Below are 72,089 nucleotides of genomic sequence, written 5' to 3'. Positions count from 1 at the left end.
GCAGTAACGTAACAATACACTGACTAAAGGAAACTACAACTTTGTTAAAAAACAAACAAACAACAACAAAAGTTTAGTTTTGAAGTGCATTTCACGTTTCTTCTTATAAGTATAATGTTATGAGAGTTATCAAAACCCTATTACTTACCTCATACTGATGCAGCAGCAGCTTCTTCTGTTGTCAGTCGCTATCTTCCGTTAAAATTTTAACTGTCGCCGCGGGAACCAATTTAAGCCAACGCTGGGTTATTATTAAACATAACCCAACGTTGTTTAAAAAAAATATCCCAACGTTTTAGAAAACAACCCAACATAGTGACCCAATATGTGTAACCCATCTATTGGGTTATCAAAATAACCCATTTTTGCTGTGAACGGTACGTGGTCACGCGTCTACAATTTTGCGGAGTACATTCATAAACGTATTTACTCTACAGCCACGTGATGCCACAGAATTCGTAAATTTTTGGATTAATAAATCAAAAATCTCACTTAATTCGAATCGCGATATGGACTAGTGTCTCTGAATATTATATTTAATGCAAAAAGACAGTTTAAATTTGAATCCTTCATGTTTCACTTGGCTCTGTATGAATGAATGGCGGAAACGTGGTTTTGTTTGCCACACAAATACTGAAGCACACTTGACACTGGTTATTTTCGGTTATTTTCACTGATCTATAATAGAGAACTGGATTGCTCATGACGTCACAGAAGTGAAGCCACTGCGCCGCCATATTGCTATTCCCTATAGTACTCGCAAACATTCTATTGAATGAATAGGAAATAATATTACTTTAATGAGAAAACATCACCTAACAAGTCAGCGTTTTCATATTTGACGTCTCACTGTACATTCTCACAACACAAACGTCCTAAGCATGTAAACGTTCATTTGTTTAATGTCTGGAATTCCCTCTGCTTATTAAAAAGACGTTCATATACATTACAGTAGCGAACAGCAGAGGAACATGATAAACATCGGACTTTCACCATGTTAACAAATGACAAAATGCTCATTCTGAAAACTGAAAGATTTATGCTTTGTATACATATAATTTGCCTTGTACAGTTAATAATTGTTTATGCTGTTTTGTTATAGTGTTTTTATTCATACAGGCTAAATGCATGTTTCAACAATGATTTCGTTCAAATCATTTTGAAGCAGGTAATGATTTAAACGTTTAATTCAGCCTACATACATTCATGTTGAGATAAATGTTAATAATAAACGTTAATAATGCAAAAATGTTAAATATAACATTTTAAATATAGGAATATCAAATGATTTAAAAAACTAAAAGATAAAATGAAAATGAAACTTTAAAAATGAAACTAAAACTGTCAGCCGATGGCGGTAAATCACTGATTTTATCACTGAATTTTATTGATTTATTCAGGAATGAAGCGACTCTCTTTAGGAATGGGTAATTGAATCAATTACTCAGATTCTTTAAAAACTCCCGTTCATTCATAAATGGAACACAGCTGTGTTTGAATAGAGATGCAGCTTAGTTGTGACTTTGTTTCAAACTATTTTCATTGATGAAATTGAGCAAAATCAGGTAGTGTTATAGTCAGATAAATGTAATTTAAAGCACTTAATATAATAGAATTTGCACGATCTTCAAGAGTTTGAAATAGATGTTGGTCACTTATAGGGACATTAAAATATGCACATCATAACTTGGAGAATTAACGCTGTCTAATTACATTTGGTACGGATTTAAAGACATCAAGCTTTATTTCCAAGATTTGAATTTCAATACAACATGCAATATAACAGGCTTGTATTGTATTATTTATTGTATATTCAAAGCAATTTCAGATACTAATTTCATATATATTTTCATGTTTACTATTTCCTGCATAATTCCTTATGTTAAGAAATATATTTTGTGTTAGATCAGAACTGTGTCGGCAAGTGCGCAGCTACCCACCTGAACGATTTCAAAACATTGCTTATCCTGCTCGAAAAGACGATAAACACTGCAGATAAGATTTTAAGTAAAAATTAATTTACACACACATATCATAAAAACTAGTCCTGTGTGACTGATACGCTTAAAATCGGGTGATTTAGGTCTGAGTCAATAGAGCTCTCTGAGTCAATAGAGTCAATAGAGCAATAGAGTCAATAGAGCTCTCTGTCGGTAGGGAATAGTAAGATGGCGGATCGAACACTTCCGGTGGCTTCACTGCCTTACGGCAGTTTAGAACGCAATGAGCAATCCACTTATTATGTATAGATCAGTGGTTATTTTCATTATATAACAACATAAACGCATGAACTTAATCTCCAGAACTGGGTTGTGGCTAAAGGTATACAGCTCCGACCGGAAACTAACAATGAAATGAATTGTTCTACCTATTGGATTGTTTTTTTTTAACATCTAGACCTACCCCAACCCTAAACTTAGACCTTACTATAATACAAAAACTGTTTTATTGGATTATCTTGGCAAAGTGCTCACTAACACAGAATTAGACATATTTGTGAACAATATTTGAGAGAAATAGGTCTTTTGTGTACATAGAAAAAGTCTTTCATCTTTAATATATATTCATCTTTAATATATATATATATATATATATATATATATATATACATTACATCTTACATCTTACATGTTGATATATATATATATATATATATATTCCTCACTGCGGTAACATTTCACAGGTTGCTTCTCTGTGTTACATAAATCTTAAGTGGTACATTTAAAAGAGAATTTTATGTTTGGAGTCTTCTCTGGGACTTCTTCAGACACTTTTGTTATTTGAAGTAAAATAAGAATAAAACCCTGTTTCACCACTTTTTTTAGTCTTCACATTTCCACCACCATTATCTCAATGTCACCTGCTTGGCCTACTCTTTCTAGTAAAGCCATATTCTTTATCTAACACCACAGTGATTAGCCTCATTGGGACTGGTCTTAGCTGTTTGACCAAGGGACTTAATTAAAGTGTTTTTTTTTTTTTTTTTAAACTGAAGGTCCATTTACCTTGGACCACTGGGAGACGTGGTAACAGTATATTTTTCTGAGATGGTCAAGGGACCATATTAGAAATTAAAACAACTTAATTGCTTGTTAATAACATGTTTACCTTTGTTACATCATTTGGTAATCATTTGGTTTGCTGCTATTTGGTCCCATTACATTTAGGTGATCTTTGACCTGCTGCATCTCATATTCGAACAGTGATAGTATATCAAAACTGCAATATTATACTAATTTAAATAGATAAATAAATAAATAAAATAAATAAAATAAATAAAATAAATAAAATTTTTTTTTTTTTTTTTTTTTTTTTTTTTACAAATTATATGTCAGTAATTTTAGAAATAATGATTGGGTAACACTCTAATTTAGGGACAGATTCTCACTATTAACTAGTTGCTTATTAGCATGCATATTTCTAGCACAACTGCTTATTATTATGAAACATATTATTGGCTTATTTTCGAGACCATATTGTAAAAAGCACAATGAGCTTTCCCACATATGTGCTGGGAATGAGTAACTACTGTTTTATGTCAAGAAACACATGTTACTAATCTAATATGGAAGCTGTCAGTGTTATTTTCCATAAAAGAGAAAGTTGCTTATCAAAACCAAAACTGACCTCCCTTCAAAAAATAGATGCCTTATTTTTAAGGGCATGTTATTTTAGCACAATGTCACCACTTACTGGCTAACTGAGGATAAGCACCACAAACATATTAAAATATAATATTTACAACACTCCATATAATTTGTTTGGGTATATGAAATGTGCTTTATGGTAATAAAATGGTAATAATAATTTAATAATGTATGTGTCACGGTTCCACCAAGGAAGGCAATGAAGACAAAGATAATCCACAAAAATGTCTTTAATTATAATCCACACAATACATGAAAGGTAATAACTCCGGGTAACATAAACACATGTGACTCTAAACAATAACCGACAGTAAACTCAACAGAAAGGAGACTTTAAATATGACTTTAAATACAGACATAACAGAAAAAAAGACAAAAACTTAAGTTTATAAACCTGACAGTATGACGATATATATGCATTATTGATTGATTGATTGATTGATGTTATTTTAAAATGTCAAATAATCAAATACTTTTGCCAATATGAAAGCATTTTTTTTCACATCAGCTTCGTTTGTATTCCTTTGTTTTTGTTGTCACTATAAAAAGGGATAGTTCACCCAAAAATGGAAATTCTGTCATCATTTACTCACCCTCAGAATTTTCATTTTTGGTGAACTATAATTTATAACCTTCATAATCTTAAAATGTTTCAAGTGTGTGGGTTTTATGTATATTATCAGTTGTTTGTAGACATTTTTCTTTAATGATATTTATACATGCTTCACTGTTTATATAAGACCACAATCGGAATGTTAAATTAACACTGGGAATTTTGCTGTGAAAACTATATATTTAATGGTATTAGATGATTATTTAATTACATTTGATAGATTATACCTTAAACATAACATTTTTAGTGGGTTTCGTTTTTGTTCCATTTGCACAGTTCTGACCAGCAGGAGTCACCAGAGTGTGGTATTTGAATGTTTCAAAACAGTGAATCATTTTGCAAGAGCATTTGGTTCAGTTGATTTGAAGCTTTGAAGTATTTTTGAGTGCTATGAGAGAGTGATATGAGAGAACTGATTACCTATCTGATACAGCATTCATTTTTCAGCTCAGTCTCATATTCAGAATAAAATAGTTTAAATATCTACTGAGAAAAGTGATATTTTTGTGGTAGTATCCTTTCAACTGTTACTGGTAACAGTGATAGTCAATGCCAATGTTGGTTGCATTTTACATGGTGTTGTTGAAAGTGTATACAACAATGTTTTAGCTCCTCTCATTATAAAAGTCTTTGCTGCTGAATCACTTATGAAGTTTCTTGTTACCAAAAACAAACAAATAAACAAAACAAACAAAAAACAAAAAAACAAAAAAAAAAAAAACTTTTTTTCTCGTTTTACCAAAAAACAAACAAACAAAAAAAAAAAAAAAAAAACCCATCTTGGTTATGTATGGTAACCCTCGAACAAAGACGTTGTGTTGAGTGTACGACACTAGGGGTATAAATAGGCCAGCGTGGCATCTGCTCACTTGTTTTGTTCTGAGGAGTCAAGGGTGTCTCAATCCACTCAGAGGCAGTCCTGAGTTGTGGCATGAAGGACACAATGTCTCCGTTCCCTCATTTAGGGAACGAGGGTTACCATACGTAACAGAGACATTCCCTTTCTGTCATTCACTCCGATGTTGTGTCGAATGTATGGCACTAGGGGTCCCTATACTAAACGCCACAACTGTTGGACTGCGTCATGAGTGAACGAAGGCACAGATGTCAACAAGCCAACATGTAGAAAAATACACCTCACCTCTTCGTGACTTTCCAACACCCAAGAACTTGACCTGCTCTCTCACTGGAGAGCCGCCATAATGCAGAGGTCCTTCAGCCGAAGCCTTTCCTCTAGTAAAAAACTGTAGAAAAAATGGCTGAGAATCTTGGCAAGAATGCCGGGACACAGGCTGTTCCCTAAGGGGAGGTAACGTGTGAGGTAAGGACCTAATAACCTAAGGACCTAAGGACCTAATAACCACCTAAAGACTCACAGAGGAAGTGCTACATAGGGAGGATTTTGAGGTGGGCTCCAAGGAGAGACTACCGAAACTCAGAACCTATAGACAGAGCCTGTCTTAGGGGAAACACTGCATCTCTTAACCTCCAGGAACCTCAGAGGAATCTGATAACCAAATTGTGCTTCCCCACAGAGCTGCCTTCCACCAAGTCATGGTTGGCTGATATCGCTGCCACATGGATCTTGGGTGTGGAAGCAGAATTCACAAAAGTGCGCCATTTCGGGATGTACAGCCACCTAGTGGAGGGGGCTCTGGACTGCATAAGAATGCTTACCACTGCGGGTGGAAAGTTTTTGGAGTCCTCTTGGTCGCCTAGGGACCATAGACAGAAGTTCCAGAGATCTGGGTGCGGGTGCCAGATTGTGCCATCCCTCCTCAGAGGAACGCACCAGGGAGGAGTTGATGACAGGAGCACGAGCTCCGAGAACTAGGTCCTGTTGGGCCAGTATGGGGCCACTAGCAAAAGCTGTTCCATGTCCTCCCTAGCCTTACACAGAGTCTGTGCTATGAGGCTCGCTGGGGAAGAGGCATACTTGCGTGGACTCCTGGGCCAGCTGTACGCCAATGCATCCACACCAAGGGAGCCTCGGTCAGGCCGTACCATAACTGGCAGTGAGTGGATTCCGTTGAGGCAACAGATCTACTTGTGCCTGGCCAAATCGACTTCAATCAGCTGGACCATCTGAGGGTGGAGCCTCTACTCGCCCCGGAGTGAAAACTTGTTGTGAGAGAACCGGCCACATGATTGAGTTTGCCCGGGATGTGAATAGCATGCAGAGACTTGGGTCTGAGCTGGCTCCAGAATAGAAGATGTCGGGCCAGATGTGACATGCGAAAGGAGTGGACACCACCTGGTATTTGACTACAGTCGCTGTGTTGTCTGTTCGGACCAACACGTGCTTGCCCTGAACCAAAGGTCGGAACTTCAAGGTCAAAAGCACTGTCGGCAAGTCCAGGCAATTGATATGCCATGCCCATCTCGGGAGTCTGGTATGAAGTCAGTGCTGCAGCGGTCTCGTGCATCAGGCCTGGCGGAGAGAGCGGAGAGGCCATATGTCCAAGGAGCCTCAGAGAGTCTTTAAGGGAGCCGCTGTTGTAAGCTGAGCTTTATTACACACTCCAGCACTGACTGTGCACGAGCCTGAAGGAGTGTGCAGTCATAGCACACATAGTCCAGTTTCAAACCTGGAAAAGAGGTACTCTGCACTGTGGAGAGATGATCTTTTCCCAGTTGACCTGAAGTCTGAATCAGGCTAGGTGGTTGAGAACCACATCCCTGTGAGCACAAACCAACTCCTGCGAGTGTGCTAGAATTAGACAGTCGACAAGATAGTTGAGAATGTGTATACCCACTTCCGTGAGAGAGGCAAGGGTCGTCTCTGCGATCTTCATAAAGCCACAAGGCGACAGGGACAGCCTAAAGGGAAGGACCTTGTACCAAATGTCTGCCCTTCGAAGGCAGGCCATGGAACGGCCTGTGTCTTGGAAGGATCAAAATATGAAGTATGCGTCCTTCAGGTCAATAGCAATAAACCAATCCTGAACCCTGACACACATGAAAGTGTGTTGGAGAGTTGATGTTTTGAATGGGAGCTTGTGAAGGGCCCGATTCAAAACTTTTAAGTCTGGGATCAGTCTATCTGCCACCCTTCTAGGGTACCATGAAGTGAGGGCTGACACAAACCCCCTCTTCATCTCGGCTGAGGGGATAGGCTCTATCGCACCCTTTCCCAGGAGGGTTGCGACTACCGCTTGAAGGACCACAGCATTCTCACCCTGAGCTGACTTTGCAAGAAAATGCCATTGAGCCTGAGCTGGGAGGCCCCCCAATCGTCCCAGGACTCTACAAGCAGTCTCAGAGGAACTACACCCGATGTACCTGGAGTGGGGATGTCGTGGTTGAATGGAGTGAAAGGTGCCATGCCCGGAGATGAGAAGCCCCTGGTCTGCAGCCAACATGTCAAGTGAGTGCCCAACACATCCTGGTCTGCAGTCTCAACATCTGGCCATCTCGCGGAGGTCCATAGCACTGTAAGATAACCAAAAGGAGAAAGAAATGCTCTTACTGACCATGTAGTGGCTGTCTGCCAGAGGACAAACAGTTGGAATGGGGCCGGATCCACCTCTCATCCCCAAGTCGAGAGTGGATCTGGGTAGGTTAGTTGGCCCGCCTTCCCTGGGTTGCTCGTATGAGGAACACTTTGAAACCTATCAAGGGTTCTAGGTAGACTACTGATGAGCTGGTGTTGCCACCTTCCTGCGAGAACTTTGACCGTTGGACGGGTCTGGCCACAGGCCTGGCTACTGCAGGGCCTCAACAGTTCTTGCAGGGGGCCGTCCCTGGCGATGAGTAGGCGGGGGTTGTTGTTGTTGCAGGACTGGAGCCTGACTCACACCTGAGGCAAGATATATGATGGCCTTTACCTGCTTTTCCACAGTGAAGAACTGCCGTGCAAATTTTTTCACGGTGTCGCTGAATGGACCAACCTGGAAAATGCTTACCACATTTCAACCAGGTTAAGCCACAGGTGGCGCTCCTGGACCACCAAAGCAGACATTGCCCTTCCCAGAGCCTGCACCGAGATTTTCATAGCTCGGAGAGCGTAATCGGTCACTGATCACAGTTTCTGCAGCAACTTTGGATCGGGACCACCCTCATGCAGATCTCGTAACACCTTGGCCTGGTACAGTCACAGGATGGCCATGGCGTACAGGGCAGATGCTGCTTGTCCAGAAACCGTGTTAACCCTCACCCAGAGAGAATGTACAGGCCCTAGACCTGAGCCTGGGGGGGGATCCCGTCAAACAGCAGCGTTTTGCGGGGAGTGCACCACAATCGCCCTCTCCACTTGGGGAACCTCCATAAGCCCCCTCGCTGGACCCCCATCGAGGGTGGTGAAGAGGAGAAGTTGGTATATCACGCTTTGGCCAAAAACAGAGCCTTCCGTGATTTCATCAACTTCTTGTGCACTTCCGGGAAAACAGGCACTGGAAATGAGTGTGATGGTCGTTATTCAGATGTCTATTATCCAGCTGTGAAAGTTCAGGACTCCAATCTCCTTGGCTGCCTGTTAAGCATGGCCACCATTTTAGAATCAGCCCCCCGCAGAGGCCTGCTCAGCCGAGGCCTCAGCTTTAGATGGCTCACGCCCTCCTTGTGATGCTGCTGGTGCCCATTCTTCCCCTTTAGGAGCTCAGAATAGGAAATCAAGCTGTGCTGAGACAGACTATCAAACTTATCCAGAAACTTGACAGAGGGACGTGAGGAGTGACTGGTCTGCGGGGTTTTCACCTTGCAGAACCTTCCCTCGCTTCCTATCGCTCCCCTTTAACGCACATCGCTGTGGCCTCGGAAGTAGAAGGAAGGGAAGCAGTTGAGGTGAGCCGCAGCTTCATGTAAAAGCACACAACTCATGAGCAGAGCATGCCCATGGTCATGTTCTCACAACAGTACAAAGGCAGTGCTGATTATGCCTTCAGTACATTACAGCAAGAACCTCTTGATTCCAAAAAAAAAAGATCCTTAGCCAAACCTTTAAGTCAACTTTTATTGGCATGTTTTTAAATTTACATTTAGCGGTATGGCTGTTCTAAATTCCCTGTCCTTTTCATGAGCTCCATGAAAGCCAAGACAGGGAAGCAGCAGCAGCTTCAGGGGCAACCCACCCATTTTAAGAATAGGAGTGCAGCACAAAATCCTCAAGAACTGAGCATGCAACAATGACAACAGAGTTGCAAAGCAACATGCAGGGGAATCGGCGAAGCAAGCAGACAGTAGCTGTGTTTAAGTAAGTCAACCTGTTTGAGATTTGCCAGTTGACTGCTTAGGATTCTGATCAGCTGTTAGGGGCTGGGTTTGAATTTTCCAATTGGCTTATAGCAGAGCCTGACTACGAGGCCTGCCTGAACTAACACAGAATGCTTGATTTCAGTCTGTCAACCTTAGAAAAACCTTTAAATCAACTTTTATTAGCATGTTTTTTTAAATTTACATTTGGCTTTATGGCTCTGTTCTTAATTCCCTGTTCTTTTCATGAGTTCCATGAAAGCCAAGACAGTGAAACAGCAGCAGCTTCAGGGGCAACCCTCCCATTTTAAGAATAGGAGTGCAGCACAAAATCCCCAAGAACTGAGCATGCAACAATGACAACAGAGTTGCAAAGCGACGTGCAAGGGAATCAACAAAGCAAGCAGACAGTAGCTGTGTTTAAGTAAGTCAACCTGTTTGAGATTTGCCAGTTGAGTGCTTAGGATTCGATCAGCTGTTAGGGACTAGGTTTGAATTTTCCAATTGGCTGATAGCAGAGCTTGACTATGAGGCCTGCCTGAACTAACACAGAATGCTTGGTTTCAGTCAGTCAACCTTAGAAAAACCTTTAAATCAACTTTTATTGGCATGTTTACATTAAATTTACATTTGGCCTTATGGCTCTGTTCTCAATTACCTGTTCTTTTCATGAGTTCAATGAAAGCCAAGACGGGGAAACAGCAGCAGCTTTAAGGGCAACCCTCCCATTTTAAGTAAAGGAGTGCAGCACAAAATCCCCCAACAGACCATACCAGGCAATCCTCACTGGCTCTTCCTGCTAATGAAGAGCCAGCAGAGGAACCAAATGAGCATTGCAGGAATCCAACGTTTATGTGGATTCAGCATAAGAATGGAGCTAGAAGTAATATATATTGAATAAGTAAATACACAAAACATCTTAGGTTATGACTGTAACCCCGGTTTCCCGAAGGGAACGAGACACTGCGTCGAAATGCTTGGGGGATGCCCTCAGCGTAAGCATGCTCTGAATCACATGTGTAATCAGTCCAATAGAGAAGCGAGACGTCATATGCGGGTGACGTCACAGACCAGGAAGCTATAAAGCATGTGCACCGGAACCGGCATTCAGCTTACGGAAGAGCTCTTGAACTGGACACATACAGTTAAGCTTCTGCTGGTCCAGTTCCCGAAAGGGAGGAGGACAAAAGGCCTGGAGTACAACGGGCCGTGGTGCTACGGAGGGGACCTTCGGAACATACCCAGATCTAGGGTAAAGAAAGGCTTTGGCCATACCAGAGGCAAAGTCTAAGTGAGAAGGTGCCACAGAGAGGGCCTGAAGATCTCCTACTCTCTTAAGCGATGTTAGCGCCAAAAGAAAAACTGTCTTAATGGACAGATGATGATCTGAGGACTCTTCAATAGGCTCAAAAGGGGGCCTACAAAGAGCCTCTAGCACCACATCGAGGTCCCAGGATGGGACCCGGGGTCGTACTGGAGGCCTCAGCCTCAGTGCACCGTGGAGGAAATGTACTACAAGGGGGTTACCCACTGACATGCCACCAAGAGGGGCGTGGTAGGCTGAAATAGCCGCCAAGTAGACCTTCAGGGTGGAGTGGGCTAACCCTGCAGAGAACCGATCCTGCAGATACTCCAGCACTGTACCAACTGGGCAGTTAACTGGGTCCTGCTGGTGGTGTCCGCACCATGAAGTGAAGAGTTTCCATTTCAGGGCGTACAGTTTCCTCGTGGAGAGAGCTCTGGATTGGAAGATGGTCTCAACAACCTCGGTTGAGAGTCCGGAAGCTATGAGGTGCGCCCCCTCAGGGGCCACACCCATAACTTCCACAACTCCGGGCGAGGGTGGAAGATGGTGCCCCCCGCCTGAGAGAGGAGATCCCTCCTGACGGGAATCTCCCATGGAGAGCTGTCGAGAAGGGCCGGCCAGTATGGGGCTACTAATAGAAGACGGACCCCGTCCCAGCGCACCCTCTCCAGAACTCGTGGTAGCAGAGCGATCAGGGGAAAGGCGTACAGACGAAGCCTTGGCCAAGTCTGTACCATGGCATCCAGTCCCAGGGGAGAGGGATGAGTCAGAAAGTACCAGTGCGGACAGTGCGCATTCTCCTGAGTCGCGAAGAGGTCCACCTGAGCCTGGCCAAACACTCTCCAAATCTGCTTCACCAAATCTGGGTGAAGCATCCATTCCCCGGGCCTCGGCCCCTGCCTTGACAGGATGTCTGCTCCCATGTTGAGATGCCCAGGAACATGAACTGCTCTAGGTGAGAGGAGTTGGTCCTGGGACCACAGAAGGATCTGGTGCGCCAGCTTGTATAAGGGGCGCGAACACAGACCTCCCTGGTGGTTGATGTAATAGACCACTGCTGTGTTGTCAGTGCGCACCAACACATGGCGGCCTATTAGGTCCGGGAGTAAGTGTTTCAGAGCCCGAAAAACGGCCAGCATCTCCAGGCATTTGATGTGCCTAGTGAGATGGCGACCGCTCCACAGACCGCAGGCGGGGTGGCCACTCATGACCGCTCCCGGTGGGGGACACGTCCGTCGCTAGCGTTACGCGGTGACAAGGAGCTCCCAACACCGGGCCCTGAGACAGGAACCAAGGCTTCTTCCACACGTCCAAGGCACTTAGGCATTGCCGCGTGACCCTGATCATGCGAAACGGGTTTCCCCTCGGGGAGAACCCTTTGGTCCTGAGCCACCACTGTAGGGGTCTCATGTACAGCAGGCCAAAAGGTATGACATTGGACGCAGCTGCCATCAGACCCAGCAGTCGTTGGAACTGCTTTACAGTGAGTGACCGGCCTTCTTTCACTCTCGTGACTGCGGTGAGGATCGACTCGATCCGAGCAGGTGACAAACGTGCCCGCATTGTGATCGCCCTGTGATCACACTACGCCTAGATAGGTGGTTCTCTGTAATGGAGACAGCACACTCTTCTTGGCATTCAGTCTCAACCCCAACTCTTTCATGTGAGTGAGAACAACATCTCGATGTTGAACCGCCATGTGCTCCGATTGAGCCAAAATCAACCAATCGTCGATGTAATTGAGTATGCGGATGCCCCGGAGTCGCAGCGGAGCCAGAGCTGCATCCACACACTTCGTGAAAGTGCGGGGTGAGAGTGCTAGGCCGAAGGGAAGAACCCGATACTGGTATGCTTCGCCCCTGAAAGCAAACCTCGGGAACTTTCTGTGTTGAGGAAGGACGGAGACGTGGAAGTAAGCATCTTTTAGATCTATCGTCACAAACCAGTCCTTGGACCTGATCTGTGACACCACTTGACTGACAGTCAGCATTTTGAACTTCAACCTCATGACTGAGCGGTTCAGTTTCCTCAGATCTAAAATGAGACGCAGGCCCCCATCCTTTTTCGGAACAATGAAGTACCGGCTGTAGAACCCAGACTCCCTGTCTTGAGGAGGGACCACCTTGATGGCCTCCTTCCTTAGAAGAGTTTCTACTTCTTGTTCCATTACCAGACCCTGCTCGGGGCCCACCAGAGTAGGAAAGACCCCGCTGAAAGGTGGTGGCAGAGCGCCGAATTGGATGCGATAACCTCGCTCTACAGTGCGCAGGACTCAGATGCAGATACATTTGGCAGTAGCTTCCACGCTGCCAAATAATCTACTAATTGAACCAGTCTCTTGAGACCAGCCTCTGGATTTTTCTGAACTGCTAGCTCGGTGCCCTGTAACGGCGTGCCGGCAGGAACCGACCGAGCTAACTTTTCTAGAGACCCCCGCAGGGGTGGTGAGCTCCCCAGCTCCGCTACATTGCTGGGTGGAAGAAACTGAGGTATAAGCTCGCCGGAGACCACTGCGTCCTGGAACACAGGTAAGGTGGGCATGATGGTCTCCTGAGGGCACTGAGGAGAGACGGACACCGTGGAATGTGGTGCGGTCTCTTTGCTGGCACGGAGAGATAGATCAGCGGCTCTTCTTAACTGAGATGTCAGGAAGCATTTATCTAGTTTGCTTCACTGCCGTTCGGTTTCTTTCTCGGCGGGCCAGTCGATGTTTAGCTTGGCTACCACACGAGTCACCACCTCCAACAACTCCTCATATTGGGGCGAATGCGGGGCAACCTCAACGCTCTCCAAATCGGCCTCCTTGGAGGAAGAAATACGGAGCATTGAGGCCGTTCCCGGGGTGGAAGGAGATAGGGGGTCACCGTCTCTATTCCCTCCAGCAGATCCAACTGCGAACCCCACGAGTTCAGCGGAGCGGGGCCAGACCCGCGAGGAATGCTGGTGAAGGCTCCCTCCTTAAAGAGAGCTTTCTGGGAGCGGAGAGCACGCAGGGAAAACCGCTCACAATGCGGACAGTCAGCCCCCTCGAGAGCCGACTCTGCGTGATCCGCTCCCAAGCAAACCACGCACATGCTGTGTGTATCCCCGCTCGGGATGTAACGTGAGCAGGGAGGAACACACTGCCTGTAATGTGGCTTGCTTTTATCTATTGCTTTTTTACTTTTATCAGACATCGTGTCTCAAAAGAAAGCTGTGCAAACTGGCACAAAAAACAGACATGAACAGACACGAACAGACACACACAGAGTGCTTCGTTGAATGAAAGAAGCTGAATGCCGGTTCCGGCGCACATGCTTTATAGCTTCCTGGTCCGAGACGTCATCCGCCTATGACGTCTTGCTTCTCTATTGGACTGATTACACATGTGATTCAGAGCACGCGTACGCTGAGGGCATCCCCCAAGCGTTTCAACGCAGCTCGAGTTCCTGAAGGGGAACCTACTGAAGCCATATATATATTTATTAATTATATATATATATTTTTTTCAATCACAGATTAGGGAGCATAACTCATAGCTTTCTGAGCCTCAAGGATAGCTTTTCTTCCATTGCATTCTGGTTATATTGGGTTTTACTGCTGAGTTATATGTTCATATCATATCTTTTGTCAAGATATACCTAGCTACATTCAGTCTGTCATATTGTGTAGTTTAAAGTAACCTGTGCCATTTTCCTCTCTGCTTTGTTACAAAATGTATTGCTCATTCAAGTTATCATACAAGATGTGCTTATAGTATCAAAGCCAATTTTATCACTTAAAAAACAGCTGTTACCCTGTAAAAGATAAAGGTTTTGATTGCAGTTGATGAACTTGATGAACAGCAAAAAAAAAAAAAAAAAATTAAAATAATGATGTGGCCAATTCCCAAGTGTACAGTTGGCAAAGACACAGATGGTGTCAGCTCTTGTTATATAATCTGCTTACAGCAAATTAAGCCGTTGCCTCAGAACAGCAGCAACAATTCACTATTCGTCTCTCTTGATTGTTACTTTAAAAAAATTGCTGGAGTAAACAAAGAAATTTTAGACTGAGCGAGGCACATCAGAACTACTTGGATGCTTTTCTCTTTAAATAATGGACAACAACTGAATCCAAATATTTATTTTAAGTGGCACTTGCATTGTCTTTTTGATCACCAAATGGAAAATGGAACCATGACTTCGTATTTTTATTTCACTTTGTTCAAAGACTTTGTTAACATGAGATATCTTATCCTAATGTTGACACTTACAGTTTATTTAGCAATTATATTATTTAATGCTGTCATTTTGTTTGTGGTGTTTAAAGAGAAATCTCTTCATGAGCCAATGTACATACTGATATCGTGTTTGTCTGTGAATGATCTCTATGGTTCAGCTGGTTTCTTTCCAAGGTTAATGTTTGATCTCCTTGTTGATACAAATATGATTTCTAGGTCAGCGTGTTTTGTTCAGATTTTTACAATTTATACTTATGCAATGTCTGAATATACAATATTAACTCTGATGGCATATGACAGATATGTTGCCATATGCAACCCTTTAAAATATCATAAAATTATGACCTCAAAAGCGACAACACTGTACATGGCACTAGCATCACTTTATGCAGCGGTTTCTATGGGTCTTATCATTTTGTTCTCAGCCAGGTTGCCTTTATGTGGGACTGACATTGCTCGACTGTACTGTTCCAACTGGTCTGTGGTTCGACTCTCTTGTGGGACTTCCACATTGAGTAACAACATCATTGGATTTTTTGTTACAACGACAACAGTTTTTCTTCCTGCCTTCTTCATTCTTTATACTTATGTCAGAATTTTGATCATTTGTCAAAAAAGCTCCAAAGAATTTAGGGGCAAAGCATTACAAACATGTCTTCCTCACATTATGAGCTTTGTTAACTACTCTATAGCATCGTTTTGTGATATTGCTTTAAGCAGGTATGATTCAGACAAATTGAAGATTGTGGCTATAATTTTTTCAGTTGAATTTCTGGTTATCCCTCCTGTTTTCAATCCCCTTATTTATGGCTTAAATTTACCTGAAATTCGCAAAAATATTGCATCCTTGTTTCAGCGATCAAAAGTTGGCCATTTTCTGGAATAAGTACTTAAAAGAGACCATACCTGTAACATTATTTTAAAAACTTACTAGTTTTACAGTGTTGTTTATCATAAAACTTCCTTTTCTGAAATGATTTGTTTTGTCCTAAACGATGAGGCACAAACACCATACTTCTGATGTTTTCATAAAAATAATTATCTGCTTGATGTCCTGTAACAATTTCAACTTTAATATTCAATAAAAAAATACTCATGCACATTTCCTTATTGTTACTTAAATCTTTTGCTGGTTTGCAAAGTACCTTACTGTGTTTGAATCTTTCTTTCTTGCTTGCTTTCACTTTAAGTACAGCTGTAAGTACAAATAACTGTGTGTTAAACTGTATGTAGCCAAGTTTCAATTTGAAAGCTTAATATATAAATTATATTTATATAATAACAAATGTATAGTTAAAAACTCTAAAACTATTCTTATTCTGTCTTCATGCATAAATGTTGACATGCAGGTTTAGTACATTTGCTTGCATGGAGCTATCAAAGCAAACAATGGCACAAAGGGAACCTGAAAGTCCTGGCTATAACCACACCACCCTGTCAGGCCTGACTAGCTTAACTGGGAATCACCAGTATGATCCAGGTAAGTTATAGTGCAGGGGTGCTCAACCCTGGTCCTGGAGATCAACCTTCCTGCAGAGTTCAGCTCCAACCCTGATCAAACACACCTGAACCAACTAATGGACCTTTATCTCACTTCCTATATCCGGTAAGCGAAGCAGTGTATTCCCACTTCCGGTCCCATCGCAACGCAATAAAAACGAATGGGAGAATCCTCTCTTTCCTTTCTTTCTTTTATTCTAAACAATGACACACTGCCTCAGTTTTCACGATTTCCTGACACAACACGGATGAGATGCGTGGGATGAATTAAGGTCCTTCTAAAATATTACATGGGAACACGTTCGCGTTGAGTATGTATTTCGAAACTGAGGATGTTTATGTCTACATCTCATATCACCTGCTGAAATGTTCCTATTAATATACTGTATTTCTCTTCCAAATGTGCATTCTGAAATCTGATAAATTTAACCTGCTGCAATCAATTTTGTCTTCTCATTAACAATGTTTTTCTCATCATATTTTATACCTGTTTACATTCAAATACATTTGACTGATAAACACCATTATTTAATTAACCATGAATTTACTATAGTAAATATGTAGTAACCATGTTATATTTTATTTTATTTTTTCCGCAGACTGATTTCCATTTGTATTGCCACAGTTTTACTACACATACCATGGTTAATTTTCGTAAGAGCAGTATTAAAATAGATGAATGAATGCATGGGCGTTGTCTTAAAGAAATAGCAAAGTTGAACATTTTAGCTAATTAATCTTAAGCAGTTTAACGTGTTGACAGCGTGACTTTGAGTATTAATTAAGAATTTTGGCATAAATATGTGAATTACATACACTCCAAAAATATTTCAGCCCTTAACTTAATTCAATTACGTACAAAATTTCCATGCATTTAGATTACGTAGTTTTAATTTAAACAAATCAATTAAACTTAATGTGATTCAAATGCACCAGTCTTACGTAAATGAAACAGGTAAAGTTGATGTAATAGTTCCCAGTGTTAAACAAACCCTGCTCAGTGTTCATGTGTTTCCACACTACAGAGTGTTCAAGTAGCATTGACACAGTGTTGGAGTTAAGGAGATCATTATGTCATGATTGACCAATAATGATGAACACCTGTTGTTTACAAGCAGAATCACTAAAGGAAAGAGAAACACAAGAATCAGCCACAGCCAAAGATAAAATTAACTTAAATAACTGAAGACATTAAATCTCTGATTAAACAACTCCACAAACAACATTACAGTTTGACTTGATTTCTGTCGTATATCCACAAATATTATTTGAGAACGTCTAAACAGAGGTTTAGATGTTTTAAAAAAAAAAAAATGTTTCATTTGACCTCACCATCATGGCGAACAGGGTTTACTTTAGTTGGGCTCTTGACCCTTGACTTTCTTAGTATAGTTTTTTTTTTGTTCTTTGGTTGCTGTAATTGTGTTCGTAGAGCACATTTGTATAGCGAAAAAAAAGGGGTCCTTATTAAGTGTTCTTGGTCAATTATTATTGATGTTGTAATCATTGTCAAGTGGCCTGATTTGCTGATATTGTTCAGTGGTTTACCTCTTAGTTTCATTATATTTACAGTAGTTGTATGAACTGTTACTATTACTACTTTAAGATCTGCAGTATTACTTAGACACACACAGACATCAAGAATCAGCATATGATTCTCAACAATGGTGACATTCAACAGCTGCACAGCTGTTGAATGTCACCATTGTTGAGATTCAAATGCTGATTCTTGATGTCTGTGTGTGTCAAACAGATGCTGTAGATTTCAAGATTTAGTGTATAAGATAGACATCCATAATATTTCGTACACCTGTTGTAAACATTATGACAATAATAGACTAAACACTGCATGAGATCAGTGCATCATGCCACTGGATGATAATGATTTAACAAACAATAAAAATTAACCAAAAACACCTAATCAGACTTCTTTTTGGCTTTTTTATTTTGTTGTAATAAATGTGCTTCATACACATAATTACAACAACCAAAAAAATTAACATAAAAAAATCAAAAGTCAAGAGTCCAACTAAAGTAAACCCTGTTCGCCATGATGGTGAGGTCAATTGACACTTAAAAAAAAATAAAAAAAATAAATAAAACATCTAAACCTCTGTTTAGATGTTCTGAAATAATATTTATAGATATATGACAGAAATCAAGTCAATCTGTAATGTTGTTTGTGGAGTTGTTTAATCAGAGATTTAATGTCCTCATTTATTTAAGTTAATTTTATCTTTGGCTGTGGCTGATTCTTGTGTTTCTCTTTCCTTCGGTGATTCTGCTTGTAAACAACAGGTGTTCATCATTATTGGTCAATCATGACATAATGATCTCCTTAACTCCAACACTGTGTCAATGCTACTTGAACACTCTGTAGTGTGGAAACACATGAACACTGAGCAGGGTTTGTTTAACACTGGGAACTATTACATCAACTTTACCTGTTTCATTTACGTAAGACTGATGCATTTGAATCATATTAAGTTTAATTGATTTGTTTAAATTAAAACTACGTAATCTAAATGCATGGAAATTTTGTACGTAATTGAATTAAGTAAGGGCTGAAATATTTTTTTGAGTGTACAGTGAAATGACTGTGAATGAAAAATGACAGAATAAAGACTAAAATGTAATACAAATGAATAGATACAGTCATGTGAAAAAGTTAGGACACCCTATTGAATTCCATGGTTTTCTGTATCAGGACATCATTAAAAAAAAAAAGAATAAAATAAAATTAAAGAAATGTGCTTGGCTGGTCTTATTTTGAAAATAAAACCTCAGATGAACAACAACACATGACAAATTGCACTGTGTCATTATTCACTGCACAAAAATAAAGCCAAAATAGAAAAGCCATGTGTGACAAAGTTAGGACACCCTTACTGTTAACATTGGAATTAAGAGGGTGAATAACAGTCAAGCACTGATAATTAAATACCTTTGATTAACTGATCATCAGCAAGTCTGAGCGCCTCTATAAAAGCATAAGCTTTGGCAGTTTGCTGGTCTGGAGCCTTCAGGTGTGCGTTAACACATTGCCAAGGAGGTAAGACATCAACAATCATCTTAGAGAAGCAATTGTTGCTGCCATCAATCTGAGAAGAGTAATACGGCCATTTCCAAACAATTTGAAGTTTATTCACAAGTGGAAGACATTTAAAACAGACACCTCTCCTTCCAGGAGTGGACGTCCCAGAAAATTCACCCTAAGATCAGACCATGTAAAGCTCAGAGAAATGGGAGACAACCCAAGAACTACACCTCAGACTCTACAGGCCTCAGTTAACATGTTAAATGATAAAGTTCATGACAATGGCATTAGAAAAATATGGGACGAAAATGTCATGTTTGGAAGGCTTGGCAGAAGAAAGCTTCATTGCAGCATTGCAGCACAGTTTAGGTCTGCAAAGTTGCATCTGAACAAAACACAAGTCTTCTTGAATAATGTCCTCTGAACAGACGAGAGCGAAGTGGAGATGTTTGGCCATAATGCACAGCACCAAGTTTGGTGAAAACCTAAAAAGCATATCAGCACATGAACTCCATGAACTCCTCTGTATATCAAAGTATTCTACAGTCAAATGCGAGGGCATCTGTCTGACATCTAAAGTTGGGCCAAAATTGGGTCATGCAACATGGACAATGATCCCAAGCACACCAGCAAATCTACAACAGAACGGATGAAAAAAAAAAAATCAAGGTGTTGCAACAGCCCAGTCCATGTCTAGAGCTCATCCTGGCTCAAATGCTGTGGTGAGAGCTGTGCATAAGCAAACGGCCACAAACCTCAATAAACTGGAGCAACACTGAAAAGATGTAATGCCATGCCAGCAGAGGGAGCCCTTACTCATGAACTAACTGTTGCTGCTCCCTCTGCTGCCTCGTTGGTTACTTCCTGTTTGGTGGCCATAAAAGGAGGCCATTATCAAACTGACTCTGCGAAGTATTGTTTTGCTCTTGTGGACTCTACCAAGCGTTTTTCCCTGTTTTCATTGCCACGGTTTTGTTTTATTATCATAGTTTTGCTTTTGTTTTTCCATAGTTCTGTCTAGTTTTTGCCATCGTTCCTTTCCTTGTTTATTTGTTACTTTTTGGACTACTTTTTGGATCTTACAAGCTTCCTACGAGTCCTGCTTGTTACAGAATACTTTGCCACCCAAAGATCCAGCGGCTTTCAACACAGATCACCATGGACCCAGCATCACGCCTCGTTCAACTCCGACAAGGTAACCGGCCCATTGAGCAATATGTTATGGACTTTTGTGAGCTCTGTCACTTGGTGGATTTTCAGGACAGTTTTCTCAAGGACATTTTCTTTTTTGGCTTGTGTAAAGAAATATGGAATAAAATGCCACGTCATCACCGTCACTGGTCTTTGGAGAAATATATTGACTACGCTTTGCTGCTGGCCGGATCGTCGTTTACTGTGGGGATTGCGGATAAGGAGCCCTGCAAACCTTCAGCACCCATTACACCAGAACATTTTCACACCCCAACCATTATGTCCGGTATTGTCACTGTCATGCCAGAGAGCCTTCTCACGCCATCTCACGCCATGCCCGCCGCTCCAGGGCCTGCTCACGCCATGCCTGCCTGTCCAGAGTCTGCACCTGTCATGGCCGCCCTCCTACAACCAGCTCACAAGATGGCTGCTATCTCTAAGCCAGTCCACAAGATGGCCGCCATCCCAGAGCCAGTCCACAAGATGGCCGCCATCCCCAAGCCTGTTCACAAGATGGCCGCCATCCCCAAGCCTGTTCACAAAATGGCTGCCCCGTCTGAGCCTCATCAAGTCAGAATCATCTCATCTAAATCTCATCTCGCCATGTCTGCTGCACCCAAATCAAATCAAGTGATGCCTGATCCTCCGGTGTCGAATCAAGTCAGGGCTACACTTTCTGAGCCAAGCCAAGATACAGCTGTTCTCCACGAGTCAAGCAAGACACAGCTGTTGTTCTCCATGAGTCAAGCCAAGACACAGCTGTTGTTCTCCATGAGTCAAGTCAAGATACAGCTGTTCTCCATGAGCCAAGCCAAGATACAGCTGTTGTTCTCCATGAATCAAGCCAAGATACAGCTGTTGTTCTCCATGAGTCAAGCCAAGATACAGCTGTTGTTCTCCATGAGTCAAGCCAAGATACAGCTGTCCTCCATGAGTCAAGCCAAGATACAGCTGTTCTTCACGAGTCAAGCCAAGTCACAGCTGTGCCCCACGAGTCAAGCCAAGTCACAGCTGTTCCCCATGAGTCAAGCCAAGTCGCAGCTGTTCCCCATGAGTCAAGTCACGTTACAGCTGTTGTTCCTGAGTCAAGTCACGTTACAGCTGTTGTTCCTGAGTCAAGTCACGTTACAGCTGTTGTTCCTGAATTAAGTCAAGTTACAGCTGGGTTGTCTATGTTAAGCCCAACCACAGCTGATTTCCATGAGCCAAGCCAAGTTACAGCAAATCTTCATGAGCCAAGTCAAGTTGCTGCTGTTGTCCCTGAGCCAAGCCAAGCCACAGTTGATCTTCATGAGCCAAGCCAAGTTACAGCAGATCTTAATGAGCCAAGTCAAGTTGCTGCTGTTATTCATGAGCCAAGTCAAGCCACAGCTGACCTTCATGAACCAAGTCAAACCACAGCTGATCTCCTTGAGCCAAGTCAAGTCACAGCTGACCTTCACGAGCCAAGTCAAGTCACAGCTGGACTGCATGAGCCAGGTCAAGTCACGGCAGGCCTCCCTGAGTCAAGTCAAGCCACGGCAGACCTCCATGAATCAAGTCAAGAAACGGCTGTCCTACCAGAACCTCACCGGGTCCCCTCTGACCTTCCTAAGCCACCTCACGTCTCAGCTGACCACCAAGAGCCTCATCACGTATCAGCTGAACTTGCAGAGCCCACGCTCCCAAGCCACGCAGAACCCACATTCCCAAGCCACAAGTCCACAGCATCCACACCCTCATGGCCAACAGACATCCCGCTATCTACTGTGCTGCCTGTAATGGCCGTTGCCATTTTCAGTGTGTGGGCTGCACACTGTGCTCCAGAGGCCTCGTCTATCCACGAGTCCGCTCCAGAGGCCTCGCCTGACTGCGAGTCTGCCCCAGAGGCCTCATCTGACCACAAGTCTGCTCCTGAGGCTTCATCTGTCCACGAGTTCGCGCCCATACCTCCTGAGGTATCAGCTCACGCTGTAGAACCTCCTAAGGAGGTGGCGTTCATTTATGAACTCAGTGCCACGTCTGCCCAAGAATCTGCGCCCATGCCTCCAGAGGTGTCAGCATACCCTGTGGATCCTCCAATGGGGGCAGCGTCCTCCCATGAACTCTCTGCCTGTCATGTCACAGCCACGAAGGCTTCCCATGAACTCTCTGCCTGCCAGGTCATGATCACGAAGGCCTATCATGAACTCTCTGTCTGCCATTGCTCCACGGCCCAGGCCCTCCAGTGTTTTATGGTCTGCTACTGCTCCACGGCCCAGGTCCTCCAAGGTTCCACTGTCTACCATTGCTCCACGGCCCAGGTCCTCCAAGGTCACACCGTCTACCATTGCCCCACGGCCCAGATCCTCCAAGGTTCCACTGTCTGCCACAGCTCCTCGGTCCAGGTCCTCCAGTGCTTCACTGTCTGCCACTGCTCCATGGTCCAGGTCCTCCAGTGCTTCACTGTCTGCCACTGCTCCACGATCCAGGCCCACCTCCTCTACATGGACCTGGCCCTCCGTCCCACCCCGTTTTGCCTCTGTTCCCCCACCCTCCTGGACTGTTGTTGTTTGAGCGCCAGGGGTCGCTCCTAGGGGGGGGGATTCTGTAACGCCACGCCAGCAGAGGGAGCCCTTACTCATGAACTGACTGTTGCTGCTCCCTCTGCTGCCTCGTTGGTTACTTCCTGTTTGGTGGCCATAAAAGGAGGCCATTATCAAACTGACTCCGCGAAATATTGTTTTGCTCTTGCGGACTCTACCAAGCGTTTTTCCCTGTTTTCATTGCCCTGTTTTTGTCATTGCCACGGTTTTGTTTTATTATCATAGTTTTGCTTTTGTTTTTCCATAGTTCTGTCTAGTTTTTGCCATCGTTCCTTTCCTTGTTTATTTGTTACTTTTTGGACTGCTCTCCCTGGTTTTTGGACTCTGCCTGTTTTGTGGATTACGTTATTGTGTTGCCTTCGTCATTCTGTTTGTCTGGATACTGACCCTGCCTGTCTGACTACGATCTGTAAATAAAAGCTCGCACTTGGATCTTACATGCTTCCTACGAGTCCTGCTTGTTACAAAAGAAGAGTGGTCCAAATTCCTCCAGAACGATGTGAAAGACTGATAAAGTCACACAGAAAATGAATGCTTCAAGTTATTGCTGCTAAAAGTGGATCAACAGGCAACTGACTCATAGGGTGTCCTAACATTGTCACACATGGCATTTCCATATTGGCTTTATTATTGTTAAATAAATAATGACACAATGTGATATACATGTGATGATGTTTACCTGAGGATTTATTTTCTAAATTTTAAGACCTGCCAAGGACCAGATAATTTTTTAGTATGTCCCGATACAGAAAACCATGAAATTCAATAGGGTGTCCTAACTTTTTCACATGACTGTATGTTGATTCTGATCTTATTCATCAGGTCTCACACACACTGCAGCACTGACGCAGTGTGATGAAATCACGCATGTTTAGGAGCCATGGGTTTCTCAGATCGGTACATTAATTAAAGTTCCGTTCAGTTTAGAAAATTCTGTGCACAGTAATCATCTGAATATCTCTTCGCCTGTCTCCGAAAATGTCTGGATTCTGACATCATCCTGCAGATGCTCATTTTAACAGGCTTTTATTCAACTTGGTGATTACAGCATATTGAAAAATATACATAACCAGAAGAATCGATACACTGCTTCGACGAGCGCTTCCAGTGTTCAATTCCGGTGCGATAAAGGCCCATTAGGATCTGAAAGAGCACTTGATAATTACAGACAGGTGTGTTTGATTAGTGTTGGAACTAAACTCTGCAGGAAGTTTGATCTCCAGGAACAGGGTTGGACACCCCTGTTATAGTGAGTCACAAATGGCTTTCTCTTGTAGTCTATAGCAGTGGTTCTCAACCACTGGACCCCCAATACTGCAGGTTTTCCATGTCTCCTTAATCAAACACACCTGATATAGATAATCAGCTCATTTAGTAGAGACTCCAAGACCTGAAATGGGTGTGTCAGACAAAGGAGAGATGCAAAATGTGCAGTGCTGGGGGGCCTCCAGGAACGTGGTTCTTAACTCTAATCCTAACTCTAGCCCTAAGCACGTGTGCTAATTAATATTGCTCATTACTTAATTATATAATTACACTGTAAGAATGCTTTAATATAAAGTGTCACTAAATATGCTTGTGTTCAAAATGTGTATTGGACATATCCACGCAATATGAATGTGCAAATAGTATTAGAAAACATCAAATATGTTTTATTTTTATAAGCGCAAGCTTTTATGATTCAAGTCCACAAGGCACTGACCAATAAGAAAAATCTTAAAGACAAAGACTGAGTTACATCATTTTGTCTATAGTAGAGCTATAGCAGGGGTCGGCAACCTACGGCACACGTGCCAACCGAGGTACGCAGAGGGATAATCACTGGCACGTAAGTAATGGGGAAAACTGCATATTGATGTACATTTTGAGGTAATAACTTCTCATTGTCAAACAGCCTGTTGGTGTCAGGATTATGTTCTGTTTTGTCTTGTTTTTCCTAGTGTTTTTTCCTTCTGTTTCCAGTGTTTTGGTTTAGTCCATGTCTCCCCCCTTGGTTTTGGTTAATTTTGGTTTCTTCCTGCCCATATTTGTACTTCCCCTTGTTTCCTCGTTTGTAGCCACTCCCCTGTTTCCGTGTATTTAAGTTTGGTTGTGGCCCTTGGGTTTTGTCGGTGATTGTATTGTTTCACAGTGTTTACGTCGTCGTTGCTGTTCCGTGCTTTTGGTCTTTGTGTTTTGTTTTGTTTTGTTTTGTTTAAATAAACGTGCATGGATTGGATCTCCGCTCTCCTGCTATTTGTTTCCGCACACGACGACAACCCTGACAGAATCACCGACCGCAATACAAGATGTTCCGGGCTGAGGAGAAGATCAGAAGCCTTCGACAGGCGGAGAGGCCGTTGGAACGGTATGTGGAGGAATTTTTGAGCTTTTACCATCTGGTGAGCTGGAGCGATGCAATGATTAACACGTGTTTCTTAATGGGGCTAAAGGATGATTCTCTGGTCTGTTCGATCGCTTATGAGGAACGCTGCAAGCCGATCGCAGAGTTTATTAACCATGTCCTGGCTCTTTGTAATTCCAATTTCTGTGTCGAAGTGGAAGACTCCGATCTTCCCCCATTAACAAACACGTGGCCGCTCCAACTCACAACCAGCCAGCTTCCTCCACGTGCGGTTCCAGCGGGCTCGTTCCCTCCTGTCCTCCCTTGTTCCCTCCCGTTCTCCACAGTTCCTCCCTCATCCTCAGCCCGGAGCCCGCGGCCAGCTCCCGGCCGCCACCGCCCGTGGCCAGCACTCGGGCTCCAGCCTCGCTTGCTGCCAGCACTCGGACGCCGCCCATGGTCCGCACTCGGAATCCAGCCGCGGTCGCGGCCAGTACTCAGACTCCAGTCGCGGCCAATACTCGGACTCCAGTCGCGGCCAGCTCTCGGACGCCGCCGCCTGCGGTCAGCTCTCTGAGACCGCCCGCGGTCGGGATGGCCCACGTACTGGACCCGCCATTTATGTCAGTATGGGCAGCTAATATACGAAGGACAGCCCCAGCACACACCTTTGAACCCGCGGCGAGTACTCAGACGCCATCCACAGCTCGCAAGAAGGCTGCAAGGAAAAGGCGCCGTAAGGACACAGCTGAGTTTCCTGAGTCTAGTCAAGTTTCCGAGTTCAGTCAAGTTGCAGCTGCGTCTTCCGAGGCAAGTCTAGTTTCAGCTGCCTTTCCTGAGTTTAGTCAAGTGGCAGCTGCACTTCCTGTGTCAAGTCAAGTTACAGCTATGGTCCCAGTGTCAAGTCAAGCTGCTGCGGTTGTTCCATTGTCAAATAAAGTGACCGCTGTTGTTCCAGAATCAAGTCAAGCTGCGTCTTCTATGGCAAGTCACGCTGCAGCTGCGTCTTCTGAGGCAAGTCATGTCGCAGCTGTGTTTACTGAGTCAAGTCAAGTTACGGCGGCGCTTCCCGAGTCAAGTCAAGGAACAGCTACGTTCCCTGGAGCAAGTCAAGTGGCAGCTGCGACCCCAGAGTCAAGTCAAGTCAAAGCTGTATCCTCTGAGTCAAGTCAAGTTCCAGGTGTGTCCCCTGAACCAAGTCAAGCTACGGCTGTTGTTCCAGTGTCAAGTCAAGCCACCGCTGTAGTTCCTGAGTCAAGTCCAGCCAAAGCTGTCGTCTCTGAATCTCGTACAGTCACAGTCGTTCCCCATGAGTCAAGCCAAGTTATAGCGGGGGTTCTTGAGTCCAGTCACATTACTACTGCACTTCCTGAGTTGAGTCGAGTTGCAGCCGCATTTCCTGAATCAAGCCCTATGACAGCTGCGTTCCCTGTGTCAAGTCAAGTGGCAGCTGTGACTCCTGAGTCAAGACAAGTCAAAACTGTATCTCCTGAGTTAAGTCATGTTCCAGGTGCGTCCCCTCAGCCAAGTCAAGTTGCGGCTGCATCTTCTAAGTCAAGTCAAGTGTCGGCTGCATTTCCCGAGTCTAGTCAAGTCGCAGATGCGGTTCCTGAGTTAAGTCAAGTTCCTGACTCCAGTCCTGCTACAGCTGCGTTTCCTAAGTCAAGTTGTAGTTGTGTCAAGTCCAGTTGCAGCTGCATCAACTGAGTCAAGTCAAGCCACAGCTGATCTTCACAAGCCAAGTCAAGGGATTGCTACTGTCCCAGAGTCAGGTCTCGTCACGGCCGAGTCAGGTCACGTCACGGCCGGGTTAGGTCACGTAACGGCTGGGTCAAGTTACGTCACGGCTGGGTCTTGTCTCCACTCGTCAGACTATCCAAAACCAAGTCATGTGTCTTCTGACAACGTAGAGCCTCGCCATGTCTCGTCCCACACGATCATGATGGCCAGTAAGGAGATCCTGCCATCCGCAGCTGCTTATCCCCTAATGGCGGTTGCTATTTGGTGTGTGTGGGCTGCACACTGTGCTTCTGACGCTACTTCTATTCAAAGGTCCGCTCCCGAGGCCTCATCCGCCGGAGAAGCCGCGCCTATGCCCCCAGAGGTGTCAGCTCCGGCTGTAGAACCTCCTATGGGGGCGGCGTTCTCCCTTAAACTCTCTGCTTCTCCCTCTTTTCTGTCCCCTCCTCCTCCGGCGCGCCCTCCAGCGCGCCCTCCAGAGTCTGCGCGCGCTCCTCCTCCAGCGCGCCCTCCAGGGTCGGCCCCTCCTCCAGCGCGCCCTCCAGGGTCGGCCCCTCCTCCAGCGCGCCCTCCAGAGTCGGCGCCTCCTCCAGCGCCGGCTCCTCCTCCAGCACGCCCTCCTGAGCCAGCGCGCCCTCCTGAGCTCGCATGTATTCAGCCATGGCCATCTGGACTATTTACCTGGCCTGGGCCTCCCGAACTCCCTGACCCGCCATGGCGCCTAGGGCTCCCCGATCCGCCCTGGGGTCGTGGCCCCATTCCCCCGGTGTCGGCCCTGCGCAGGTCTCCAGGGTGCCCACACTCCCACCCCAGTGTATGCGGTACGGCGCGAGTCGCGCCTTATAAGAGGGGGGGTGGGTAATGTCAGGATTATGTTCTGTTTTGTCTTGTTTTTCCTAGTGTTTTTTCCTTCTGTTTCCAGTGTTTTGGTTTAGTCCATGTCTCCCCCCTTGGTTTTGGTTAATTTTGGTTTCTTCCTGCCCATATTTGTACTTCTAGTATATCTAGTCATGTAAAATGGTTGATATAGTTGTCATAAACTGTCAAGTATATTTTCTACTTTTTCTATTTGTAAATTTGCCATGCATTGTGCAGGTGAATCTTGACTTTCACTAATAAGGGAACGTAGATTAAACAATAACAAACCAGTTCTCTGAAATTCCTCATACAGTGCTGTATGCAAAAACAAAGTTCTGTCTAAGGGGTGATTCCTGTGTCTGCCTTTCTAATTTTGTATTTTCGCTTTTGTGCATCTGCCATGTACAAACATCTGAAAGACATCTGTAAGATGTCAGTTTTACATACACTCTAAATCATAAACATCTTACAGTAAAGACATCTAATAAAAGTATATACCTGGTAGGAAACGTGCAGATGAGCGAACACTCTAAAAGATAAGTCTTGCAGATGTAAATGTAGATGTAAAATAGACGTCTTAGTGATGTACGTGTACTATCAGGGATATTTATTTTTCTTGTCTATCACAATGACTGTAATGTATTTTATTTTATTTATTTATTTATTTTTTTATTTTTTTTTATTGTCCTATCCAGTCTCTTTCAATCTCACATACAGTAATGTGTACATTTGTACTTTTGAAATGGATATATGGCACACATAAGAATTGCAGCCTTCTGCATTTCAGTACAGTAACTGTCATGCAAACTATTGCTATATTTACATCAGGTAATGCTAATAGAAAACACTGTTTGATTGACAGCATGACTAAGCATTTTGACTATCTTGTTTGTGAACAATGACACAAGGACTTTTCATTCTGATGGCACTGATATGTTCATTGACATGCATACTTACTTTTGATAAATGAACTAAAGATTTTGAGTAAGTTACAGGCTTTTGCAGGTAATCCATTGTGTTGTGCTGTTTCTATGAATTGTTTTGAGAAATGCACATACTTCTTTGCAAATGTTAAGGATGATTTGAGAAATGTACCAAAACGACTGAGAAAAACTGTAATGTGTGAGAATTAATTTGTGCTAGTCTACAGATGTGCGCATGTGTCTGTGTCTATAGGTGCGTTCATGCCATATTGGAATTTCTGTAATTACGAGAGTCCAACTTGTAAAATGCGTTCACGTCCTCGTAGAACTTGTAATTACAACTTGTGAACTGGGAGTCTTAGAGCTACAACTTGTACCACATGACCGCTGTACCACCTGACCAACGTAGGCTCTGTTTTTATCCGTTGATAGTGTTGCCATAGAAAAGCATAATTCCAAATCTGAGGACATGAACAGCTCAGAGTAGAACGTCATATGTTGTTATCTCAAAATTATGGTAATTATGATATGGCGTGAGAACAGCATTTCTCTCTGTACAATCAATGAAGCTGAGTGTTACGGGGAGTGAGAGGCGAGAGGCGAGTGGATCCAACTGCGAGCTTTTATTAGTGGGACGAAGCAAAGACGTGGTCGTACAGGCAGGGTCGAAAGCAGGAGCAAACAGAAATAACACAGGCAAGACTTAGAGAATAATCCAATGAAACGAGCAAAGTCCAGAAGGCAGGTGGCGAACAGTCAAAAACGGGGAAGCCAGGCGAGGGAACAAAGAACTAGGGACAAGGGACTAGGAACTAGGAAACTGGAAACCGCTAACGACAATGATCACAACAATAATACTCCGTGGCTTGCATGGGGAAAGACCGGGGCTTTTATAGTGACGCTGATTGGTCACATGTGTTGACGCACTCAGCGTGAAGGATACTGGGAGATGTAGTCCGGGGTGTAATGCGACAGTCAGTGTGTGGTAAGGTGAGAGTGACCTCTGGTGGTGAGCGGACCGCGGAACATCGACCAGATTCATGACACTGAGTTTACGAGCTTCTGAATGTTACTTTTTGTACAGTGCGATCTACAATCTCTGTGTGCGAGTGGTATGTGTGTGTGTGTGTGTGAATGGTTTTAATGCATTGGCCTTGTCAGATACACACACACACATACTCTTCAGTACGGTTGCATTGTATATTAAAAAAAAGTTTATGAAATAATCTTTAGAAACTATTTGGATAAAAACTATTTTTTTTTTTTTTTATCATATCAAAATATGTTAATGTATTGTATAAATACAGAACAAATTAAAAAAAAAAAAAATAGGGGTGGTATTGGCACAGTGGTTAACCACAACAATTAAAAATGGCACGTCATGCCAAAAAGGTTGCTGACCCTTGAGCTATACATTGTAAAATCCAATAGTTTACCTTACTTATATATAATTAGTTATCTTTACTTAGTTGCTATACTTACTAGGTTTTATTAAGTTACAGCTACTTTCAAGCGAGTAAAACAGTTTACTTACTACTTTGAGTGACGCTTACTTAAAATATTCAAGTAGCCACAAAGAAACCAATGACATTAATAAACCAGTGAGAGGCAGCAGTGCACTAATATGTTGCTAATTTGCAAAATAACAACAGAAGAAGAAGAAAAGCAATTTTTTTTTTGAGGTGGCAATTGTTAATCTGCAGTTATTTTTCACTAGTTACATTCACTCATTTCCCAAAGTCATCTTGAATGTTGTTTCAGTACAACTATATATTTGAGAGAACATCACATAAACTGACTTCATAAATTGATGTTGATTTTCGTAAAATGTTGTTGGTGTGTCTTATTTTATTTATTTTTATTATTATTATTATTATTATTATTATTATATTTTTTTTTTTTTACTTACCATTATAGTGATTAATGTTCTGTTTGGTTGGGCACTTGGAACTTTGCTTTTCTTGTTATAATTTTCTTCCTATTGATGCAGCAATGCAACATGAAGTCATAATTTTTGATTTCAAGGGAAGAAAAGTAATAAGGAGGTTGCTTTTAGAAGGTAACCTTCAAGTTCTGTTATTTCAATTAGCTAAATCTTTCCAATTCTTTAGCTAATGTATTTTTTATATTTATTAATGATCTTTTACAATTTTATTGTTCTTCATAAACACCTTGAGAAACTTTATTGGGTTGAGACAATACTTTAATATTTGTGATAATGTGCTCAAGTCACAAACTTCAACATTCAGCATGTGAATCACAACGATGGTAACAATTCAATTTTATTTTAATTGTGACAATAACCATTATATTATTTTATTTTCTCTTTTTGTTGTGTTACTGCTGACACAAGTCAGTAAATAAAATTAGCAAATAAAAACAACAACAGTAAAACAAACCAATTGCATAATTTATTCATGCCGCAATGCACTCTGGGAGTCAGTGAGTAGCTATACTAAGTCAAGTGTAAGCCTAAAGTAAATGATCAAGTACCCCCTACAGTTCTTTTTTAGTTACTAGAGCTCCCGTGTAAGTAAACTATACTAACTAAGCATTTGTCACTACAACATACTATTCTTATTTCACTTTACTTAGTTTTTTTAAGGCAATCGGTTTGCATGCTTTTTTTAAGTAAGCCCAACTAATTAGATTTTACAGTGTAGTATAGTGGTCTATAGTATGTCCTCTACAGAACTACAGTTTTTAGGTAACACTTTAGAATAGGGAGCACATGTTTACTGTTAATTACAGATTTTTCCCTCAATAAACTTCTAATTTGCAGCTTATTAATGGTTAGTAAGGTAGTTGTTAGGTATGGGGAAGGATTAAGGGATCAAAAATATGGTCATGCAAAATAAGCATTAATATGTGCTTTGTAAGTACTAATACTAAAACAGCCAATATGCTAGTAATATGCATTCTAATAAGCAGCTAGTTAATAATAATAATGATAATAATAATAATAATAATAATAGTAATAACACTATACACATATAATAACATTATACACAATGGTTCCCATATTCATGTCAGTGTCACAATCTATATAATGATGCAATATTGTTCATATAAATCGTCAGTCATAAGCCTAACTGGGACTGGCCCTTTGACCTTATGACCAGAGGGACTTGACTGTTGTTTGTAATAGCTAATTAAACCTGAAGGGCCATTTATCTTAGCCCACCGGGAGATGTGGTGGTCAAGACACATTCCTGAAATGGTCAAGGGACCATATTAAGAGTGAAAACAAGTTAATGATGTGTTAATTACATGTTTTGAGTTTCATCATTTAATGGTGCACTAAAAATATTTGCTACTATACCAGTGAATGCTGTGTGACCTAGTTATTTAATGGCACCTGTAGCAAATTACATACATACATACATACATGTAAAATAGTTAATAAGGAGTTTTATACAAATCAGGAGTAAATAGTGACTGGTTTATAATTCCTGAATTTGAATGCAAGGCCCCTGCTTAAGTGGATGGGTGTGGAATGAAATGATTGTTTAAAAGACTGTTTTTGACTTTATCTGAAGCAGGACTAAAGTCCAGTTCACTATACACTGACAGACACAGACCAATTCCAACAGCCGCCCGAATACAGTATGTCACTTCTCAGACATCCCAAGACCTGACAAACCCTGATTCACCATGTTCAGTCCATGAAAACAAGCAACCAAACAGTGATTACACATTGATCAGACAAAACCCGACAAACCTGTTTGTTGCCATTTGTTGGTATCTACTGGTGCAGTGTGAATTGGTAAAAATAAATCAAATTCCAATTTGCAAACAGTTAGAGACTAGTAAATGAATTTGGAAAAATGTCAGGTAACTTAATTTGGTTAATTTTTAGCTTTCAACTTATCTTTTAAGGCTTATAATTGCTAAGTAACATGCTAAACTGTTAGTCTAGAAAAAAAAATCTCTCTCTCTCTCTCTATATATATATAAATATAAAAATAAAAATAAATAAAAGAAAGAATTATGCAAATATATGAAATTGTAAATTGGCATTACAACTAGGTTAAAGACATTTACATTTACAAAAGTGAATTTTGGGATAATTTTATGTAAACCACATTAAGAAGTCTGGAAGGTATATGACAGGAAGTACAAAAACCTTGTCCAGGTAATGCAGGTTACTTGTTAAAATTTCACTCTGCAAATCTGCATGTTAAACTATCACTATTACCATTGTATTTGTCATGAATCTGGCCTGTGGCCTTCGGTCCGCTCACCACCAGATGTCACCCTCTTATTCCATTGACGTTCACATCACACAGACTGTTGAACTATACCCCGGACTACATTTCTCATTATCCATAGGCCTATTTCACAGTATGGCGGCCGAGAACAGAAGTAGGGAAGCGGTACTTCCAGTTGCGCCGCCGCCCGTGACGATCATCATTCATTCATTCATTGTCACATAAAAAGAGATCGCACTCGTTTTCTCGTTAAATATAACTTTTTAAATACTTTTTAAATACTTTTTTGAGCAATTTATATTTGATTATCAAGGTATGTGTATTATGTTATACAGCTGCCATGATAGCTAATCTCCAAATTATCAATGTTGTTTTTATGGATGAATTTAAAAGTGTTTTTTTAATAATAATAATAACAAAAATGTCCCGTTAATAACTGTGTTTATATGAATGTTTGTGTGTTTGGACACTTCAGTCTCAAACATTATTGTAGGGAAAGTGGTAGTTAGGGCCAGGTGTTATAGGTGATTAAGAAAGCGTGAGGAACCACATCAGCTTGAGGTAAATACATTCAGGATTTAGGTAATGATTGTTTATAATGCATTACTTGTCTCAATGTAAATATCAAACATAGTGATTAATTCTAGTAGTAAGAGCACCTATATATAAGGAAGTTGAACTGTGTACTGTTCATTCATCAGCTGAAAACAGTGTAGACCAAAAGATCGACTGGGATTTAAGAATCGATATAAAAATGTTAATCTATTAATAGCATTTTTTTTTGTTTGTTTGTTTACTCAGTACTAGTGTATTTTGTTGTTTTTAAACACTGTAGGTTTATGATTAAAAATGAAGATGTGAACAAAAATATAAGCAATTTAATGCATTATTGTAATTAAAATATGAAATCTAAAATGACGGATAATAATAGATTATGGTGGAAGTTCTACGACCCTGTCCGTTAACATGACAGACAATGTTAAAGTCTAGTGCAACCTTCCTCTTCCTATTTGCCGAGTATTGCATTGCGTTTAGCACTCTTAAAGTGTTAGCAACTCTACAGAGCCCTCCAAGTTTCTTTAGTCTTGTTCTAGTCTAGTTTTCAAAGTTTTGTATTTCCTAGCCTTGTTTTCTCATCTTGTCTATTTCGCTGCCTGCCCTGGATCTCTCGTACGCTCATTGGATTACCCTTTTGCCTAGACCCCTGGATTATGTTTGCCATTGATGGACCCTTGCCTGTTCTCAGATTACTCTTGTGTCTTGCCCTCATATACCTGTTCGCTACTGTTCAACCCCAGCCTCTGTATAACCACATCTTTGTTTATTAATAAAAGCTATGCAGATTTATCCATCTGCTTCTCACCTCTGTCACTCCATAACAGTATTATATTGTAAAATTCAAAACCTAAAGGGGTTGATCTAATAAAAACCCTCTCAAATACTAAGATGTCATGGTTATATTGTTTTTAATAAATCACACTGTATAGTAAGTGTTCAGAGTGTTGGATAAATTTGTTAGCCATTTGAAAGAAACATTTGAATTAGATTTAAAGCTAAAATAATATGGTTTGAATAGTGTGTTTGTTTTGTCTTGAATGATTGAATGGCTGTTTTCATTATATTTTACATTTTTTTCTTTTTGAAGAGGTCAGTTAAAGCTATAAAGACTACATCTGTAATTGCATGGTCATTGGGGTTTAATTAAAGTGTTGTCATTACAAGATAATTATCTGTTAAGTGATCCCACTGAGAGCAGCTTTGGACAGAGAAACCTTCTGGGTATGAAGGGTAGCAAAATATTTGAGAGTGGAAACATGATTAATGACCTTTAATGACCTTGTTTATCATAGTCAAATTAGGTCATATGAGGAACCACATGGATTACATCATTTTGCCTATACTGCATGATGCCTTCAGCTGTTCAAATTAGCCATCATATCTTACTTTTAAAAATCTTTTTACAGAATATATCAATATAATTTAAAGGTAACTGAGATGCTCAATGTATCTTAAACATGTCTGACATTGCATCTAAATTAGCCATACTGTTTATTACTAAAGACGGATTACTTGGATTCTCCTGCATTTGGCACTTTGGCACGGTTTCCAGGTTTTCTCAACAAAATCTGCAAATTGCTTCTCAAAACTATTCCAAAACTAGACCAACCATGTTCAGGGGGGGAATATCACATTAGTGGGGTCGCGTCAACCTACAAAACTGAAAAATAATCTGCGGGAACAGTGCAAAAAATAGCCCAATTTCACAGGGAAACTGTGAATCTGGTGAAACTTGCGCAGTAAGTTAGCGATTAGGCATTTATTTATAGTGTGATCTGCTACAGAAGCCAGGAAAAATTATGTGCAGGCAATATGAAAAATAAAAACAAGGATATGACAAAAGACAGCAGAAGTTTTCAACTTTTTACTTGTATATAGAGTTGTCACTGTAATACTTATGAGTTCTGACACATCACACTTCTACTGATTACCTGCAACTGTCTTGATAACTTTGGGTATGTAAAATCTTTGAAGTGTCTCCTGTCAGCGCAAAATTATGACAAATGTCGATCTAGAGTCCCAACATGACTGTTTCAACTGCAGTCACATTGCACAACTTCTGACCTGTATTGGATTTAGTACCACATATTGAAGTGGCACAAATTGGAATTGAAAAGATCAGATTCCATGTGGTTTGTGTTCATAAAATTTGGGCCACATTTGCCTACAGTGTATGTGTAGCCAGAGTGTCTACTCCTCCTCCTTGAACAGAGGAGTTTACTGGAGTATTTGGGCTGGGTACTCCAGCACCTTGGCATTTCCAACATAGCCCTTGACCCAGAACCCAGCCAGCCATCACCACGCTGCATGGACATGATGCCAGGACCCACCACAGACAGAGAGCTTGAGTGTGCCATGATACATTAGCCACCTCAGAGGACTAAGCAAAACATAGCCCCGAATCATGAAATGTCTGACCAGGTGTGCGAGCTGGCAACATTGTCCATCATCAAGGGAGTGCTTGTGGAATTCGAGGGCATAGAGGTAACCCCCACCTACACTGAGGGTGAGCTGAGCCTGGCCTAAAATTTATTTTGAGTGTTTAGAGGTTATTCCCTTGAATCTTCTATCCCTGTTGGTTCCACCCAGCTCCTGTTCTCCTGTGTCTCTGGTGGTTCCGCACAGACCTAAAATGAACTGCATCTCCACCCATCTTGAAGTCCCCTGAGTTTCCACCCAGCCTTCCTCTCCCAACTCCTCTTCCAGACTCAACCTGTTCTTTGGCCTCGTCTCCGCTGGTTCCTGTCAGTCTGTCAGGTCATTATCAGTCAGCTCCATCTGAGCATTCTGATTAACCTTGGACCTTCCAGTCCCCAGCTCTGTCTAGGCATGACAATCGCCTGTCTCTTTTTCCAGATTCCACCCTCACCCTTTGACCCATCAACTCCACCTTGACCCCCCCCCCCATCTTCACCGTGGACTGACATCAGAGATGGCAAAAGTACACACATCCTTCACTCAAGTAGTAGTACAGATACTCATGTTTAAAATATTGTGGTAAAAGTAGAAGTACTGACTACACTTTCTTACTTAAGTTAAAGTAAAGAAGTATGGGCTCAGACATGTAAGTACAAAGTACCCATTACTACTACCTGTTTTAGTGTCACACTGGTAACTGGACCTCATATCATATTAACACATTAATACAAAATAGCTTACATTTAAAATTTGTTAGCTAATGATTGTATCAAGGCTAAACAACCACCATGTAGAACAGGGCCAGACTGGGACAAAATTTCAGGCTGGGAAATTTCACACTCATCCAGGCCATCCTATACACCCACAACAAATTCTAAAACCAGGATTTTTTTTGTATGACCATCACATTTAAATAAATGTTTAAAACATTAGGCTGTGGCCCTGAAAAAAATAAGAAAAAGGCTCTTTCTTGAACTGTACCTTTACTTTTCCATTTCAGTCTCTTCATTTGCCATGATATCTCTCTGCATCTTACTTTGTGTATGTTTGCTTTTTTCCACTAATTTTCTTGTCACTTTTCTCATCAGCCATTTACTGTTATGAGCAGAACTGTCTCCACCTTGTTGCAAAACATCCACCTCATTATATTTTATTTGCAGTAACAATTTTATTTAAGGTAAATTTAAGGTATCACATTAAGGTATTGTTTTATCTTAAAATGGCTTAAATACTATAGATTTAAGATTTTTTTCTAAATTGCCTAAATGTTAAAATTAGTACAATAACGATTACATCATGACAGTATCTTTACAGAAAAATCCTAAGTGAACATGTTATTGCATTACCATGAGATTTTTTTTTTTTTTTTTTTTTTTTTTTTTTTGGCAGATTGATTACAGTCTGTTTTAATTTAACTACAACTATAGTTTTACTACACATCTCATGGTTAGACTATGGTTAGTATAGCAAAACCATGGCTCAACCATGGATTTTGGTTTAAATTTTTGTAAGGGTTGTGTTGTTATCTGCCCCAGCTCCCTCTGAACGTATTACAAAACAATGTTTTATACCATTTGTCTGCTAAATTACTACTGTAACTTTACAGTAGATAATAATAATGTTTAGCATACCTTTAGCATATTTAGCATATTTTGAGTGATGATAGTAATCTAATTTTGTTTTGTTTATAGTACTACTGCTGTAGTTTTGTCTTTGTTTATGTAGTTAATCATTAAACTGCTAGCAACTCTTAGCAGCCTGTTTACAGATGAAACTGACGTGCACTTGAAGTCCTGAAAACATCAGTAGTTTTGCCTCTAGGATCCACTGGGCGCTTTCACTCCATTCTTGAGTCACTTGCAATGACTACTCTGATAGAAACCGTTTGGCGAAGACATGAAACGCGTGCGAGCCGAATCATATTGCCAATCAAGACTAACCAATCCAAATGCTGATTAAAACTAAAATAATGAGTCTGGTTTGAAAATGTAATAAGCAGAAATTACAGATATTTGTGTAAAATGTAAGGAGTAAAAGTAAAAAGTAGTCAGAAAAATAAATAGTAAAGTAAATCTACTTAGTTACAGTAACAAAGTATTTGTACTTCGTTACTTCCCATCTCTGCCCGACATCCCACTCGGCTCCACATGGCTCCCTCATCTCTCTGGCTCTGCATTAGTCATTTGTTAACTTGTCTTCACCAAGGGATTCTACTCCTCCGGCTTCACCTCTTTCCTCCATCCCTCTGGCTTAACCATGGACTTACGGGTCTCTGTCTCCGGCTCATGCGACTGAGGCAAAGATGGGGAGCTCTACCTCAGCCCTCTCCATCTGCTCCACTTGTCTCCATCGCTCATCCCCATGGTGTCATTAAGGCCTTTTCCCCCATGGTTCCTCCATCCATCAACTCCAGCCATCCTGGCTGTGCTCTGGGTCACTGCCTGGCCTTTTGTGATCTTGGTTCATGCAGCAACCAAAAGTCCCTCATGAAACAGCACACCAAGCAACCAAAGTCACATTGTGCCTCAAATGCCACAGAGTCCAAACAAGTGCAAACTCTAGGACCTGGAGAGGCAAACAGGAACACTCAATGACTTGACGTCTGCCACAGAGCCCAAAGGAGGGCAGAGCAGACCCCAAACGGCAAGCAGGAAAACCCAACAATGTAGTCCGCCATGCCACAAAACACTACTGTGAGCAATGCAGGCACTCCGCCCGCAGCGAGCACACCACAAACACTGCCAGGTAGGCAGGCTGGCGGGTTCACGTAGCGAGATGAAACACTGTAAGAAAGTGCCATAGCCGGGCACCAGTGAGAAGCAGAAAAATGAGTTGTCCTGTCGAAGTTTAAGTCCATTTATATGTGTGTAGATGTAAAAACACATTTAAACAAGACAAAAAAGACAAACAGCACACCGGAGACACGTAACACCTAATGCTTTTGGTAGTGGCCAAATACTAGTGGAGCCAAGCATGATAGCAGTTCATTTAAGAATAATATTATTACACTTTTCATAGTTGAAAGGATATATCGAACACTATATTATGTTGTATTACATTATTTTAATTATATTATATTATATTATATTATATTGTTTATTTATTTATGTATTTATTTTTTCAGCTATGGGGGGGGGGGGGGGGGTGGGGGGGGGCTCTTCAAAGGTTGAAAGAAGGTGTGGAAGAAAAAAAAAAGAAAAATCCTCAAGAGAGCCAATTAGCATGAGGCTCTCTCATATATATCAGACCAAATTAACCTTTTACACAACACTCAAATTTACAAACAGAGACTGTGGTAAGATTTTAACCATTTAATTTTTTGCTTGAAACTTTGATGATCCACTGTATGCTGCCTTTAGAGTATTTAATGTTTCTATTAGCTAACTGGACAAAATAACTGAATATAAAAATTATCAAATTAATGTATAAATAATTTTTTCTAATTAATGCACAATGATAGCATTATAATAAGACTTTGCATATTATTCCAGATGCAGCCACCACTGGAGAATGAGTCCATTGTCTTAGTATTTACACTCTCTGGACTAAATGATATGATGGGAAACAGATTTGTGTTTTTTTCTTTGACTGCATTGTATTATCCATTAATTGTGTTTTGTAATGTGATTATAATTTACACTGTCATCTCGCATAAGAAGCTTCATGAGCCAATGTATGTTTTTATATGTAATTTGTGTATGAATGGACTTTTTGGGACAGCTGGATTTTACCCTAAATTCATGTATGATTTATTATCCCAGTATCATATGATTTCCTTTGCTGGATGCTTGGTTCAGATATTTGTAATTTATTCATCTGTTCTGTGTGACTTTTCAACATTAACAGTGATGGCATATGACAGGTATGTGGCAATATGTAGACCACTGGAGTATCATTCAGTAATGACCAACCAGAGGATTCTAGAATGCATCCTTTTCTGCTGGCTTTCTCCATTTTTTTGCATGTGCGTTCTAATTGTATTAACATCAAGGCTAACCTTATGTGGCTCTACTATTGAAAAGCTATATTGTGAAAACTGGTCAGTTGTTAAACTCTCTTGTTTTTCTACAACATTAAATAATGTGATTGGGTATGTAATCATTATTATATATTTTGGACATGCAGTATTGATATTTTGCTCATACATTCACTTGGTTGGAAAATGCAGAACGTCAAGAGAGGGCAGAAACAAATTCATACAGACTTGTGTACCACATCTTCTTGCATTGCTCAATGTGACTGCTGCATTGCTGTTTGATGTGCTGTACACCCGGTATGGTTCGAGGAGTATGCCACAAGATTTGCGTAATTTCATGGCAATGGAATTTCTACTTGTTCCTCCCATGTTAAATCCTCTTATTTATGGACTAAATCTGACAAAACTACGGAAGGAAGTGATGAGGCTGTTTTTTAAAAACAAAGTAGAAGTATTTGAATAAAGTTAATCTTAAAACTGTAACACTAGATTTTTTTGTGAGATTTAACTGAAACAACTTGTATTATGATTTTTCTTTTTTTTTTCTTTCAATTTTTCCATTTTTGTTGAAAACATTTTGTTGTGATGTGATGGCTAGTCGGCTTTTCTTTTCATTCACTTTACACATTCACATGATTTAGCTTAACTATCACATGTTGATGATGATGATGACTGGAAATTACTGTATTAATAATATTATTGTTGTGGGACAACAATGTTGTTACTAATGATATGTGCAAATTTAATTATAAAAGGTCCAAACTGTGTGGCAATATTTTAACAAATGACATTAGAAATGAAATAAACTACTGAAGTCTCATTCTTCATCTTTGTTTTACAGACCACCTGACCATACATTTTTATAGTGTTGATGTAAAAATCACTTCTCTCATTTCAAGCTCATGTGAATACCTCTACATGTCTCTAAACAAATGATTAGGGAAAAAAAATGACATTTCTTAACATTTTCACATTGCCCGCAAAACTGCTCTCTATACAGTGACTGAATAATTACTTTTCTTAAACTTTTCTCCTTATGTAATATAAAATAATATTTAAAAATATAATATAATAATGTTTTTGCTTTTTTTTAACAACCTGAAGTTTATAAGCTATTGTGTGCTTCTGCATGGTGGGCCAGTCATTCCACTCTCAAGGGCAAACTTCCTACCTCAACATATCTTAAAACTCTCCTCAAAACTGCATCTTGTCCTTGTAAATCTCGCCACTGTTTTGGATCCCATCCCCACCCAGAGGGCGTATCACTAGGGTGTCCACCTGGGGCTTTCACCATTGCCATGTTCAGCTGCCCTACAGCAATCTGGGGCACTGGCTTATGGAAAGTCTGAAACCAGCAGCCTTGACATGGCTTCAGCATTAACATGAGCCCTCCCTGACCAATATCTTATCTTATAGTCGTAGTTTGCCAACTGGGCCACCCACCTCTGCTCTACTGCCCCCAATTTAGCAGTATGAAGATGTACTAAGCGAATGTTGTCAGTTAGCACTATCACTTTAGCGCCCCACAAGTAGTCGTTACATTTTTCAGTGATGGCCCACCTCATTGCTAGCAGTTATAATGTAAATAAGCTATAATTCGCATTGTTTCGTTCAGCTGGATGAAGGCTTCTACTCGCATAGCCTATCACATGCTCTACCCCCTGTTGCTGTTATGCTAATACTGGTCCCAATCCTTGATTACTAGCATCTGTAAACACCAAAAAAGGCACTGAAAAATCTGCATAAGCTACAGTAGGTGCTTGAACAAGCTCTTTCTTCAGTTGCTGAAAAACAGCCTCACACTCTGTGGTCCATTCAGTACTCTGCAAATTTTGATACTTGTTTTGCCCTCTACCTGCCAACAACCCTTTCAAAGGCTTAACAGTCTGAGAGAAGCATCTGATAAACTGTCGATAATACCCTGCAAACCCTAAAAAAGATCATACCTGCTTCACTGTTTTATGGGTGGGCCATTCTCTTACCACTGTTAACTTATCTGGGACAGGGGCTATACTTCCTCTCCACTGACACAATTTCCCAGAAACTTCACCTGTCTGCAGAATAACTGGCACTTCTTGGTTTGCAATTTTAGCCCATACCGCTCCAAATCTTGAAACACTGCACCTAGATGTTCCAAATGGGTCCTGAAATCCTTAGAAAACACAATAACATCATTCAAGTATACCAAAGTGGACTTCTTCAAGGGGCAGTTTAAACACCACTGCATTAACCCTTGAAAGGTCCATTGCAGAGCCCAAAGGGCATATGCTCCCATTCAAATAGGCCCATAGGTGTAGTAAATGCAGTCTTCTCCTCGTCTTTTTTGTTCACCTGTACTTGCCAATAACCACTAGCAAGATCTAGAGTTGAATACCACTCTGCCTGAGTCAAGCTGGTCAAGGAATCTTCTATTCTTGGGAGGGGGAATGCATCCTTCTTAGTTACACCATTCAGTTTACGATAGTCTACACAAAATCACCAAGTCCCACTCTACTCCTGGATTAACAAGGGTGAAGGCTTCTACTATGGGTATGGCCCACGGGCTACAGTTTTCTCTAAAAATCCCCCCTTCCAACATACCTTGCAGTAACCCAAGAATCTCTTTATACAGGGATGGGGGAACCGGCCTACATCACTCACTGATAGGTGCTGCATCTGCTGTGGGGATCTGAGTACATCCATGTTTTACGACAGGAGTACATCCATAGTCTTCCTCATGGGTGGTAAACACATGCTGCCATTTACACAGAAAATGCTTAATTTCTCTGACAGGCATCTAACCCCTCCCCTCCCAACGATGCTACCTTCAGATGCTCTGAAAACCCCCACCTGTAATTCACTTGTGCTCTGTTCAGGATGTACTTACCCTCACTTCTACTACCCCACCTCCATCTCTCCAAAAGCAAGGTAATCCTAATCCTAATCCTACCCAACACCTGTAACGAACGAGTCCACTGGAGCGGCGAGTTGTGATGAGAACCCAAATGCAGCTTTATTTACAGTGAAGACATAATCCAAAACATAATCCAACAGACTTGACTTGACATGAACAGACTTGAACAGACTTGGCTTGAAACAGACTTGAAACACAGACTCACCAAAACAGCAAGATTACAACATCAATAAACGACAAGAGACAATAGCAACATGAGGGCTACTTATAGCAAACAATGAAGGTCACGTGACACAAACCAACCAATGAACAAACAGACACATGACAAGAACAACCAATGAGAACATGACACATTTAACTAAGGAACCAATAGCAGGAATACATGAGGGCAAGGGAAGCAGCAAAACAGCATGAATCAAACATACAAAAATATGAAAACATGAACATGAAACAAAACTCAAACAACCCCACGTTACATGTCCCCCCCTCTAAGGGTGGCTCCAGACGCCCTAACAAAACCCACACAACCCCACAAAGTCCTGGAGGGTGGTGGAGCTGAGGCAAAACAGGGGGAGAGACTGAGGGCCAGGCCCATGCAGGGGAACAGGATCAGAAATCATGACATGGAACCATGAAACAATGGGCAAGACCAGATGCCATGGTGCAGTGGTAGACCTGGACCATGAAGCAGTGGCAGACAGTGAAACAATGTAGGTCCTGGGCCGTGGAGCAGTGGTAGACAGTGGAACAGAGGAGGACCTGGCCCAGGGAGCAGTGGCAGGCCTGAATCATGGAGCAGACGTGGGCCTGGACTGTGAAGCACTGGAGGACCTTGGCCGTGGAACAGGATCAGACTATAGAACCATGTTGGAACTGAGCCATGGAACAGTGACAGACAATGGGACAATGGAATGGAAATCCGCCATGTCAGATCCAGGAATACATGTAGCCATGGCGTAGCAGGCAGAGCAGGGAACCATGGCGGAGCGGGCAGGGCAGGGCAGGAAGCCATGGCGGAGCCGGCAGGACAGGGATCCGCATGTGGTGCCGTTTCCTCAGCAGGTTCTGCAGCAGGAGCTGCCACCTCTGGAGGAACTGGCACAAATTTGTGGACAGGAGAGTCCTCTGATGCAGACTAGTGTACAGATGAGACCTCTGCGACAGATTCTTAGACAGGAGAGGCCTCTGGAGTGCAGTGTGCAGTCCACACACTCAAAATAGCAATGGCTATTACGGGCAGCGCAGTGGATAGGGGGAGACCTGCCAGACCTGTGACCACAGGGATGCCAGCTGCATGTGCTGGCATTGTGGCCATCTTGTGATGAGATTTAGGTGTGGGAACCATCTTGTGATGAGACTCTGGCATAGCAGCCATCTTGGCCGGAGGGCTTTGGCGAGGCGGCCATCTTGCCAGGGGCTCTGGCGTGGCGGCCATCTTGTGAGCAGGCCTGACGTGAACAGGTTCAGGAGTAGCAGGCATGGTGTAAGCAAGCCCTGGTTTAGCAGGCGTGATGTTAGCAGACATGAGGTGAACGGGCCCTGGAGCAGCAAGCTTGACGTGAACAGGCCCTGGAGCAGCAGACTTGACATGAGCAGGTCTTAGAGCAGCAGAATGGGGGAAATTATTTTCGATTTGAATCCCATTTCCTGCATTTACATACATTACAAACTTGACTGACTGGCTTCTCTCTTGTATCATTTCATGTGAGTCTCTTCAGACCTTAGAACTGTACATGAATTATGAGCTTCTAGAAAATTTGACCTAATTGAAGATCTTTTTACAAATATAAATAAAAACAGTATAAATAAAAATTAGTCTAAACCAAAAATAGTCGTATTAAGTGCAAACAACAAGTGCAGTAACTTCTTAGTGTCAAATAAAGTGAGGATGTGTTTCATTTTAAATATTTTTTTTTATGGAATTTTACCCATTTGTGATATTTTAGATGTGACAGGAAGCAAAGTGTGCAGGATTAGGAGATAAGGGGATGCCCATCTGGTCTTGCCTCAAACTGCAAGTGTACACCACATACCACCTTGGCAAACGCAGGACCAGAACCAAGAGATTGCAGGCCGACTTTCATCCCTCAAGAAGCGGGATGGAAGCATTGTGTTCCATTCGGAAGAATCTGTTGTACACTATATGACTTGCTTTATTTTCACTAAAAGATTGCATATTCCTTTGCATTATCTATGTAAATACACTGAAATCATTTGCTGAAGCAGCATCCTGTAGGAAAATTACAGTTGGTTCATTCTTAATAAAAGAAAATGGAGACGTGGGTACAGAAATATATTTGGATCCTCTGTGTGAGATGTATTTTGTTACCTCCTTTAGAAACCACTAGGGGTCAGTTGTATCTAGTCTGTCTGATGAACTTAAAAACAGTCAGATGAATACCGGCAAAGTGGACAAATTAGGATGCAGGTTTTGTGTTTCTTAAAGTTTTGGTTAACATGGCCCTATTAAGCCATGCAAGTAATTGCATAAATACATGTAAAATCTCCATGATACCAATTTGTAGGTCAACTTGGGGGTAATCTGTCATAGTTCCCTTTGTATTAAATTCCTATATTCAGTTTATGAGTAAAATATGAGCCACAAATATGAGTCTGATTTATCAAAAATAAAAATTCACATCTTTGTATTGCTGTAGAATTTTTGTGAGTAAACAATTGCTTTTTTTTAGCAATTTTAAGGCTTCAAAACACTTGTAATACAAAGTACGAAGGACACATAATATATATATATATATTGAGGTTATTACAATGTAGCCAGATATTTATGTATAACAAGTCAATTATATGTTATATGTATGTAAAATTATATGTTTTGTTGTAGTTTATGATTTAAAAATAAATAAATAAATAAAATGTTTACAAATGTTAGTTAACTGTTATATAATTTTAACTGTTTTATATCTATAGATTTTACTTTAGGCAGGTCCTGATTTGAGAAGGCAAAACTGATTAAACAGTCTATGATCAACTCACTGTCTGCCGCTGACCGCTTGGTCGTTAATTTAAAAAAACAAAAACTTATATTTAACAAACAAAAAAATGCTCCAAACGTTTTTCTAAATTAACTTAATAAAAAAAATGAAACAAAATACAATCACTTTGCCATTACATACAAAACTGAACTATTTTAATTGCTAAAACAGTAGTAGCTGTTTTAGCAATTAAAGCTGTTTTGGGAGAAGGGGAAAAAAGATGGGCTCGGGTCGGACTCGGGCCGCATGGAGCATTGCTTTCCTTGCTCCATGCGGTTGTCCTCTGCTCCGCCCTGGTACTCTTCTGCTCTGCCTGCTCCATCCTGATGCTCTTCAGCTCTAGCGGCTCTGCCCTGGCTTCCTGCTCTGAATCAACACAGTTGAAATTACAGAACAGTTGTAAGTCTGTGTAGCCACAACTTGAATGAAAATGAGCCCAAAGTTGTTGGAAATTCAAATTTGATCTCTTTAGTGAAGTGTATTCCATTCTGTCCTTGCTCTGGGCTCACTCTTTTCTCTCAAAATGAGAACTCTAACTGTCTCTAACTGTCTCTAATGACTGTTTCACCAATCACTATTACATATTCGCGTCTTTAGCGACCCAGACCTGTATATCCAGTAGCATGGATCCTGTATGCTCCAATAGCAAAAAAAACTCTCTTGGTATTTTAAGAACAATTACAGAAGAATAAAATAAAACCTTTTGAAACTTAGAATACTTAATACTTACTTTACTTACTTAGAAAACGTAATACTCGCTGTTATTTCCAGAGCGCACTTCCACAATACATTCAGCATCAGGCTCATATTCGCGATCTAAACCTAGCTTCAGCAAGGAGCTATGGCAGGGCAGGCAGAGCAGGGACATCGACAGACCACTTGACCATGACAGAGCAGGCTGCGAGTTCATGAACAGCCTTCATAGCCATGGCCATGACAAGTGCATAGATGCTGCTCTGACTCCATTCCAGGGCACCCGTGTACTAAATTACCTCAAGGACTAACAAATTTTAGTGGAATTCAAAAAAGCTGGCATTCTGGTACATTGTTCTCAATCATTTGCAAGGGCTGGGACTGAGGATGCATTCCAGAAGAGCATGACTTGAGATGTTTCTTTGGCTTGTATCTCTCACCACATAGCAATTATGACAGGTCTATGAAGACCGTATAGCCTACGGAGTCTGGAAGGTTGAGAAACTCTAATGGCACAGGATTGCCAAGCATATATCACCAGCTCTGGAGGGTCACATCAGTCAAGCTTGCATCAGCTGACTTATCTGATCCATGTCTACATACAGGAATACAACACTATCATTACATTCTTATGTGCTTGGGAGGTAGTTGGTAGTACAAAGAATCAAACATGTCTAGATGGGGCAGTTCAACAAAACAGAACTTTTAGATATTGAAAATACCACTCAGAGACACACAGATACACAACCGTTGAGGGACACATACCTTGACAGTAGGGCTGCAACGCTCCATCACGTGCGTTCAGCTGCACGATGTCGTGAGGCGCCGTAAAGCACTCAATGCCAAAATCGCACGCAAAATCGAATCGCGATTTTGATTAGTCAGTGAAGCTCCATCACGTGCGTTCAGCTGAGCGTGATGGAGCTTTACTACTAATCAAAGTACCGGCTTCATTGACTAAACGCGCCTCACAACATCGTGCGATTAATCGTTGCAGCCCTACTTGACAGGTATCAATCAACTTTGACTAGTGGTCCTGACAGAAATTTTGGCTGTCATTGTAGCATTAAGCTGGTTTCATCTAAACATTCGGAACTGACATGCTATTGTCAGGACAGACAGTATGCTGACAGTATGACACAGCACTGAAAAGTTTATCTCCAAATCTAATTGAGTAATAGAGACCATAGTAATCATAGAGAGTCTGCTAACCAGGGGTTAGATTGGGATTTGTTATTTGTTATCTTTTCATTAAGAAGATTAAACTGGAATTGAGTTGTATCCATCAAGTTTTACACCATTTCATCAAAGGGAGTCCATCAAATTCCATAACTTCAAAATGTATTACTCAGTATGACTGGGCAATTCACCAGATCTTAGATGAACTGAGTTACATCTATCAGCATTACAATACACAAATTACACAGTTCCATTAAAAGGAGTTCAACAAATTTCATAACATCAAAATATGCTCAACTCATTACATTTAAGTTTGTCACAAAGAAAACACAAAATTTAGCATATTATACAAAAATGCACAAAACTCTGTCAGAAGGAAGTTAATTCATCAGGTCCCAGATGGGCAGATATGAGAAAGCCTGTATGATGTTACATCTCTGCCTACAAGCTAAATACCCACTTCCAAACATATTTCGTGGGGTCCCAAGAGGTGAGAAGAGTTAACAGCTACAACAATTCCTTAATAACAACAACAACATGTTTCTAGTAAAATCAAACTTAGGAGGGGCTTGTGTACTTCAAGCAAAAGAACAGAGGCCTCCTGAGACATGTTAGATCCTATAAAAACACTAGAATACTGGTGACTTACAGTTCTTATAAAACACAGTAGAGTTCATTGTCATACTTTAAATGAAGAAGCACCAATGGTCATTCAAAGGTGTAGCACACAAGGTATTTAAATTATATAATGTGTGTTTAAAGCTACTGAAACACTTGACTAATGTTGATTTAAAAAAAAAAAAAAGACAATTATTGATAGCATTTGTGGATCTAAGTTAATGTTTATTTATACATATACTATTGTTTATTGATAATTCATGTTTGTTTAAAATTCATTAACTAATGCTTATTCATCAGCTGTATGCTATTTAAAAACTTTGACTTCCCCCCCACTAGGTCAGTGACAGAACTTTGGCTAATACAAAATGGAAAATGCAACACATTTTTATTTTATGTTGTTTGAAAATCTTGGACATATAAGATATTCTTTATTCAGCTTGGGCTTTATTCTGTATTGTGCTATTATATTTTTTAATGTTCTTATTATTCTTGCAATATTTCTGGAAAGGACATTACACCAGCCAATGTACATTCTGATTTCATGTTTGTCTGTCAACTCTGTGTTTGGTACAGCTGGCTTTTTCCCAAGAGTACTGACAGACTTGCTGTCTGATATACACTCAATCTCCCGTGAAGCATGTTTCTTCCAGTCTTTTGTCATTTTCACATATGCAGCAAACGAGTATACAATATTAATGTTAATGGCATTTGACAGATTTGCTGCAATTGGCAAACCTTTACAATACCACAACATAATTACTCCAAGGTTTCTAACTATTTTAATAGTTGTGAACTTGGCTTATCCAATGATTTTGCTTGGTATTGCTGGTCTTTTAACTACAAAACTGACAATGTGTGGAAACAAATTGTTTAAGGTATACTGCCACAGTTATGAAGTAGTCAAGCTTTCCTGTGAAAACACTGTAGTTAATAATGTTTTTGGCATGTTTATAATAATTGTAACTTCTGTCATCCCTTTGTGTTTAATATTATACTCTTATCTAAAAATTCTCATCATTTGTCAAAGAAGTTCATCACAGTTCAAAGGCAAAGCGTATCAAACTTGTATTCCACACATAGTGGTCCTTTTGAATTTCTCAGTTGCTGTTATTTCTGATGTTACTTTGAGTCGGGTTGTGACTTTAAATCTTCCTGTAGGGCTGTCAGTTTTTCTTTCACTGGAGTTTCTTATTATACCACCCATCCTCAACCCGCTTGTTTATGCTTTAAACCTACCTGATATTCGCAAAAAAATTATTTACCTCATAAACCCATTTAAGTAGGTGCCCTGGTAACAAATGTTGCACATAGAATATAGAAATGTTTGTTTGTTGGTTTATTTATTTATTTAAGATCTGTAAACCAGCTAAATTATAAGTTTCACACTTAATTAATTTAATACTTTTACTAATTGCAGGAGTAAATAAATAAATAAATAAAAGGACCAAAAACCAGCACGATTACAGAGACAGGACAATTTTAGGTGCAATAGCACTGCCATAATGTGATACAATGTATTATTTTGCAATTTTCTTATCATAAATTAAAGATTTGATGGATTTTAATAAAAAGAAAAACTAAATCTATTGTTTATTGTATATTGTTTATTGTTGTTTATTATGTAATTCATGTTTGTTCATAATTCATTAACTAATGTTAATTCATTAGTTGTATGCTATAAAAAAAAAAACATAAGAGCATTATTTTTTTTTTTTTTTTTTTCACCAGGTCAGTGACGGAACTTAGGCCAATGCAAAATGGAAAATGCAACATATTTTTACTTTGTTGTTTGAAAATCTTGGATATATAAGATATTCGTTATTCAGTTTGGGATTTTCTCTGTATTGTGCAATTATATTTTTTAATGTTCTTATTATTCTTGCAATATTTAGGACAGGACATTATACCAGCCAATGTACATTCTAATTTTAAATTCTAGATTTTTATATTCAATCTAGGCTTCTGTGAAAATATTTTTAATATAATTGACCACCTCAATCATTTCGACATAAACGAGCACTACTAGATCTTATTGAAGCAAATAATTGTAAAATAAGTAAATAAATTAATAACTTGCACAACAAACAATGTATGACTTTGTAAGGAAGTGCTTTTTTATGTTAGGCCCAGGGTAGAGTGGGGGAAAACGCAATAAAAAAAAAAAAAAAAAAAAAAAAAAATATTGTAACTATGGGATCCGTTGACAAGAGTGATGTAAAAGTATTTGCCATGAAGCTTACACTAGTGACGTATCTGAAAGAAAGTAGATTTCACCAAAGATGATCTAATTTTCAGTAGTAAGACAAAACTATTTTAAAGTTTGTTGTTTTGTGAAACATCACAGTGATACATGATATGAAAACAGTAAGGCCTGTAGATATGGAGTAAGTGTTTTTTAAGAAAAACAATTTTATTTTCAGATTTTTTTTTTCTTAAACATAATCTGTGGGGTAAAACACCCCAAGCTAGGTAGGGTAAAATACTTCTGGGGCAAATTGCTTGATTACTGTCGTTACTCTGTTCTGAACATCAAATCCTTTGTTTTTCCACCAAATTTATTCTAACTAGTTGGTTGAATAAAAATATTTTGACTTCAAACAGGCTATTTTAATTTTGTAATTCATCACTATTGATTATATTCATTTTAATTTCAAGCTAAAACTGCCTGTACTCTGATTTTGCCCTAAATGTATAAAGCAAATTGCTTTGTCAGACTGGAGGGCATTTTACCCCACCTGTGAAGCAAAACACCCACTAATTTAAATTTTACTACTGCTAATTTACACATTTAATTTTTGTTAAAAATCTAATAACATGAAAACTTCTCAGGTTACGTATGTAACCATGGTTCCCTGAGAAGGGAACGAGACACTGCGTCCTCTAGAAGTCGCTATGGGGGAACGTCTCCTATGTGACCCGTGTCTGAAGCCTATATACAGAAACTACACAGTACTGGCCGGCGACAGCCTATGACTTCATACCAGCGTGACAACATAGTACAAAAGGGCACCAGTCGAACACATCATCCGCTTCTTCGTCTGCAGCTCATGTCCGAAGCATGGCAATGAGACTAGAGGACGCAGTGTCTCGTTCCCTTCTCAGAGAACCATGGTTACATACATAACCTGAGACATTCCCTTTCGAGGCAGAGCTCAGACTCGGAATCAGAAAGGAGATTCCTTTAAGGGATATAGCCTAGAGTCTAGGACAGTAGCCTAGACCTCGGCTTGTCAACAGAGGGTATACCTACTGCTCTGCGTGACCTCACTTGAGGAGCTGGTCGGGCAGGTCATCGGCACCCCATTCAGAGGTATCGATAAGATACATAAGTTGAGTGTGGCCCAAGGTTCCGGGGCCGAACATCTCAAGAAAGGCTACGAAGCTTAACACGTGATCCCCACCATACAGGATTTTAGAAAGAACACAAGAAGCTAGTGTGCATTCTTACCACCATTTTAGGATGTACCCGGCTAACCTGGACACTGAAATACCGTCCCAAAATATAGAGGTTCTAAGCTCTCAGGGAGCAGAATTGTGCTCAAAGTAACCCTTCTGTAAGAGGGGAGTGCTCTCTGTGTGACTGTGTTCTGAAGCACATGTGGAATCAGTCCAACTGAGAAGCGAGCACCCGGCAAACGCACATTAGCGTCTGCTCTTCAGTGAGCTTCTGCTTCTTCAGAAACAATGAGCAAGTGTAAATCAATTCTGTTGTGAGCAAACAATATTTCAGGCATTGTGTTTCTCCCTGCCCACGTTATTTTGTGGGTGGGGATGCACGCGATCTGTATGTTGTTTGTTCGGGAGCGAAGCATGCACGATCAGCTCTTGAGGGAGCTGATTGTTATGACCGCAAGCTGCTCTCATTGTATGTTCTCCGCTCTTACCTGGCCATGTTTGACAAGAGTGGTTAGGCTTGTGATCCTGCGGTCCAGCTGCTGCCAAGGCACAGTTGTCATGGGGATCGCGAGTAGATTTAGCAGAGGTATCTGAGATGGGCTTGTCCTTATCTCAGTCCTCACCCACGAGATCTGCGGCTCCCTCTCAGGGCTCGGAAGCATGCACTGCGGTTTCTTCCCCCCAGAGAGAGAGCCAGGCTCTTCATCTATCTTCCACTGAGGAGATTTATGTGATGAGCATTGATATTAAAGAGACTGTGGACTCGCCTGACTTAGTGGAGGTTGTAACTCGGCCTGTAGCTAAAAAAGCAGGACGCTCGTCCCAAGAGTAAATTAGATGAGCGTTTCCTGCGCATGAGATCACAGTCTTCACCCCAGTCTTCACCCCAGGGCCTTCCATTTTTTCCTGGTCTCCACACTGTGGTGTCACGATCGTGGGATATATAACTATAATCATCTCAACTCTTCAGCCCTGCTGTAACAAACTACTTTACCTTCATGGTTTTGAGTGAGAAGGGATATGGGGCGATGCCAGTGGTGGAACAGACATTGCAAGCTTCCCTGTCATCAGCATCGTCCCTGAAGGCCTCGAAGGATTCCCACCAGGCAAATTAGCATGACATCCAGCCTGGGGGGAAAAACTTATGGACAGACCAGACCATAATCCAGCCAGATCCAGGCTCTCAACCGAGGTTATTGAGACCATACTCCAGTCCAGTGCTCCTGTCACAAAAAAGACTTTTCACTTCTTGGTGCAGACAGCGACCGCAAGACCCAGTCAACTGCCCAGCTGATACAGTTCTGCAGTTCCGCAGAAGCTTTTGTCCGCTGGGCTATCCCTCTCCACTCTGAAGGCATACGTGGTGGCCTTACCTGCTTACCATGCCCTTCTGGGTGGGTAGTCATTGTGGAAGACACCCATCAGTTACTTTTTTTTTTTTTTTTTTGGCATTTGAAAACTAATGCCAGTACAGCGCACCAGTGTGCCCCTTAGTACTGCATGCCTTCTCTTCTCTGGCCTGCTTTCTTCCAGGAAGCAGGCCAAGCTCAATCTGCTTTGTCCAGTAGAGCCGTGGAACAAGGGAAATCAGCTGTTTGTTTCCTTCAGTTTGCCTGGAAGAATTTCGGTGACCAAGCAGAATATTGCCGAAGTTTTGGAAGCTGTGGCCATGGCCCCTGAGGGGACACGGCTCTTAGCATCCGGTCTTGCAAGTGAGGTTGCTGAGACCCTACTCCAGAGCTCTATGCCCTGAAATGGAGACTTTTACATCTTTTGCAGACAGCGACTGCAAACCCAATCAACTGCCCAGATGGTACAGTACTGGAGAGACAATATTGTGAAACAATATTGCTATTTCATAAAAGCAAATTACTTTGAATTACTAAAAGGTTCAAGAGCCCAACTAAAGCAAACACTGATCTCCATGATGGTGGCATCATTTTAAGCAATAAAACATCAACATCTGATCCTCTGTAATTCAGCAAGTGTTCATCACTAATGCAAAATCATCATTTAATTAGTCAATTATTTCAGTAACTTTAACTCTTTGAGGACTTGGGATTTGACTTGAGACTTGCTTGTGACTTGAAAGGGAATAGATGTGTTCAACTTAATGCAGCGCTGTGCAGCTCGATCAAATTCTGACTTGAAAGAGTGCATGCCGAATAGAAATTTTGTCCAACTTGAGACTGCGCCAGCACCATGTGACTGTCACGTGTGGAATCAAAGTACCACGATAAGCGATTCGAGAGCAGCCGGCTGACTCAGTGGCTGCACGAGCACATGTTCTTAAGTCCAATAATGCTTCCAAATCTGTGTTTTTAGAACAGTAAAACCTTTTTACTGTAGTCTCAACGTTGAGTCACATTTATCATCAATCATTGATTATATTAAGCAGTATATGAAAAGTGTTTCTGTTACTTATAAAAACACTTCTGAAACATCTGTGTATTTGACAAATATTCCATTTATTTCACTTCATCTGTTACAGAGCACGCAAACACATTGTGAGAACACACATTAGCCAAGAGCAGTCGGGTGGAGTTAAAAATTGAGCCGTCAAGTCAGACACTTTCTGCTCTCATTAGTGACACTCTTGTGTTGTTTGCATACTCTATCAAAGATGAAGTGAATTAAATGCAATATTAGTCAAATACACAGACGTTTCACTGTTCTAAAAACACAGATTTGTGAGCATTATTGGACTTGAGGATGTTACAATAAACCTGAAACACACATGATCACTGTCATGCGGTGAATCTGGCCAATTATGAAACAGCTGTTTCATCATCAAAGCTCTTGCAGCCACTCTGGAGAAACTGCGGAGGCTGAGTCAGCCGGCTGCTCTCGAATGCTTTGATGCTACTCATGACAGTCATGTGCCGTTGGCACCATCTCAAGTCAGACAAAATTTCTAATCAGCATGCACCGCTTCAGGTCAGAATTTGATCGAGATGCAAAGTGAACACACAAGTGTCGAACACTGTGATGAAGTGAGTGCCACAACTCGCTTCATGGGCGATCAGTTCGGCACGTGCACTTGCTTTGCCAATGGCGGAAGCAACAGGTAAGGAGGGGGAATGGAGAGTGGATGGGGTGCGTGAGTGTGTGTGTAAGTGTGTATGCGAGCCAGTGCCGCTCCCTCAGTGGCGACAGACAGGTGGTTTGTCACAAACACACCTAATGACTTGGTTCCACCTCTGGTGAAATCAGCTGGGTGAGTGGGTGGAATAAACATATGGCAGGACTTTTTCTGAACCCTGGACTACCCACCTCTGCTGTTGTGTATCTGGCGAGGAAACCAAGATGAAAGATCTTGGGACCAGAGGTGGGTAGTCCAGGTTTCAGAAAGTAAAAGTCAATTTTACTTTTACTTTCTGACCCCTGGACTACACACCTCTGCATGCCAGACAGGGACTTGATCATATGGCACAGTGGGTATTCTCTTCCCAAAGCGTTTTTGATTTCCTGAAGGGGAACGTCTTTAGGTTACGCAGGTAAACATGGTTTCCCGACTGGACACGAGATGTCTGCGTCTTATAGACTCCTGAAGCTTTCCAGGTAGATGTGTTCAAAGCTAAAAGTCGTTCATTTTCTGAGGCTTTGAATGCAAACTAGGGACACCTGCTGGTTGATCCTAATAATGTGCAGGAAAAAAAAAATCAGAAGTGTGAAAAGCTCTACTAAAAAGTGGACTACATGGTTAAAAAGGCTTGATACATTAACATAGTAAACACATGTAAAATTAACTTTTTGAAGATTTTATGTTCAGTGAATGTTTTATAATGTTTCATAATTTTGTATGGAGTTATATAGACTGGATAAAGTAGAGTGAAAGTGATTAATGTGTACTGGACAGAAGGCAGTGGAACTGGAAGCTTAAAAACAATATTTCTTCCACTGTCTTCAGGCTGAGTCGATTCACTGCAAAGCCTTGTTCAATTTCAGTGCTTCAAAAAACACCAGTGACGTCACTTCACTAAAACAATACAAGCCTAGATATGGAACTCTGTCTGGAAATACCTTACATTCTTGACACAAAGCCTCAGTATCAGGCTTAACATCACTAGTCTTCAGCCCATCGGGTTCCACCTGCCAGCACCTGTACAGAGAAGGGACTGTCAGTTTCAGCTAAGTCTTTGCTACTTGTTGATGAACTCTGTTACTCACTGACAGTACTCACAGTTACAGAAGGAACAGAAGAAGAAAGGTCACTTCCACCAGGTAGTGAGTACAAAAAAAAAAAAAAAAAACTCTTTATACTCTTTATACATACACATAGATGAAACCTACGCATGTGTCATGTGAAGTGCACTGGATGCGATGGATTCAGTGGTGCTCAGATATGAGCATGTGGTTAATATTTAGCTGCATTGTTCCATCATTAATTTCATACTGTCATTTCATTGTTAAGGGTAGACATTGATGAAAATGTTATACATTAGCAGTGTTTATATGTGTTATATGTTAGCAATGTTTGTACTTTCTGGAAGTCTTATTATGTTTGTAAAAAGCATAAGATTTGTGTGATGGAAAGTGTTTAAAGTCTCTCATGTTCATAGCCAGTCATTACTGTGGGAAAAAAGGGATACATGGACTGATGATGTAATGGACTGAGCTTTTGTTATATGCAAGTTTACAGTATTAAATAGAGCAGTAGTGTGTCAACAATGCAAAAGTTCCATGGTGCAGCAAAGTCAGATTGCATAGGACATGGTTCCCATGGTCTTGTGCCGACGGCCGTCTAGGTAATACATTCCTCATTGATGGTCTGTGTCTGGGGCTTATCTACTTGACATGGTCCCCGCTGACATTTAGGGATGTAGAGGTCATCTCTAGGTGCTGATCCACCATCTGGGCTGGGTACGGACTGATTGCGGGGGGCTGCAGTAACCCTCTGATCTGGATACAGACTGGATCTGGTGGCTACGGTGACCTTGGAATCAGAAAGAAACAGACTAATAATAGTGTAGATGCTATTCTTCTTACAATGCAACAAGTACATCAGGTGTTATGGGAAGTGTTCCCGGTTCTGGCTGACCTAATTAATGCAGCCTAACAATCCTTTAATGGATTTGGATTATATAAATGAGTTATGTGTAGGCCAAGTTAAAGAGATGGGTCTTTTATCTATATTTAAACTGATAGAGTGTGTCTGCCTCCTGAACAGTGTTAGGTAGATTGTTCCAGAGTTTGGGCGCTAAATAAGAAAATGAACTGCCACCCGCAGTTGATTTTGATATTCTAGGTATTATCAAATTTAGAGTTTTGAGAACGCAGCGGACATAAGGGACTATAATGTGATAAGAGCTCAATCAAGTACTGAGAAGCTAAACCATTCAGGGCTTTATAAGTAATTAGCAAGATTTAAAAATCTATACAATGTTTAATAGGGAGCCAGTGCAGTGTTGGCAGAACCGGGCTAATATGGTCATACTTTCTGGTTCTAGTAAGGAATCTAGCTGCTGCATTTTGGACCAGCTGGAGTTTGTTTATTAAGCAAGCAGAACAACCACCCAATAAATGGCAGCCAGTTTGAAGCTTTTGGGGACATATCCTAATGACAATGACAAATTAATAATATTCAGAGGAGGTCCTGTGACATCTGGAAGCACCTCTTTTAGTAGCTTAGACGGTATAGGGTCTAACATACATGTTGCTGGTTTAGGTGATTTAACAAGTTTATACAATTCTTCCTCTCGTATAGTAGAAAATGAGTGGAATTGTTCCCCAGGAGATCTATAGTGCAGTCTCATGTGATACTGTAACTAACGGCTACATGGTGACAATTTTACCTCTAATAGCATTGATCTTGGAAGTAAAGTAGTTCATAAAGTCATTACTGCTATGCTGATGGGGAAAATCAACGCCTGTTGGTTCTTCATTTTTCATTAATTTAGCCACTGTATTAAATAAATACATAGGGTTATGTTTGTTTTCTTCTAAAAGAGACGAAAAGTAATCAGATCTGTCAGATTCTTATAGGATAGGGTACACTCACGCCAGGCGGTACGAAAAACCTCTAGTTTTGTTTTCCTCTAGCTGCATTTCCTGGGCTGCTCTCTTTAGGGTGCGAATGTACTCATTATACCACGCGGTTGGACTGTTTTCCTTAATCTTATGCACAAAGGAGCGAGCGTATCTAGACTGTTAGAAAAGAGAAAGTTAATAGTTTATGTTTCATCATCAAGTTTTTCTCAGGAAGATTACTTGAAAAGCAGTCTTTTGTGGTAGAAGTAATGGTTCTACCATACTAGTAATAAGGAGTTAAATTTCCAGTTTTAATTATCTGGAGTATACACAAGAGTAGATAATGATCTGAGATATCATCGCTTTGCTGCAGAATTTCAACGCCATTTACATCAATTCCATGTGACAGTATTAAATCTCATGAATTTGACAATAAGTATCCTGACATGTGTTGTCTAACCCCAATAGAGTTCAGAATGTATATAATAGTGCATTGTTTTTATTATCAACATGGATGTTAAAGTCACCCACTATTAAGACTTTATCTGTAGCCAACACTAACTTAGATAGAAAATCAGCAAATTCTTTAATAAAGTCTGCATGGTGCCCTGGTGGCCTGTATATAGTAGCAAGTACAAACATCATGGGGGATTTATCATTAACACTTGTTTTTTGGATAATGTTATATGAAGCACCATTACTTCAAGCGAGTTATACAAGTAGTAACTTTTTACTTTGAAGTAATGGTGCTTCTCTAAGAAACACTGAAAATATTGCTATAAATTTGGAGAAACACCTCCCCCTTTACCTTTTAGACATGGCTCATGTTTATAACCATATTCTTGGGGGGTAGACTCGTTTAGGATAATGTAATTATCTGGTTTTAGCCAGGTTTCTGTCAAACAGAGCACATCTAGGTTATGATCAGTGATCATATCGTTTTACAAAGAGTGTTTTTGTAGAAAGGGACCTGATATTCAATAAGCCAAGCTTTATCACTTATTTCTCTGTATTGTATACATTTTTTTTTTATCTGTTGAACATCAATTAGATTGTTACATTTAAATTGGTTTGGACTTTTTTGTATTTTCTAGCTCGGGGAACAGACACAGTCTCTATAGTGGGGTGGCCACCGCAGCCCTGCATAGTTTTGCTTCAACCCTGAACAAATGCACCTGAACAAGCTAATCAAAGTCTGAAGGGTTACTAGAAAATTACAGGCAGGTGATTTATAATGAGGGTTGGAGCTGAACTCTGCAGGGCTGCGGCTCTCCAGGACCGGAGTTCGCCACACTTGCAACATCCAGCCATTTAGTGACAACAGTCTGCTTTGCATCTCATCACCACGATAAGCAGGGAGGGGACCAGAGCAAATTACAGTGTCTGACATCATACTTGCAAGTTCAAACACCTCTTTAACATTATTTTTAGTGATCTCCAACTGGCGATGTCAAACATCATTAGTGCCAACGTAAATAACAATCTTACTGAATTTACGTTTAGCATTAGCCAGCATTTTTAAATTTGCCAAGATGTCAGGTGCTCTGGCTCCCGGTAAACATTGGACTATGGTGGCTGGTGTCTTTATTTTCACGTTCCATACATTAGAATTGCCAGTAACTAAAGCAATAATTGAGTGAGGAGAACCTGTCTGATGTTCTGATCGGAACGGAAAAGTGGTGTTTGACCTGTGACTATGCTGTCTCACAGTCACCCAGTTGCCCTGCTGCAAAGGCGAAGTTACCGGAACCGAAAAATGTACAGGACTCCCTGGACTAGTCACATCCAAAACCGTATCTAAGGCCCTCACATTCTTACTATCCTCCACTAAAGTTTGGATGTGTGTCTCTAGTATCTTCTCTGTCAGCCTAACTATTTCCCTGAATTTATCACATCTAAATCCCTCACTGCCGACCAGTGTTGGGGGTAAAGCATTACAAGTAACGCACCTTACTCACAAAAACAGATTCAGTATTCCTAAAAATGAATAAAAACAACTCAGAATATGATGTAAACCTGCAATAAATAAATATGTTAAATATCACAAATATCCTTTATGCATTTAATACCATTTTATTAACCAATGTCTTTGCTGCTGACCTTCGATGATCCAATTTAACCATACTAATAAGCAAAAATGACTCAAGATAATCTAACATTTGTTTTCCTTTTTTTTATTGCTAAAGAGTTTATATTTTTTCTTTTGCAGTCTACTGTACGTGAATTTACTTTTCTCAAAGCCTGAGGCTTTTCGTGTGAAAAGTCTTTTACATTTGACAAAAACAGAAGTTTTTATATTAAAAACAAACAAGCGAGCCCTGCCCAGATTTAAAAAGTAACGCAAAAGTAATGTAACGCATAACTTTCCATAAAAAGTAACTAAGTAAAGTAATTAGTTACTTTTTTAGGGAGTAAGTCAATATTGTAATGCATTACTTTTAAAAGTAACTTTCCCCAACACTGCTGCCGACAGAGATTGATAAGCTATACATGTAGCAAGTGGTGCAAACAACAATAGTAGGAGAAGAAGCCATTACTCACTGTGATTGTAGAATGATTCCAACTCACCACTGTTGCTTAATGAACTCATGAAGAGAAGTGCAGGTGGAGAAAACAACGGAGTGAGAGAAAAAAAGGAAAATGGTAGTAGCCGCAAATAGAAATGGAAAAGGAAACGCACATGGCAAGCTAACCGGCTAACAGAATGCTAACGCACAGCACGGCTTTGCACTTGCAAATAGAATAGAGCGAAACAAATAGAATAAAAACGAAATAATCAGATTAGTGTGATGGATAATATCAGACATCTGGTGGGAATAAAGATATATGTTATCACTTTAAACAACAGAGAGTAATAGTAAAATGAAAAACAAAGCTCCGGGGAGCTACAAATGCACACCACTCTGCAGCATGGCAAACAGGAAACACCAACCAGTTATACTGTTTGTTACCTGCTAATCTAAAGAGCTGCTAAACTGTATTTTGTTGTTTCTAAACAATGACAATAAAGTTCTGTTCTTCTTCTATTCTTCTAATTTAAAAAAACATCTGAGCCAGCTAATCAATGACTTTGAGATTAGGTAAATACTGAAGGTTCAGAGGGTTGGTGCTAAATACTGGAGTGGCCTTTTAGGAACTGAATTTGACACCTCTGTTTTAGGCAAAATTTAAAAACTTTGGGATCAACATTTTCTGATTCACAGTGTTAGATTTATGTTATGTTATCATCAATGTTGGGCAAGTTACACTGAAAATGTAATTAAATTACTGATTACTGATTACCCCTTTGAAAAGAAATCAAATTACTTTTCAGATTACTGTATTTCAAAAGTAATTTGTTACATTACTAGTTACATTTTTTTTTTTTCTGTACATCCACGAAATTTACCACAAAATGGTAAGTTTGTGTTTTACCTAACATCCCAGTATAAATGCGCCTGATAAAATATTTGTTATTAAAGCATAAATATTCACAAACCACTGTTATTTTCAACTAAAAGAGATAAGCCGCTGCGTGCATGGTTGCAGAATGCACAGCATTTCGGTGGATTCTCTGATTGTCCATTCCATTTCAGAAATCAACTTTGTTCAATGTTGCAAACACGTGTTATAAATAGAAAGAAACTGTGCCTATGCTTACACATGTTAATCGTTTTTGCTTTAAATTAGTTGTTTTTGTTATTTTGTTGAGTACATGAATAGCAGTTCATTTGTTTTAGTTCACAGTTCACAGTTCAGGTGCTTTCCTGATACAGGACGTTGCGTGTGCTAGCCAGTGCCCTTTTTACAATGTAGATGATAAAACACTCTGTCGGCAATTATGTAACGCAGCGGTAACGCATGCTTGTAACCATACTCTAATTACTCATTTGGAAATTATAATGCATTAAATTACTCCATTATTAAAAAAATAATCAAATTACAGTAACGTGTTACAAAGTAATGTGTTACTGCCAAACACTGGTTATCATTGCCTATTCTTACCTTAATGTAATGACATGTAACTAGTAACACGTGTATGTTCCTGTTTAGTTCCTGTTTGCCCTTATTTGGTTTGGTTTCTGTTCTCATTATTTATTAGTTAATTACCTTCACTGTGTTCACCTGTGTTGTATTAATCATCTCATTAGTTCCCTTTGTTTGGTTCTTCCTTATAGGTCCTCTGTTCTTCCTTAATCTTTGTCCTGGATTAATGTTATTTTAATGGAATACGTGTGCTGATGAAATCCTGGTTATGTTCTTTGGTTTTGTTTACAAATTGGAATTAAAGAATCTTTACATTTACTCTGTTGTTCATCCATGAAATTCCAGAGGATTAAAACAGCATGTATTAGGCTACTGACATATTTGGAGATTCTTACTTTTATTGGAATGTATTTTTTTTTTTTTTTTCCTCAAATTTTGTCATGTGTAACATTTTGGCTGAAAGAAAAATGAGTAAATAAGTCAAAAAATAACAACAATAACAACAGCAATAACAACACAACAACAACAACAACAAACAACAACATGTTTCTAGTAAAGTCAAACTTAGGAGGGGTTTGTGTACTTCAAGCAAAAGAACAGATGCCTCCTGTGACATGTTAGATCCTATAAAAACACTAGCATACTGGTGATTCACAGTTCTTCTAAAACACAGTAGAGTTCATTGTCATACTTTAAATGAAGAAGCACTAATGGTTATTCCAAGGTGTAGCACACAAGGTATTTAAATTAAATAATGTGTGTTTAAAGGTACTGAAAAAACAAAACAAAACAAAAAACTAAATTGAAGACAATTCTTGACAGCATTTTTGAATCTAAGTTAATGTTTATTTATTCATATGCTATTGTTTATTGATAATTCATGTTTGTTCAAAATTCATCAACGCTTATTCATCAGTTGTATGCTATTCAAAAACGTTTACCCCTCCACTAGGTCAATGACGGAACTTTGGCTAATGCAAAATGGAAAATGCAACATATTTTCACTTTATGTTGTTTGAAAATCTTGGACATATAAGATATTCTTTATTCAGTTTGGGCTTTATTCTGTATTGTGCTATTATATTTTTTAATGTTCTTATTATTCTTGCAATATTTCTGGAAAGGACATTACACCAGCCAATGTACATTCTGATTTCATGTTTATCTGTCAACTCTGTGTTTGGTACAGCTGGCTTTTTCCCAAGAGTACTGACAGACTTGCTGTCTGATATACATTCAATCTCCCGTGAAGCATGTTTCTTCCAGTCTTTTGTCATTTTCACGTATGCAGCAAATGAGTATACAATATTAATGTTAATGGCATTTGACAGATTTGCTGCAATTGGCAAACCTTTACAATACCACAACATAATTACACCAAGGTTTCTAACAATTTTAATAGTTATGAACTTGACTTATCCAGTGATTTTACTTGGTATTGCTGCTCTTTTAACTACAAAACTGACAATGTGTGGAAACAAATTGTTTAAGGTGTACTGCCACAGTTATGAAATAGTCAAGCTTTCCTGTGAAAACACTATAGTTAATAATGCTTTTGGCATTTTTATAATGATTGTAACTTCTGTCATCCCTTTGTGTTTAATATTATACTCTTATCTAAAAATTCTCATCATTTGTCAAAGAAGTTCATCACAGTTTAAAGGCAAAGCGTATCAAACTTGTATTCCACACATAGTGGTCCTTTTGAATTTCTCAGTTGCTGTTATTTCTGATGTTACTTTGAGTCGGGTTGTGACTTTACATCTTCCTATAGGGCTGTCAGTTTTTCTTTCACTGGAATTTCTTATTATACCTCCCATTCTCAACCCGCTTGTTTATGCTTTAAACCTACCTGATATTCGCAAAAAAATTTTTTACCTCATAAACCCATTAAAGTAGGTGTCCTGGTAACAAATGTTGCACATTAAATATAGAAATGCTTGTTTGTTTGTTTGTTTGCTGATTTATTTATTTGTTTATTTATTTAAGATTTATTAAGATTTATTTAAGATCTGTAATCCAGCTAAATTAGACGTTTAAATATTAAACCATACTGTTATGGTTTAATGTTGTATCTGACTGCTGTATTTGATTGTCTGTATTATTACTATGGTTTTCAACTGCAATCACATGTTTTGGGCTTGGCAAATGTCTACTGTCCATCTATGTATGTACTGATTGCTTATATTGCTTTGTTATTGTGAAGTGTCCTTGAGCTTGGGAAAGGCGCTATACAAATTAAACATTATTATTATTATTATTATTATTATTATTATGTTTTACACTCAATAAATGCATGCCCTCTATTCTAAAATGTATTGATATGAGTTTAATACTTTTACTAATTGCAGGAGTAAATAAATAAATAAATAAATGGACCAAGAAACAGCACGATTACAGAGACAGGAATATTTTGGGTGCAATAGCACAACCATAATGTGTTACACTGTATTATTCTGTGATGTTCTTATAATAAATTAAACATTTGATTAATTTTATTAAAGTCATAAAGTCATACCCTTGTGGCTAATATATAGGGGTGTAGCAATTCACTCATTTTCTCAATGCATCAATTACAAACCCTGATGAGGCATATGCACATGATTACGATCTTGAAACGTGGATTTTTGAATCATAAATCATTGATTTTGGACAGTAATCGATTTAAAACACTAAGAATCAAATAAATCACAATTTCTATAGTGATCCAATGCTTTCAAAATAAATACACCTTAAATTACTACAAGCACAAATTTACGGTGACCGGGAGGGGACACCTTCGGTTCACTTAAGTTTGTCGTGGCCTCGACATATCAACTCGTGGGAACGTGATATTATGTCAGTGGCCACGAGATATTAATTTGTGGGAACGTCATATTATGTTGTGGCCATGAGATATTAATTTGTGGGAACGTCAGATCATTTTGTCGGGAACGTCACATCCATTTCTCGTGGCCACGTCTTCATTATGTTGAGGAAATGACATGCCCTTCTCGTCGATTTAATGCGTAAAACAAACCTGCGTGACCATAGTAACCCGGGAGAGATAGATTTATTAATATTTTATTTTGAGTTAAGAAATTATTATATTAATTATTATAGAAATTAATACAATATCAAATGATAATATTATGCAATGCTGTCTATGCGAATGTTGTCTGTGCGCGATGTAGACAGCATTCAAAAGAAGTTGATCATTAATAAATATTACATAAAGTATATCAAATAGTCCTACAAACATTTCAGTTAAACTACTGTCATTCTTTTACATTCAAAACTTTACTTAAAGTTTTAATGTAAATGATACAGTAAAAATAGAAATTACTGGGATTTTTACTGGAAAAAAAATAACGAATACAAAGGAATGATAGTTTCAAATATTTACAGCATAAATACAATCAAAAAAAAACTTTATTGGCATAAGTTTTAATTGTAATATTTACTAATGATCAACTTCTTTTGAATGCTGTCTACATAGGGCACAGACAACATGCATAAAATCATTTTATTGTATTAACTATAATAATTAATTTAATTCCTTAATTCAAAATAAAATGGATCTCTGATAATCCCGGGTTACTATGGTCACGCAGGTTTAGCATCTCGTGGCCACGAGAAGCGCAAGGATGTCCTCAACATAAAAAGACGACGAGAAATGGATGATCTAGCGTGGCCACGACATAATATGACGTTCCCACGAGTTGATATACGTTCCCCAAATTAATATCTCGTGGCCAAACTTAATATCACGTTGATACCCACGACAAACTTAGGTGAACCTAAGGTGTCTCCTCCCGGTCACGGTATGTTCTCACACATTATTGAGCAGCCAATGTGTGATCACTCCTTACTACTCATGCCCAGTAATGCTAAAGTAAAGAGGTTTTACTTTTCGGTAGTTTTTCTATGTCTCTCCCGGTCATACTGTCAACATTAGTCTACTTGAGCAGTTGAAAGCTGCGCATTTATTGCATGGAGAGCAAAAACAATGTAAGTGTCTAAAGTATATGCACGGTTCCACTGAATGATAAATGATTTTAACATTAAATTTAACATTTAACATGTCATTAAACATACTTGGTTACTAACGTAACTTTGGTTCCCTGAGATATGGGAACGATTACTTCATCTGCTTAAGACGCTATGGTGAAAAATTAATTTCTCTCTGAGGACTTTTTTGATAACACAGTGTAACTGCACGGTCAATGGTTCTTGCAGTGAATAAAAACAAACTAATGGCTTGACAACGGAGCTGCATGAGCCTATGGCGAAGAAGCCCACCAGAACCTGCCAGAATGGGCGGGGCATCTGTCAATTTAAGCAGCTATTTCGTCATAGGATCCTCAGGTTACTGCAACTGAAGCAACGACTGAGTCGGGCAGCTACATAGCACGGCCAGCAATGCAGTACTTATTACTCATTATGCGTCTGCTTAAGACGCTATAGGGAACCAATTCAATCCCGCTGTGCTATGTTAGAGGGATGACTACACTAGGTCTTGGCCTAAGCACCAAGGGGCCTAGCAGGTCGAGTATTAGAACAGGTAATCATCCAAGCAATTGTACTGCCTCAGACTTCAACAGAGGGCTCAAGAGCTACAGGAAAAAGGCAACTGCTGAATTTGTCAGAGTGAGACCATCCTAAGCAGAGAGGACCCATTTCTGCAAGGCTGGGACATCCAAATTATAAAACCTGGCAAATGTGAATGGTGAGGCCCAGTTGGTTGCAGCACAAATCTCTGCAATAGATGCACCACTAGACCACACCCAAGACAAGGCGATGCCTCTAGTCGAGTGGGAAAGGGAAGGACCGTGTACTGATATACCACTCCCTTGAAGGCAAATTTCAAGAATCACCTGTGGTGGGGGAAATCTGGCTGCCTTGTTTAACACATTCACGTTTTGAGAAATTCTGGATGAGACCATTAGTTTATATAAAGTACTTGGCAGTCTTGGGTAAATTAAAAGTAAATATATCTTTATTGCCAGTTGCATAAACTTAGTCTCCGTGTTAAGGCAGTGTCTTAAAAAGCCTGACCAACCAGCAGTTAGCCAGTGGTTACCCAGTCTTACTTTTTGGATTCAACTGAGACTAATCTGTGTTTTTATGTATCTAAATTTTTTAAAATTATGAAAAAAAAAAAAAAACATAAGATAACTACCTTTTAAGACTAGGCTAAATCTGTCTAAACATTATCTGTGGTCCTGAGTCTGCTGGTTGAGAACTGCATTTCTCTTTCTGCATATCTGCTGCCAAGCCCAGGACCCACAACTCCTGACCTTTCCTGACAAGTTTATTGAGTTGTGATTACTCCCAGTTCTGCATCCACCAAGAGTGCCGGTGCACATCAAACTGTCTTTGTTTTCTTCAGGAAATAAACAGTGTCTGAATTTATTTTTGCTCTTGGGTTGTCTGTTTTCCATCACAGAATAATCTCTTCAACATGGAGCCAGTGAATCTGGGGAAACTATGTGTCCTAACTGCGCCCAGACCATGTCTAATAATTCTCCACCCTCTGTTCTACTCAGGCCTCTTCTGATCCCGTTTCGTATATGGTCCCATATCGCCTTATAGTTTGTCACATGGCTTCCCCCATCCACTGGGAATAGAGTTATCCTGTCAGTCATCGATCACTTTTTTTTTTTGGTGCCACAACAGAGAATGCACACGGCAATCAACAGCACATCAAGGGTGTGGCTTGTCTAGCCCAGGACATCCTGGACTGCTCACTAATGGACTTTGCTTTCAAAGTCCTCTACCTCGGGAGTGCCTGGGGTTGCTTGTCAGGGGAGGGGTACTGTCATGAGCTAGGGTTTATTTTTCTAATTTCTCTTTCTCGATTCATTACTGCTACTTAGACTCAGCTGTTCGCTATTGCAACTCCTGACCTCTCCTGACAAGTTTATTGAGCTGTGAGTTGTTGTGGTTAATCACACTGCCTTTGTTCTCTTAAGGAAATAAAGTGTCTGAATTTACATTTGCTCTAGGGTCCTCTTTTTCCCCAACAATAGACAGTGCTAGTGGTAACACTAAAATACTGTTTTGCCTGAAAGTACAAGATGGTTCATAAACCCACTTTTTTGTTTGTAAATTAAATTTTAATCAATGATTTCTCTCATCTGAAATTGAACCAAAGTCTGGCTCTAGTATGCATGACTAAAGGCCATGCTATCAGTTGTGGTTGATTCAAGTTTGGCAGCTGTATCTCATTTTTACTAGTCAGCAATTTGAATAAGCTATATACCAGGAAATAATACTGACTTCTGGTATTACTATGCCGAAGAAGTGTACAGATGAAAAAGGTCAAAACCAAATAATATTTTATATTTGTATACATTTATCTTTTGATTTTATTATTATTATTATTATTATTGTTTTCATGCAGAAGGGAGCCCTTTCTAATGTACATTTTTGAGCTTGCAGAATAAACACACAGTATAATTTATCATTTATCATTTTCTTCTGTGTAGTCTTTTCAAATAATTGTTTGTTTTATATGTTTAAAGAAATATAATAGTTCACCAAAAAAAAGAAAAGTTTGTCTTTACTGCTTACCCTTATGTCTGTACATAGGAAGATAGATGTCAGTAAGAAAAAAAAAGGCCCTCAGTTGAACATACGAAGCAATTTCATAGTTACACAATGTAAACCACCCGTCCTTTCACCACTTTCATTTATTTTTCTGTGAAAGCTTGAAAACAGGACTGGATGTGGAGCATCCAATCCAGGAAACATCTGTCATTAACTTTGTAATTCTTTGTTTCATGAAAAAATAAATATGCATTACAAAATCAGTAATAACAGTTTATTTAAAAATAAACTGAAAATAAAAAGGTTTGTCTATAACTTCACGTCTGTGATCATTTCTTCCCGCAGCTGTGCATTTCTTGGGAAGAGGAGCTGAGAGTAACTGAAACACAGATGTACAGAAAATAATCTAACATTATATTATACTAACAAATATATTTTGAGTTGTGAAGATACAAAGTCACACAGGTGTGGAATGACATTAGGATGAGTAAATGATGACATCATTTTCATTTTTGGGTGGACTAAGGCAGTAGTTCTTAGGTCCAGTCCTGGGGACTTGCTCTGCACATTTTGTCCTTGTATTGTCTCTCTGACACACTCAGTTCAGTTCATGGATCTCTCTCCTAAAGAGCTGGGGCCTCATGTATCAACACTGCGTACGCACAAAAACTTTGCTTACACCAGTTTTCACGCTCACGGTCGGATTTACTAACAGTAAAATTAACGTGAGAATGTGCGTTCTTCCACGCCAACTTCATGTCTGGTGTACGTACATTTCTCATGTTTTTTGTCTGTTGGTGACTTTTAGAGGCAATGAAGTGAAGTTGCAAACGTTAGACTACGAAGTATTCTACAAGTCTATCGCACCACCACCTGAGAGAAACATTGCTATTAATCTGTAATTGATAAAATAGGCTAATTGACTTACTATTGTCACACGAGCCTTATGGGAATGTTCTCAATTATACGTGACACATTTAAGTGACACATTTAAAGTTATGGTTTTATCTAAAAGATTTGTATTTATTTATTTATTTATTTGTGGGTGTAATTATTGAACTTCAATCACTTGTGGTTATGCACTGAAGACGTGGCTGTTAACTCCCCTCACCAACCCACAAACTGACCAAGAGCGCAGATACAATGATGCCCGTTCTCGCACTTGGTCAGTTGTAGAGCGGGCGATTGGGCAGCTGAAATGTCAGTGGCGCTGCCTTGATAGGACCAGGGGGATACTGCTATACTGCCCTAACAAGGTGTGCTGCATCGTGCTGGCCAGTGGTGTGCTGCACAATGTCACGCACATGCACGGCATACCACTCTGTGAGGTAGTGGCACCGGCGCCAGATGACCCCGACCCAGAACCAATGTATGTGCAGCCCAACCAACAAGCCATTCAGGCCCGTCAATGTGTGATTGTGGCAATATAAATAAAATATAAATGGTATTCAGAGAAGAAGTTCATTTTTTGACCAATTCCTTTAATGAGTGGCTTATGTCTCTGAGTGACACTTTGTCGGTGCGCAGCAGTTTTCCGCTTAACTTCCACCTTTATATCTGTATATCTGTATCAATATATTTTTTAAGTTCATTTACAGTGCAAATTTCAGATCCCACTGTGTTGACGGTGTCCGCCAAACTCTCCCACTCATTTCTTTTTCTTTTGTCAGTAATTCCGGAGGACAAAGTTCCAAATAAAATTTTCTTTCTTGTTTCTACCTAGGATAATAGCACCTCCAATTCACTTTATGTCACATTTGAGAAAGGCAAAGACGTGATTAGTTTTAATCACAATGTTTATTTGCTGTGAACTCAAAGATTTCCAACACAAACATAAGAAGGGTGATGAATATCCAAAAGGTGGAAGTATATAGCAGTATAAGGTTCAAAGTCTTTTCTCTAAATAATTCCAGATATCCTTGCATCGATCCATCCAGGAAGGTAAGTAGAGACAGGTAGGTAAATCCCAACGTTGAGACCTCGAGACCAGCTGCCGACTGAGTGGAGTGCATGTGCTTATATCTGGTGCAGGTAAGTGATATCAGGTATGCTCAATTTGAAGGTGGTTGACTGGGAACTAGTGACTGTGGCTGGTGAGACAGGTGTGAGCCTGCAGGGATTCTGGGAAATGTAGTTTGTGATGGACAGTGTGATGGAGGTTGGCAGATTTGTGACATTCCCCTCCTGGAAGGCGTGACCTTGCACCTAAAGGAGCCCAATCGTAGAGGAAGGATAGCACCAGTCTTACGGGGAGCCAGGGTGATGTTGGCCTTTCAGGGAGCCAGGGTGGCGCTGGCTTTTCAGGGAGCCAGGGTGGTGCTGTGCTTTCAGGAGGGCTTCCTGGAGGATAGGACACTAGAAGGTGTTCAGGGGGGAGCGAGCTCCGGAGGTGTAGGCACTGGCGAGTACTCTGGAGGCGCAGGCTCTGACGGGCGCTCAGGAGGAGCGGCCTCTGGAGGGTGCTCTTGAGGAGCAGTCACTGGAGGGCACTCTTGTGGAGCAGATACCGGAGGGTGCTCTTGTGGAGCGTACACTAGGAGTACCGGGATTTGGCTCAGTGATTCGGGTTTCGTAGATGGTTGGTTTCTCCTGGCCGTGACTAAGGAACTGGATTTCTTGAGGCAGGGGACGGCAGCTGTAACTTGACTTGACACTGGAACAACAGCTGTATCTTGACTTGACACTGGAACAACAGCCGTATCTTGACTTGACACTGGAACAACAGCCGTATCTTGACTTGATTCTGGAACAACAGCCATATCCTGACTTGACTCTAGAACAAAAGCCGTATCTTGACTTGGCTCATGAAGATCAGCCGTGACCCAACCTGGCTCATGAAGATCGGCTGTGGCTTGACTTGGTTCATGGAGATCAGCAGTGACTTGACTTGGCTCGTGAAGATCAGCAGTGACTTGACTTGGCTCGTGAAGATCAGCAGTAACTTGACTTGGTTCAGGAATGACAGCTTTGACTTTGCTTGACTCAGGAACGGCACTCCCGGCCATGACAAGGAAACTGGTTTCGTTAGCGCATGGAACGGCACTCCTGGCCGTGACGAGGGAACTGGATTCGTTAGTGCATGGAACGGCACTCCTGGCCGTGACGAGAGAACTGGATTTTTAAAGCATGGAACAGCACTCCTGGCCGTGACGAGGGAACTGGATTTGTTAAAGCATGGAACAGCACTCCTGGCCGTGACGAGGGAACTGGATTTGTTAAAGCATGGCCAGCACTCCTGGCCATCTTGGCTGGGTGAGGGAACTGGATTCATAGAGATCTTGGCCGGGTGCTCTGGCTGGGCGGCCATCTTGGCCAGGTGCTCTGGCTGGGCGGCCATCTTGGGCGGGTGCTCTGGCTGGGTGGCCATCTTGGGCGGGTGCTCTGGCTGGGCGGCCATCTTAGCCGGGTGCTCTGGCTGGGCAGCCATCTTGGCTGGGTGCTCTGGCTGGGCGGCCATCTCGGTCGTGGATTTTGAACTTGGCGGCCATCTCGGCCGGGGACTCTGGCTTGGTGACCATCTCGGCCGGGGACTCGGGCTTGGCGGCCATCTCAGCCGGGGCATCGGACATGCCCGGGTGCCGGGAGGTTGAC

General features: G+C 40.7%; 4 protein-coding genes across 4 annotated transcripts; all 4 read left to right on the top strand.

The window, feature by feature from the left end:
* The first annotated feature begins 14,730 nt into the window (after window positions 1–14,730).
* On the top strand, window positions 14,731–15,843 carry or64a1 (odorant receptor, family 64, subfamily A, member 1). The gene has a single exon (XM_051128532.1). It carries the CDS (start codon window positions 14,815–14,817, stop codon window positions 15,841–15,843), a length of 1,029 nt encoding a protein of 342 aa, XP_050984489.1. The 5' UTR covers window positions 14,731–14,814.
* Window positions 15,844–39,771: 23,928 nt separating this feature from the next.
* On the top strand, window positions 39,772–40,719 carry LOC127176755 (olfactory receptor 6N1). Its single transcript, XM_051128534.1, has one exon. It carries the CDS (start codon window positions 39,772–39,774, stop codon window positions 40,717–40,719), a length of 948 nt encoding a protein of 315 aa, XP_050984491.1.
* Window positions 40,720–49,000: 8,281 nt separating this feature from the next.
* On the top strand, window positions 49,001–49,918 carry LOC127176764 (olfactory receptor 51I2-like). The gene has a single exon (XM_051128542.1). It carries the CDS (start codon window positions 49,001–49,003, stop codon window positions 49,916–49,918), a length of 918 nt encoding a protein of 305 aa, XP_050984499.1.
* A 13,030-nt stretch (window positions 49,919–62,948) lies between these two features.
* On the top strand, window positions 62,949–63,866 carry LOC127176761 (olfactory receptor 51I2). Its single transcript, XM_051128540.1, has one exon. The coding sequence runs from the start codon at window positions 62,949–62,951 to the stop codon at window positions 63,864–63,866; it is 918 nt and encodes a 305-aa protein (XP_050984497.1).
* The last annotated feature ends 8,223 nt before the right edge of the window (window positions 63,867–72,089 follow it).

The sequence above is a fragment of the Labeo rohita genome, chromosome 15 (genome assembly GCF_022985175.1).
Source record: "Labeo rohita strain BAU-BD-2019 chromosome 15, IGBB_LRoh.1.0, whole genome shotgun sequence".
Taxonomy (NCBI): Eukaryota; Metazoa; Chordata; class Actinopteri; order Cypriniformes; family Cyprinidae; genus Labeo; species Labeo rohita.
The sequence above is the reverse complement of the archived record's forward strand: the minus strand, read 5'-3'. Positions and strand labels throughout refer to the sequence as shown.

What these genes read in the sequence shown, in the direction of transcription:
- or64a1 (XM_051128532.1), top strand. Translation starts at nt 14,815, where the DNA reads ATGCTTTTCTCTTTAAATAATGGACAACAACTGAATCCAAATATTTAT.
- LOC127176755 (XM_051128534.1), top strand. Translation starts at nt 39,772, where the DNA reads ATGCAGCCACCACTGGAGAATGAGTCCATTGTCTTAGTATTTACACTC.
- LOC127176764 (XM_051128542.1), top strand. Translation starts at nt 49,001, where the DNA reads ATGGAAAATGCAACACATTTTTATTTTATGTTGTTTGAAAATCTTGGA.
- LOC127176761 (XM_051128540.1), top strand. Translation starts at nt 62,949, where the DNA reads ATGGAAAATGCAACATATTTTCACTTTATGTTGTTTGAAAATCTTGGA.